General features: G+C 34.7%; 1 protein-coding gene across 1 annotated transcript; it reads left to right on the top strand.

Annotated features, from left to right (window-relative positions):
- The first annotated feature begins 39,462 nt into the window (after positions 1-39,462).
- LOC110577348 (non-histone chromosomal protein HMG-14-like) lies at positions 39,463-43,094 on the top strand. The gene is made up of 2 exons (XM_044916038.1): positions 39,463-39,624; positions 42,702-43,094. The coding sequence occupies exons 1-2, from the start codon at positions 39,463-39,465 to the stop codon at positions 43,092-43,094; spliced, it is 555 nt and encodes a 184-aa protein (XP_044771973.1).
- Positions 43,095-72,089: the final 28,995 nt, after the last annotated feature.

Here is a 72,089-nt window from a genome sequence, read left to right as displayed (position 1 = left end):
AAAAATAAGCAAAACTAAAATTATGATTTCTAGGAAAATTGTATATAAAATATATTAATGTATAATATATAACTAATATATTTATGTGTCTACATATCTCACAATGGGAAAGAAGAGTGGAATAATAAAGCCATAATCCAAAACTGATGGTAGTTATATCTTAGGAAAAGAGAGGGAAACGATAAAGGAGGCACATATCAGTGACTTTGAATGTATTAATGTATTTATATTATGTATGTGATTGTGTTTATTATTTTTGAACTGTAATTGTCTTCCATATATTATTTTATATGAGTATATTTATGATAATATAAATGAATAAGGATGATAAAAATGGGAAATTAAAGAAATGAACCAATGGATTTTTTTTTAAGATTTTATTTATTTATTTGACAGAGAGAGACACGAGAGAGGGAACACAAGCAGGGGGAGTGGGAGAGGGAGAAGCAGGCTTCCCATGGAGCAGGGAGCCGGATGCGGGGCTCCAGTTGATTTAATTTTGACAGTAATAAATCTAAAATACCCTGGGGTATACAAAACCACTTAACTATTTCACTCTTAGAAATCCTGGCTACTGTTTTTTTTCTTTTCCAGCATTTAGCATCTCTCACCTCCCAGACAAGATCTGGCTCTAATTCTACATTTCGGCTGGCACTATAACTGCTTTGACCACATTTTGGGGTTACCTCTATGTTTGGTACTCTTTACCACAGTCACTAGCAAAGTCTCTCACCTTGGATAACTCTGTACACCTTGATTCCTTGCTTATTTCTGAGTCCTCTATATTGCTCTTTTCCTATGGTTAGATTCCTCACCTTCTGGAAACTTTCATTGCCAAGTGCTACATAATTTCATGAGATGCTGTATATTGTGACAAGGGAACACCTTGACTTCCCATGATGCCTCTTGGGACTGTGGAAAGTGGTGCCTTGCCTGGCACTAGAGACTTACAATTCTTTATCTTCTTATGCTTTTTTTTCATTAGTGCTTTATTTATTTTCCTCCCAGTCTCACAAGCCATTATTGGACGTCACCTATTGTCCCTGCCAATTTCATCCTTACTTAATTGCTTCTCTCTTGTTGCTCATTTGCTGTGGTAGGGACAAATCATTGGTGTGTTTTAATTGTTAAGATAATTTCCAAGGAAATTATCTCTAAATAAACCACTTCATAGAGACTGGCTTAACATACTTTTGAATTCTTAACTATATAATCAGTGCTTTGTATTGCCCCAGCAATTTCTTTAAAAAGCAGAATGTGCACTGTATCCTTTTCTAACTCCTACAGTTTAAATGCAGTTCTGCATTTAATTTATGTTGAATCAAACTATTTTCGTTGTTTGAAATATTTTAGTTTTGTTTTCCAAAATGGGCCATAAGTCCCTTGAGAACAGAGACAACATCTCATCCATTTTTTGTAACAATTTCTAACAACCACCGACCACTTCACATTGAACTAGATCGTCTTGCTCTGTTTAAAAAAAAAAAAAAAAAGTTAATTATGTTTTTGGTGAATTCCTATAGCAAGAATAGATTGATACTTAATAAATTCCTCATATTTGTCAAATTGCAATTTCATGGGCTTTTATTCTCTTTCCCTCAATAAAAACTTTGAACTTTGGAACCAGTCTGATGACTTTCAGAGACCAACATTTGTGGTTTCCAAACATCTATTCTCTTTTTCAGAGTGATTGGGCTACACTAACTTTATATCAAGGAAACGTTATCAATTAACTAGAACTTTCTAAGAGGCCAAGAATCTTAGTAAATTGTAGCTTCTTTGAAGCCTGAAACCTATAAATATCTACCCACCACTGCCCTCTAGGACCATTATCCCTGCTTATTCCTCACCAAAGAAAGATCCTGTTTTTCAAGATCCTCTCAGATAAATAGCATTTAGATAGCGCTGCTTTACTGCTGCTGCTCACCTCTGGGTTGTCTCTACCTGCAGAATGTGAAAGGAAGTACAAACTAAGGTTACACTCCTTAATTATAATTAGACACAAACAGAACAGCAATAATCATTTTGCTTCCAATTCCTCATAGCCTCTAAAATAAAGGTCATCCAAATTTTAGTAATCAATCTCTAACAAATTTACATAGTATAGCTTCCAGTGTATTTAGACAGATAATATGCCTTGTTAAGCCCACTTATTAAGGAAAGATGCTTACCTGTATTAGCCATCCCTGAAAAATTATCTATATATAATCAACCATCTATATTTCACAGTACTTTTGAGTTCTCAGAACCCAAAACCCAGAATTTGGAACTATGTAAAGAAAACAATAGAATTTACTGAAAATTATAAACTCTACAACATGAAAAAATACTTTTTTTTTCATTTTTATTGTCAACAATCGAATTCAGCATAACACAGAATACTATGACTATGAGCTACATAAATAGCTCTAAACTGTTGGCAACAGACATTGTTCGCACTCTACCCAGACCCTCAACAATCCCCTTTACATTTGGGGGCACCTCTTCTTCTGCTTTTGTGTGCTTTTTCTTCCAATGGCCAATAACTGCACATTTTCAGAGCCCTGTGCTTGGGTTCCAAAGTACCTAGGAATTTTAGTTACCCTGAGGCAGTCTTTAATAAATGACTCCCTTACAGTTTAGAATTCCTCTGCAGGGTAAGGAGGCTTGGCTGGAAATCAAACACTTGTGTGGCTTCTTTTTTGTCCAGCTTTCCCTACATCTTTACTGGTTTTTCCTGGGAGCACCCCTCTGTAAATCACATGCACAGTCATCTGCTCCTCTGGTTTGTTTTTTGATAAACTTAGAGAAGCAGACAGACATTGATAAATAACCATATATAATTTATTTGCACTGGATCTTGCATAAACTTCAATTCAGCCTCATCCAGAGTCTGTGGATCACCCAAAACCAGGGACTTCCAAGAACATTGTGTAGAGTTTTTAACTAAATTTCACCTTTTCCTGTCAGCCTGACTTTGCCTGTGTTCACATGCTGGGTGTCTGCTTCTTCCTTCAGGAACCTTTCTTACTTAATCATGGAGAGTCTTGGATCTCTGCTTATCTACTTGTTCCAAGTATTGTCGTTGAGTACAGTCTTTGTTTTATGCAAGTCTTTGTTTTGTCCACTGTATTATGCCAAGTGTTTTCTGCCTGCTTACTGGTTGCAAGATGACTGCCCCATTCTGTTTCTTTAACTCTCTAACTAGAACATTCCATGTCTCTCTGCTTCCCCCCCACCAACTGCTTTTTTTCAGACACCTCTTTACTACTATCCATTTGCCTTCTGCTTATCAGTGTAAGGCAGTTGTAAATCTCTTTTTGAATAAAATTATTTTCTGTATTTGGTCAGGGTTTCCTTTACTGACTAGACCATATCACTTCTCCTTAAACATCTTCCTGACACTCTCCTCTCATGAAGATTTATTGATGAAGCCCATCATTGTCAATATTTGAGGTGCAATGATTTTATGTTCTCAGACTCCCATAGCATTCTTGAAAAACTCTTTTCTCATATAATAATGATCTTTGTAAAAAGAAGATCACCAAAATTAATTTTTATTCATGTGCAACATTAAATCCTTTTTGGAACAAAATCTGTATAGTCTGTATAAGAAAGTGATTATAGTCATGCCTTTGCCTTGCAAATTTGAATGCAGCTTGACTCATTTCTATCTCATAGCCTTAAGATCACTGCATGAAATTCTACTTCCTCAAATTAGGTTATTGACTCTGTGATGTGGTTGTTGAAGTTTTGAATTAACTAGTGTTTCCACAAGACCTTTTTAATCTGGATGCACATTTAACTCTCTTTTCTGTCTTCTCATTCTGTCACTCAGCATTTCATTACTATGATCTTCTCCTCAGTTAAACCCATAGAACATGGCAAAGATTATAAACAAGTATTAAGGAAATAAAGATTATTTTGGTATACATTACCAAGTCTAAGATGATCATAAATCAAAATATGTCTTCATTTTTACTATGTGTAGTCTAGTCAGGAACACACCAAAATTGAGGTGTTTGAGGCTTTACCACAGGTGTGTAGAATTGCCTCAAGTATGTAATTTAAGAGAAGAGGGGCTCTGCAGATAAGATGCTGAAAGAAAAAAAAGTCCACGATAAAAAGTTTATAAAACAAATTCAAAAATTAGACATATATATTTAAAGATTTCTTGGGGCGCCTGGGTGGCTCAGTCGGTTAAGCGTCTGCCTTCGGCTCAGGTCGTGATCCCAGGGTCCTGGGATCGAGCCCCGCATCGAGCTCCCTGTTCAGCAGAGAGCCTGCTTCTCCCTTTCCCTCTGCCTGTTGCTCTGCCTACTTGTGCTATCTCTCTGTCAAATAAATAAATTAAAAAAAAATTAAAGATTTCTTTAGTTCTTTCTGCTAGAAGAGAAATATAAAATAAGATAACTAATATTTCCAATACTACAGTGATATTATTTTTTTTACTTAAAAATCTATTTGGATTTCATGTATCTTTAATTAAAACATTTTAGAAACATTAAGATAATTTTTTTTTTCCTCATGGTCAAGATAGATCACATCTGAAGATTGCTTTTATATAACACATAATGGGATTTTTACATAAATGTCAACAAAGTTCTCCAAAGAAAGTTAAATATTAGACTATGGGAAAAAAATAATAGGCCAGATTTCAAAATTCTCCAGCATCCCTTTCTTCTATCCACCACACACACATTTACATCCACATGCCCACACCCAGATCCCCCCCCACACATCAAAGTTGAAATATATTACCTAATTTCCATGTCTAATTATTAACTTCAAAAATAGATTACATTTTAGAAAATCATTTAATTATAGTCTGTACAACTTCTGAAAAGTAAATAAAAGAGAAAAATCTGGCTCTCATCTTTAGGAAAGTTGTCAAACAGACAAGAAGACATAAATTGATTTGAAACAATTCTTGAACTAAACAGACTATGAAATACTGACATTAACGGGGGTGGAAATTCTATTTTTAGCCTTTATTTCCTATTTATTTCATTTCTTGTAAATATATAATGTATTTTTCAATGAATGTCTCTAATTGAAAATGAAAGTTACCTATTCTAGAGACTCTTACACTATTATAGCAAAGTTATTTAAATACCATAAATGAGGGTGCCTGGGTGGCTCAGTCATTAAGCATCTGCCTTCGGCTCAGGTCATGATCTTGGGGTCCTGCGATCGAGTCCCACATCGGGCTCCCTGCTTGGCGGGAAGTCTGCTTCTCCCTCTCCCTCCCCGCCCCGCTTGTGTTCTTGTTCTCGCTGTCTCTCTCTCTGTCAAATAAAAAAAATAATAATAAAAAAATAAAATCTTTAAAAAAATAAATAAAAAATAAATAAATAATACCATAAATGGGATTAAAATTGAAGCCCATGAAACAGGTTTCAGTCCCAAAGAACAGAAGGTAATAGGTTTGATATTTATAGAGCTCCTGCAATGGCTTAGGTGTGGAAATACCATTAATACAGTGTGGAGAGATTTTTCTTATTTTTGTTTTTCGCACTCATTTATTAGAGACCTTTATTTGTCATATATACATATAAATATATAATGAGTAATTCCAGAAACTAACATAAAAACAACACTTTGCCAATTATTTTTTGATTACTCCCTCAAAGATACCAAGATAGAAAACAGTATAAGTAAAACCCCTATTCTGAAAGAGGTAAGAAACAAGTAGGCAGATTCATATATGAGATTTATGAAAAAGACTTAATTTCTAATCTTGCAAAAATGTTAATGTCTTCCTTTAAGAAAGAAATTGAAAAATGTCCATGACATTTTTCATGGAAGAAACTGAAAAAAACATTTTGTCAGGTGAAGGAAGCAGCTGGGGGTAATGGAATTGCAGGCAGAACGATAGGGTGAGCAATGGTCAAGTGGACGGAAATGTCTAGTAAACAAATACCAAGAGTCCAATTCAACTAGGAATTTAGGATAGAGAGATGTAGGATGAAATGTATATACAATACAGAAAGAAATTCAAAGTTCCTTAGAAGAACAATGACACCACTAGTACAATACTTCAATATTTTGGTATCTTTGTCTCCTTTCATCTACACTGTTTACACAATGGACAGTTACAGTGGTAGGAAGCAAGGAGTGGATAGAGCAAAAAAAAAAAAAAAATATATATATATATATATAGTCATTCTAGTGCATGTCTGAAATAAAGTGAAGATTCAAGCAAATTGACTAGAGAAAGTATAATAATGATAACACCTGATTTATCACAATAGATGTACTATATACAGGATATATAGAATAAAAGAGTGAAATTGTGTTAAAATCGCTGAGGAAATTCATATAAAGTCCCAGAACTCAGTTGATATAAACATCACATACAGAAGAGCTTGAGGGTTAAAAAAATCCTTCACAGAAGTACATTGTAGAAATCTAATTTTAAAATATATTTAATATTTTAAAATAAATAGACCATGAATAGTATAAATTCTGTGTTCATCTCCATTGTTATGCTGTCACATTTGAAGCAATATTATTAGGAAATTATTATAGTAAAGACAGTTTGGGGAACAATTACCAGAAGTAGTGATAAACTGGTAACTTAAAATTCTAGATAATATCTACCTATTGTTTTTCTTTGAAACACTAAGATGATTAGGCATTTTAATATATACTTATTAAATCAGTAATATCCTAACTTTCAAACTGAACACAAATCTTTCACTGAAATTTCTCCAATGTCTGGAAGTAAATTTAATTTTTACTGTTAATGTAATCATCTGTAGTCATTCTTCAGGTGGTTATAACATTATTTTAGATTGATAACTCATAACATTTTTAAGCTTACTGTAAAAGGAATGTGAAGATATTCTATATAGGTCACTTTCTTCAAATAAGACTATGTCTGAATTACTTTCATGTATGAAGTCAATATAAAAACAACAAACTAAAAAATGTTAAGAATAAAAGTTAACATTATTCATTGAAAAAATAAACAAAAAATCAAAGGTAAATAATCCAAAAGCTGATTCTTTTTGAAAAGAACCACAAAATAGACAAAACTTTTATAATATTAAAAGCAGAGTATTCAAAAGGCAAAGGAATGGAAAAAGAAATAAGATATAAACATAAATAAAGAAAAGACAAATGAGTCTAAGAATACACCACTTACCAACTGATGTTAAAGTGCTGAGGAAATGAATGGTTTCTTAATAAAAATGTGTATTGACAAGAAGGGATACAAAACTTTGTGACCAATGCAGGGAGAAGCACTTAAGATGGAAACCAAACATCTATTTTAAAAGATTCTGAATAGCATAACATATAGAGAAGTTGAATCACTATGTTGTACACCCGAAACTAATGTAACGTTGTACGTCAACTATACTAAAATTAATTTTAAAAAAAAGACGGAATATAGCTGGTTTTCTCACTGTGTTCTAGCTACACTTAAAAGAATAAAATTTATCACTTGGGGTGGGAGGATCAGGTTCTCCTCCTTTACCACCAGTTCATAGCTGGGCCAGTCAGTTGTATGACAGGCGTTTGTGGCTCTTCTCCACTGAAGACTTGGAGGAAGCACCACACTGCAGGACATGAGAGTGTATGATCCCAAATGCCCACTGTAGTGACTAGATAAGACAACCAGAGAAGACAGTGGAATTAATCACTTGTGGAGTAAACCTTATTCCCCTCTCTTTTGTGTTGCACCAAGAAAAAGTTTCTCTAGGAAGCTCTTAGGGAGAAGTCCTTAAGTGTCCAGTAAAATCTTCTAAAATAGTCCAGTTTTTCTTAGGCTTGTTTTAAGTCAGTAGCTAATATGGCAATGCTTCGTTTCCCATTGCATCTCACTTTTCTTTACTCCTGTTCTCTTCTTCCCACTGTTATTCCCTTCTATTTGCACCTTCTAAATAAAATATCTAATCTTTGATTTTTTTTTTTCAGGCTCTGTTACACAGAGGACTCAGGGTAAGTTATCAGGGATTTAAAAAATTAAAAAAAAAAGGAAAGAAAATGATAAAGATAATATAATGCATTTAAACTCATAATCCCAAACTTTTTTTTTTTCATTTAATAGTATGGATAATTCAATACCCAAGAATGGCCAACAAATGAATGAAAAGAGACTTGCACCATCTGTATAAACCACTGTAATCAAATCATTATTATATTGTTTTAGTACAGATATAAAAATATTATTAATAATCTACAAATATATATATGCATTGTATATATATATATATATACTGATATATATATATATATATATCAGTACATGTAAATGTGTGACAAAGGTGGAATTTTATGTAAGTGAAATATAAAGATGTTTTGGTTGAGAAATGCAATGGTATTGTTGAGTGCCGGTAAAGAATAAAATTAAGGCAAACTTATGTCACAGTACAATTTTAAATAAATACCAAAATGACTTAAGGTATTAATTTTAACAGCTTACTAGATAGGAAATCACACATACTCTGTGAGGGTAAAGAAGACTTTCCTATGTTATAAACAACAACAAGCAAAAAAATAAGTGTATTTGCCATATTAAAAATCAAAAGTTTTTGAGACAAAAAACAAGAAAAAATCCAACTCAGACAAAGAATTAATATCTCCAAAATGGAAATGTTAAAACTAAAATGAAAACATTTTGAAAATTTGACAAAGGATGTAAAAAAGTTACAGATACAATACTTACTGGCAATAGATGTATGAAAATAGTCTCCAATTTCCTGGTAGCCAATAAAATGTAAAGTTTCCCCCAAAATCTACACTCATTAATTGGTTGCTATTAGGAGAATTATGATTAAAGATAATAAGCAAATCAACAAATATTATCTTTCAATTTTTGATAAGTGCTAAGATGAAGATTAAATCACAGTAAGGGTACAAGTGATGGAGGAGAGAAGAGAGATTTGTTTTGTCTTTATTTTTAGACAAAGTAGTCCAAAAAGAGCCTCTCCAAGCAGTAAGGAATGAGGTTGGGACGCTAAGATCTGGCCACTCATGACAACCCAATGAGAAGAGAAGAAATTAACCTTAAGGAGTCCACCAAACTTGTCAGTTACGAGGTTAGCTAATGAAACATTTCTTCACTCATTCCATGCACATTTACTGTGCTTAAACAGCACTCCTTTAGTAAAAGGTCAAATTACTCTTGCTTTTGCCAAGAAAGAAATATGGTTCTTTGTTTTTCTGTAGGTCAAATGCATCACCATTATAATTTAGGTTGCTTATAAAAAAATAAAAGTCAGATACATACCTGAGAGTGAATCCTTCATACTGAGAGCCATAAATATAAAAATTGAAGGTCCTGAAGTGTCAGTAAGCTTCATGATTTCCAAGGAGACCAGTGTAATGGGAGCAGATCATGTACCTGAGAAAGATGTGAGAACTGAGATGAGAGAAGACAGAGGCAGGCCCATGTGGAAATGTGGGATATGGAGGGACTTTCGATGTAAGCCCTTGGAGGATTTTGAGCAAAGGAATAGCAAGATGTGGCTTGCATTTATTAAGTGAAAAAAGCAAGTGACATAATTGGAATCCTTCCAAATATGTATGTTTGTATGAGCAAGGAGAAAGGAGTGGAAGGACACATACCAACCAGGCTACCAATATTGCTGCCTCGGGTCTACGGGGATGATGAGTTTGGGATAGAAAAAAACTTCATTGCCAGTTTTCATAATGCCATTTATTACAGTGAGATTATATTATTTTTGTAACTTTAGAATAATCAAAAACAGATGAGTTTGAAGAGAGTTTAAATACTCTCATCCACAATTATAGTTGAACAAGATATATAGTAAAGCACAAAATATTAAAAAAAGATAATTAATTCAAAATCTTGGCTATAATTTGAAAAAATAACAGTGAAATGACTTTTACCACTAAAAGATAAACAATTAGATTTGTACTTCAAGTATTTATGTAATGCTAAGTACAATGTACCACCTTGTAGGAATCATATACTTAATCTCGAAAAATCAACTTCATCATGTTTAGAAATTCACATTTGCAAAAGTGTCTAAGAGATGATACTAACAATTTGTGCTCTGTGACTTGGCATTTGCACATAGTATTCTTTGTTCTACCATCAGTAAAATGATAACGATATTCATCTGTCTCCTGGGATTGATGTAAGGATTAATTAGATAATGTTTATAAAATGTTTTGAAGATTAAAAGTGCTAAGTATTATTATGCTTATTGCTGCACTACTGACTCATCTGTGTTCCTAAAGGACTTAATCTATTAGTTGGCTAGCAATCAACATTTCAAATCATCAAGCCACCGAAAATAGCTTCACATCTTTAGCAGACTGAGCCTAAAATAGTTTCCTTTGAAATTGTCTCACTAAATAACAAGAAGGCCTTCTAGTATATTTCACCCAATTTAATACCATCTCCCTAGAATATTATTCAATCAGATCTCAAGCACCCTAAATTGTTTCTCCAGTGATTAATTCATTTTATCTAACAAATACTGCGTTAGCATAATGCCTATAGAGCATGATCAGAACATTTCAAAGGATTTACAAGGAAATCTATGAATCATAAAGCTATTATTTAATAAAACAATATGTTTATTTATATTTACTATTGAGATATTTTAGGTAAGATCTTCCAACTGTAATTTAGACAGAAACCCTGTCTCCTTAACCAATGATTACCCTGTGCCCTCAGATACCTCTCTCATTCATTCCAATATTCATTGATATATATATTATCTTCATTCTATTCCAGTCATTCTTTCTTAAGCTGTTGGCTTTAGGCAATATTTTAGAGCCTACATTAGTGACAAGAGACTGCAAAAATTTTGGAAAAAATAGTACACAAGCTGTAAAAAAAATGACATAGACAATATTCAGTAGTCTCTCTTCTTATACAAGCACATAGGCTCAAACTTATAGTACAGTTATATCAGCTGAAAGTAAATTGTATGTCAAAAATAAATCCAGATTGAAGATACTTTAAAATTTTTTCCTAAAATAACAAAGATTTAATATAATTTCATGTTAGTTAAAACTCCACCACATTTCTGCTATTCTTCTTAATATAGCATCTATTTTCTGAGCATCCATATTAATTACAAATGAATATATAATTTATATTCTATTTTATTATTTCTATTTGAGTTTTCAAGTTTTACAATTAAAAATATTGTTGAAGGAAAGACAAAATAAATCAGAGATCAACAAATACCATACGATTTCACTCATGTGGAATTTAAGAAACAAAACAAATAAGCAGAGGGAAAAAAGACAGAGAGAAATCAAGAAATAGACTCTTAATTATAAAGAACAAACAGATGGTTACCAGAGGGGAGGTGGTTGGGAGGTTGGGCTACATAGGTGATAAATTATAAGGAGTGCACTTGTCCTGAAGAGCTCCGGGTGTTGTGTGGAAGTGTTGAAAGCTTATATTGTACATCTGAAACTAATATTACACTGTATGTTAACTAATTGGAGTTTAAATAAAAATTGTTTAAAATGATAGAGATACTGATGCTCTCTTCAATAGTACCATCTTTCTATCAACTCATAACTTTTTCATATATTTAATTTAAAGTTATACTAAAGTTGTGAGTACATAGGTAACATGTATATTTGTTAAAGGAATATTTTCTCATCAGCAAATATCATTTCTTTTCTCATGTGCTGTTGCCCTATCAGATTTGTTTAGTAAAGTTTATAAAAATACTATTAATACACTTGAACTATATATTTCGACAGTACATAGTAAATAAATATACAGCCTATTATTTACAAAGACAGTATCTGTTAATAGACTCTAGGTCTATAATGGCATATAAAGTAGGATGCAAGAATTCACGTCTATTTTTATGTTAATTGGAAGTTTTATGGATATTGATCGTTAAATTTCTATAATGGAAAGCGAAAGTGACTAGCATGTAACATTATAAAATATTTGGATATCACTATTAGGATGTACATTACAAAAACTTATAAACAAAATAGGACATGTAATTTAGGGGATTGTTGTAATAAGCTCTTATAGATTTTAATAAGCTCTACAGTTATATTTTATTATTTTCTCTAAATGAGGCTACAGCATTAGAAAACCTTGGGAAGATTGTATTTAAAGCCGAGTGTTAAGGGAGTGGTATTAGGCTATAAAAGAAATCTATTAGATTCACTTAGAATATGCTCAGGATAAAGGACAGAGTTTGGAAAACAACATTTAAGGAAAAAGAATAGTGGGAAAAAAACGATAAAGGAGAATGAGAAATAAGGGCCACTAAAATGTTGTAAAATTAGGTGCCGCAAAGATGCAAGAAAGGAAAGCAATTTGAGGAAATGTGTAGTGGTTAACAGTGCCTAATGGTCTAGAAAAGGACAGTCACATAATCTACAAACAGATTTTTAAACAAAACATAATTGGCAATTTTGGCAGTGAACATTCAGTTTTGAAGTGAGGAAGGAAAAAGAAAATAAGCTGCTAATGGCAAAGGAAAGGGAAAAAGAAGGGAATAGACTAAAGAATGAATTATAGGTGGGGAAGTAGACACAGTAAGTACCAACCACTTCTCAAAAGGATGTCCATGAAGAGGAGAGTTGAGATAGTGTGGTCATGTATGTAAATGACTGAATATGATGGTTTATTTTATGTGTCAACTTGACTAGGCCAAGGGATGTCCAGATACCTGGTTAAACATTATTTTGGGAGTGTGTATATGAGGGTATTTCTGAAAGAGATTAACAATTGGATTAGTAAACTGAGTAAAGCAGATGGCTTTCCCAGTGGGCATGGACATTGCCTAATTCATTGAGGACCTGAATAGAACAAAAATAAAAGGGAAGATTGAATTCTCTCTGCCTATTACATGAGCTGGAAAATTGGTCTCCTGACAAAAGCACTCCTGGTCCTTGAGCCTTCAAACTCTGACTGGAATCTACATCATCTTCTCTTTGGCTCTCAGGACTTTACACCACTGATATTCCTGGGTCTCTGGCTTGCAGATGGCAGACCATGGGGCTTAGCCTTCATAACTGCTTGAGTCAACACCTTATAATAAATCATATGTACATATTATTGGTTGTGTTCCCTAATATAGATTTTGATATTAAGAGTAGGTCTAGAGAACAAGAATTTTAAAGATGAGTTTTCCAAATTAGTTCTGGGGTTTCTGGAATTAGCTCTCCAATTTGATTAGATTTAAAGACACAAATGACTTTATTTATAGTAGCAAAGAGTACTGTAGTGTCTATGATGTGGCCCAGCAATAGAGATATGCAAATATCTGTATTATTACTCCTAAACAACCATTTATAAGAAGAAAGGAGCTCAGTGACAAAGTATATGATACTTTGGAACATTTTTGGAAAACTAACAAATATAATAAACTTGGCTGCTTGCACCCAATGTCATTGGACAAAGTGATGAATAAAAAGAATGAACTCAGGAATTTAAATTCCCAGCTCAAGCACGGTGTAAATTGCCTGTGTTCTTGAGGTAGACCCTTATCTCTTGCAGATGCAAAGATGAGATGGCTGAAAATCAACACAGAATTTCATCCTATAACTGGCTGAACTACAAAGCAGGTTGAACTCCCAGCCTCACAAGATGTCTACTGTTAAAATGAGGGCATTGGTCAGGGAAGAATGGGATCCTACAATTTGAAGTGGAGAGACTGATGAATCTAAGGACATGGAGCTCCCAAATTCTGATACGTTCTTTTCTTTTCTTTTTTTCTTTTATTTCCTTTCTTTTTTCTTTTCTTTCTTTTTAAATTTTATTTATTTATTTGACAGAGAGAGAGACAGCGAGAGAGGGAACACAAGCAGGGGGAGAGGGAGAGGGAGAAGCAGGCTTCCCTCTGAGCAGGAAGCCTGATGCGGGGCTCGATCCCAGGACCCTGGGATCAAGGACCCAAGCCGAAGGCAGACGCTTAACTGACTGAGCCACCCAGGTGCCTCTTTTCTTTTCTCTCTCTCTTTCTCTCTTTCTCTCTTTCTTTCCTTCTTTCTTTCTTTCTTTCTTTCTTTCTTTCTTTCTTTCTTTCTTGGATTAGAAGACTTTAATATGTTAATTTCCTCATGTTGATTTATAAAAAAAAAAAAATTTTTTAAATAGGTTCCTCACTGGATGAACACAGAACACTTGAACACAGAACCCTGAGATCAAGAGTCACATGCTCTATCAACTAAGCCAGCCATGCCCTCCAGTTTGTTTTTTGTTTTGTTTTGTTTTGTTTTTCTTTTTGCCATTAGGAGAGGTCTTCCACCTGCCAATGGAAGTAGCTTGCATACCCCCAGTGGTATCAGGTGTTTCTGTCCACTGTAGTGCAAGCCTTTTCATCTCTGTATAGTAAGATTACCCATATATTGTGCATTTTTTGAGAGAACGGTAAGGGCTTCCACTGAGGTGGTTGCCTTGTGACATAATGTTGACTCCCCTTAGCACCACCCACACATGTACTCTTTGCTTCTGACCTACAGCTAGACTGTAGTCCCAGCAGCCCCCTAAAAATGAGATACAGCAGATGACCCATAGGAGATGTGTTACACTCCAAAAGAACTACTTGAGTATTCTAATTTACACCAACATAAATCTGGGGAACATATGTGGAAATGGATACTAAGGAGGTGGGATAATTGTGGAACAAACATAATACAGTTGACCCTTGAACAATGCAAGGGTTAGGGGTGCTGACCTCCCCCACAGTCAAAAACTGGCATATAATTTTGACTTCCCCAAAACTTAACATAAACAGTTGATTAACACATATTTTGTATGTTACATATATATATATTATATATTGTATTTTCACAATAAAGTAAGCTGGAAAAAAAGAAAATGTTATTAAGAAAATCATAATGGAGGGAAAATACATTTATAGTGCTCTGCCTATTTTATCAAAAAATCCATGTATAAGTGGACAGTTCAAGCCTGTATTGTTCAAGGGTCAACTGTAGATAGATAGATGATAGGTGATAGATAGATAAATAGATAGATGATAGATAGATAGATAGATAGATAGATAGATAGATAGATAGATAATAGATAGATGATAGATAGATGTTTGTGTGTGCAAATGTCTTTGTTTTCTTTTATCTCTTATTCCTTTAATGTAGCAAAGAATATGTTGACTTTATATCATAGTGTTTACATATTGTTAATTTTACATAACAGTATTTAACTTACAGTCTATCAAGGAGAAAACACTCGAGCCAGACAGGGAAACTGAAGAAACCCCATTTAAGAAGCTTTTTTTTTTTTTCCTTTGCTCCTTTTCAGGCTTCTATTCTTGCTAGGACCTACACCGCATCCCACTCTACACGTGGGTCTATCTATGAAGGTATTTCCTGAAGAGATTAACATTTGAATTGGTGAACCAAATAAAGTAGTTGGCCCTTTCTAAGGTGGGTGGACATAATCCAATCCATTCATGGCCTGAATAAAACAGATAGGTAAAGAAACGACAATTCCCTCTCTTTCTGCTTAACTGAGTAAGTTTGAGCATTGATCTTCTGTGGTAAGAACTCCTGGCTCTCAGGTCATCAAAACACACCACTGGCTTTCTTGGGTCTCCAGTTTGCAGATGACATATCATGGGACTTCTCAGCCTCATAATCACAAGATTATAAGGTATTGGCTTTGTTTTTCTGGAGAATCCTGACTAATCTTAGGTATTGGTTTTAGAAGATGAGAATTTTTTTTTTAAAAGATTTTATTTATTTATTTGAGACAGAGAGAATGAGATACAGAGAGCATGAGAGGGAGGAGGGTCAGAGGGAGAAGCAGACTCCCTGCCGAGCAGGGAGCCCGATGCGGGACTTGATCCAGGGACTCCAGGATCATGACCTGAGCCGAAGGCAGTCACTTAACCAACTGAGCCACCCAGGCGCCCTAGAAGATGAGAATTTTAAGAATAAGTTTTCCAGATTAGTTCTGAGGCTTCTAGAATTGGCTCTCTAAAACATCCCCTATTATCTTTGTTTCTCTAGAGAACCCTATTCCACTGAGGAAAGTGGGAGATAAGTCACTGAATCTGGGGAGAGCTGGAAACTGAGTCCAGGGTTTAAGGGGACATTCCTGTGATTATGAAGCCACACTACAGGACTGATAGCTGGTCTTGTATTAAAGTGAAAGATAGAGTCAATATCAATGTCTTTAAAGGATTATCAAAGGGAGCAATCACTTCAATGCCAAAGAAAGGTAGACAAGTTTCTGTTCTGGTTGTATGAGCCTCAAAATGTATGTTTACTCCTAAAGGAGGGCTTTGGGCTACAAGAATATGTACCATATCTCTTAACCCTAGAGCTTATAAAGTTTTTTGGAGAAAAAAAAATCAGTTAATATTTAAAAAGACCAGAAAAGCAGTGTCCTCAAAAGACTGCCATACTTAGTTAGAACAAGGAAGATTAAGGAAATATTTTATAGGTAAGTTGAAAAAGCCAGAGATTTTTTTTGGTTAGTTGGTTACTTGACCTCCAGTCTTACTTCGTATGGAATAAGGATTCAGTGTGTACAACAGAAAGGCTGATAAGCATGTAATTATCATAAGAAAGTATGGTTGATATAAAATAATGTTAGCCAATTATTTTGTGTGTGCTGTACAAGTATGAGAAAATCAAGGGAAGTTAAGTTACCTTTGTCCATAATAAGTTTAAAGGTGAGGCTAAAGAAGGTTCTTAACTCAGAATAACAGCTGAGGGGGGATTTTTCAAATAAACTATGCCAAGAAAAATGGGGGGCGGGGCAGAAAAGAAGGCAAAGAGCCAATAATAATAAAAACTTTCTTTTATTAAGTATGTTGTTAATAAGTTCCAGTTTAACAAATTATGAATCAAGGCAATTGGTTCTGTTTCTAGCTGATTAGCCTTCTAGGCTAACTAGTTCTCTATTGTCAGTGTTGGCAATGAAGTTGTAATTCCTAAGGGTCAAATGAAACTGATTACATCTCAAATGTTATTAATGTAACATCAAGAAAAACCAATAGTCTTCTATATTCTCTTCCCCACAAATGTGGCTGATATCTCCATAAGCCACTAGATGCTTAGCATGAAATTCAGAAGGGCTGAGAGTATAAAATGAAAATAATACTGAATATAATTGGAGTTATAATTTGATATGACTGAGAAATAACAAAATTATACAACTTAACTAGAAATGATCAAGTTCTTGTGTCATTGTGTATCAGACAGACAGAATCAGATTTACGAGGTATAAAGTGAATTCAATTATGAAAAAATAAAGTTTGATTTTTTTCTAAGAACATTTTATATACTAAAGAAGTTCTACTAGCAGTTAAATAGGTTTATTTAATTCACTTTTTAAAGATATATAAGTAAAGTATGTTAGGCCAAATAAAAGATTTTTTTAAGGCATCTGAGTTTCTAATTGCAAAACGTTTAGTTTACAGTTCCACCAAAATCTTATAGAAAAGAAACGATTACAAAATTTTTAAGAAATTTGGGGGAAGGGTCAATTAGAACTAGCTATGGCAAAGGAGCCCTATTTAAAAAAATTAAAAAAGAGAGAGAAAGAAGAGCACCTGGGAGGGTAGGCTTCATGTTTTACTGCAGCCAATCATTTTAGAAGTGTTTAGCACATTTCCCTAGGTTCCTCACTTTTGTGTATTTTCTTCTGCTTTATGTTATATAGTTCACAGCCGTCATCATTTCCCATCTCTCTGTTGTATAAAATATAATCTGATGGTTATATTTTACTCAATAAAGACCTACTTATATTAATCTACACTCACTTGTACTGCAAATTTCCTATGATCTCTCTAGTTGTGTGCTATTATCAAATATGTATTACTGTAAAACTTAAGCCCCCACCAGGCACAGAAGTATTGCTATGACATTTGCAATAATCCATTTATTTATTCTCCAATTTCTTAAGTATCAAAATAACCCTAAGATTTATGAGTAAAGGAAATAAAATTGGGTTATTTTCCCTTATTTTTCCCAGGGGAATAAAAAACTAACCACTTAGAAACAGCATGTGAGCTAGCTTATTATATAGCTCACAATTTGTGCTATTTTTTTTTTAAACACTGCTTCAAACCCTCATTATTTCTGAAGATTTCATACTATGAGTGACCAAAATTGCTAGGTCAGTGTTTTGAATGATCCTTAGCTGGGCAATCATGCAGATTATCAAAGAAGAATGGAAAACGGAAAAGCCACTAAATTTAGACAGACCAGTCCACAATTTTAGAATTCATGTTTGAACCTGTAATCTGAGTCAAGTCTCTGTACTTGTTCATCTTGTTCCAACATTCACCATATTTCAGAGAGCAGAGGAAACAGAGGTTGTTTTTGTATTTTGTGTTTCTTTCTTTCATTTTTTTTTTGGTCTTGTTTTGTTTTTTGGTAAACAAGTATTCTTACAGTTCTGTATTTCAATGACTTGGAGAAAGTGCTGAAGAAACAATGAGGTTTTCTTGTTTGGGAGAGGTAAATCTCCAGAAACCCTCATCAGCTAACACATTCACATACTCTCATCACATTCAGCATCCTAGGGGGTATTTGTTCCTCTAAATAGTGGCAGGAATCTGTTATACCTAGAAGCACAGATGCCAAAGTCTATAAGGCAATAACCCTGTGCTCTGAAAGTACAAACAAAGTCAAAAGGGGTGGGTGGGCTAGAATCCGTGAATTTTAACAATCCTCCCCGTCTGTCACATGTCAAAAATCGAGCATGAAAACAATCAAGTTGTGTTTTCACAACCAGCCCAGTTATTTCTGCTGCAACGGGGCTGATCATAGTGATTACAGTTCAATTTTAATGGCCATTAATGACATGATAGTTATATTGTGACCTGAAAAATGTCACTTAGCATATACTTGTTGAAATTGAGCTACAAATACTGTATTTTATATCAAAATGTGTGCATGTGTTTTATTTATAAATATGTTTAGATGTTATTAGACCTTGAATTTGTTTTTCCTTTCCTTTCCTTTTCTGTTTTTGGTGGCAGGGGTAGTTGGGGTCCATTTGGGTTCCAAACACCAATGTAAGAACTTTAATCTATTCCTCTAGTGACAGGGAGCTGTCCCTTTTTAAAATATAATATAAAGTAAAGTTTATGTCTTATCACAGCAATACAAGGGAGCCGTCCCTGAAAATCAGATGGGAAAAAAAAGAAACAAAGATTTAGAAACCCACAAACTCTATAATCACTTCTGTTCAAAAATATGTACTTTGTAATTGAGAATACTTTGAATTTAGACTTGTAATTTGAAAACTTGGAATGGGTAGCAATTATGAAGTTCACATCTCAACGATCTGTAACCTGTGGAGAATTCCCTAAGCCCTCAAAGACCAACATTTTCTTTGAGACTTTCCCTCTTTCAGTCTTCTGACCTCTCAAACCAAGTGGTTACATGATGCATCCTCTTGGCGGCCCACCATTCATACAATGGTTTATGCATCCCTGATTCACCTGCCACCTGTTGAGCTTCTCTCAACACATGCCTTACCTCCTTTCAATCCCCACCAGCCCTGTTTCTGTTGGTTCTCTGTCCTGCTGTAGAATTAAATTAGAAACAACCAAACTCTTCTATACTACTATATTTTCTCAAAGTGTTCCATGTATCCATTCTTGTAGGAAATATATCTTATATTAGGGAAAGTAACATTTAATATTAAAAAAATTCTAGTTACTTCTATGTACCATTGAAAACTGCATAAAAATGCTAAGGTCCACATATTTTGTAAAATTTTCAAGGCCTCACATCTCACCCAATACAGGGAAGGATGCTATGAGCGATTACTGCAGTATCACATGAGTGATATATATAAAACATATTAGACATAATGTATAGACATGTACACAGACATAAAACACAGAGAATGCAAACAAAATCAGTATTGGGACTGACTGGATGTAAGGTAGGATGCTGTGAAGGGAAATGTAGATCAAAAATGTCACTGTAAGCGTGTTCAAGGACTTTATATAAAACTCTATTGGTAAAGTGGATGATTAAAAAGAGTCAAGCAGAGAGATGTCATGATTGTGTTGTTACTAAAGTGGCTCAAAAAAAAAAACCCACAAAAAACAAAACCCAAGTGTTTTTCTGAATCTGGTTTAGAAATGTGCAGGAAAACAGAGAATCAGGAGCCAGAATAATAATCAAAAGTATGTCACAATATAAGTAGGCCTGGAAATCAGCACTTGGCAGAAATAATTTTAATTTGTTCTGAGCTTTGTTAAAGATGGCACATATTCTCTATCACACACATTTACATTTATATACATATATTTTAATATAACAAATTACCTGATTATCTCACAAGTATACAATATGGACGCATATCATTATGATCTCACAGTATCTTTTTAAAAAACTATTTTATTGATTTGAGATCAATGCTTAACCGACTGAGCCACCCAGGTGCTCCTCATACTATCCGTTTAAAGGAATGAATAGTGCTGCTTCTCAGCAATTATCCAAAATATGTATAACTAATTGAATTAGATTATCCATATACCTGTATTATTCTACTTGTATCAGATTATTTCTACTGTCAATTTAAAAGCAATGAAATGCCATATTTTCTCTACACTAATGCCATACTTCCAGTCATAATATTATGCTAGATGCTATGTTTGAGCTCAAGAAAGTATTATAGTAAACATGAAAAGCATCCAGCTGCTTATAAAGGGATTTTCAATTTTGGCCTATGCTTATTAAGTAGGTTAAAATTTCTAGTCTTCACCAACAATAATATGACTTTTCAAGTAGAGACATAATATGATTCCAACTAAATTTATAAATAGATTTTACATAAATGATCTCAATAACTATCTTAATCACCCTGTTCAATTGCCAAAGTAAACTCCAGATACCACAGTAGAAGTAAACTTTATGCTACTTGAGGTCAACCTTTCCACGTGTAATTTGAAATCCAGTATCTGCTATGGTAGGGAACTATCCTTTGTGGCTTCATGGTCTTGTTACACATTGGGTTCTTCTCATCACTGTATGAAGATGTTTACTTCACCAACTACAATGGTTGATCTCACTGGTTGTAGAATTGGACTGCTTCTATTTGAACCAGTTTTCCAACTATCACCTGAGTCACTTTGGCTAGGCTAATTAGAAGTCTCTATGCCTTCGTTTCCTCCTCTGTAAATCGAGGAGAACAATCTACCATCACAGGACTTTGCATGGATTAAATGAATGAAGAAAACATAAAATGCATTTTGGAAATGCATGACAGATAGTATATATTCAAAAACAACTGAATGTTACTATTTTTAAATTGTTTTTTCCATTTTTATTTAATTACCGTTTAACTTCTTTATTCTTTTTTTCAAAAATAAGTTTTTTAAATTATTAGTTTATACTTACCATTTCTACTTATTAATCTGGTATTTGGTCTTTCTTAATGCTAATTTTGTAATAATTCCAAACTTTGAGAAGAGTGTCAAGTGAATTACTAAGAACATTTATGCATCCATTACTCAGATTTACCAGGTGTTAATATTTTGCTACATTTACTTTAACATGTGTTCTCACTCTTTTATCACACACACACACACACACACACACACACACCCCTGAACAATTTTACCAACTTTTGCATGATCACACACTCTATTTATAATTGGCATGAATGAGATAAAATTGACATTTTTATTGTTGCCTTTGCCCACTGAAAGAGACCTGGAACAATTATTCTTCAGTAGCAATGAGCATATCCAGTCCTTTACAAAATCATCAAGTCAGGAATCTCCCATGCTTTACCCCATTCCATAGATACATATTTTTAGATTTTATTTATTTATTTATTTATTTATTTGAGAGAGAGTATGCACAGGCATAAGTGATAGGAAGGAACAGAGGGGGAGGGGGAGGGAGAGAGAATCTCAAGCAGACTCCAAGCTGAGCATGGAGCCCCATACAGGGCTCGACCTCAACACCCTGAGATCATGACCTGAACGGAAACAAACCAAGAGTCGGTCGCTTAATAGACGGAGTCACCCCCATATGCCACCTCCACCCCCCATTCCATATTTTTATCTTCCTTCTTCCATATAATATATACATATATTAACTGTATAAGTAAGCTACACATTGAACTATGTATAAGTAAATATTATTATAGTATGTTAATATATATTGAAATCATGAATTTATACTGATATTTCTTTTTTTTATTTTATTTTTTTATTTTTTTAAAGATTTTATTTATTTATTTATTTGAGAGAGAGAGAGAGAGAAACAGCATGAGCGGGGATAGGGTCAGAGGGAGAAGCAGGCTCCCCGCTGAGCCGGGAGCCGGATGTGGGACTCGATCCCAGGACTCCGGGATCATGACCTGAGCCGAAGGCAGTCGCTTAACCAACTGAGCCACCCAGGCGCCCTATACTGATATTTCTAATTGTTATCTAACACCACCCATTCTTGCCTTTTTTTCACTCGACATTTCTTATTTTCTTCTTGTATAGTGAGGATTCAGGTTCCCACTAACATTAATATATTTACTCCTTAACTCAGTCTTACACTACTGCCTGGATGATTACAGAATTTCTACAATCAAGATACTATGAACATTGAATCAAAGTGGTGAGTTCAAATTTACTTGAATTGGACATTCCTTTTTTTTTTTACACTTTTTATTTTGAAATAATTATAGACTCACAGGAAGTTGCAAAAATAGTACACAGATTCCTATAAGGTCTTCACACAGCTTCTCTCAAAAGCATTATCTTACATAACCAGGAAATTCTCATTGGTGCAATACTATTAACTAGACAACAGGCTTTATTCAGATTTCATCAGTTTTTACATGCATTCATTTTACACATTCACTTATAATGCAATAGCAATCTGACATCTATCCTCACCTGCAATTAATTCCTCTAGAGAAGGTCATCCCTACCTTCCCTGGATAGGGACAGACACAATGGACAGAAACTTTTCAGTCCATATTTAACTGATGGTTATGTGATATTCAATAATCTTGACAACTTCCTCCTTGTGGTACTGGTTTTCTTTAGTTTCTGAGACACTGCTTGTCTTTTTCAGTATCTCCTCCTCAGTCCTTTTCTAAGATTCTCTTCTTTATCTATCTCAGAATGTCAGGATTTCTGCAGTTTACATCTGTATTTTTTTTTGTTCTTTCCTTACTCTTCTGCCACAAAATAAAAACTGAGTACATGAAGACTGAATAAATGGATTGAAAAATTTGCTTTTGTGGAACACACTTTTGTCATATTTACAATTGCAGTTTAAGTTTTCTAATAGATGTTTCAAACACCAGCAATTAGCCATCCTAATATTAAATTCAATCGTCAAAATCAGAGATGAAGAGACTAATGTAGGTTGAAAGAGATTTTTCCCTACAATTCTTCCTTTAATTCTGAGCTTTGTTCATAGAAACTTGATTATAGAGCAGTCTAAAATGGTTTGAATTCTCTCAACATCACTGTATTATTAAGGTTCCTGTTATTCTGATTAAATAAAACCATTGGTTTCCAAGCATCATCCATCTGAATTCTGTCTTATTTCATTTATTGTATAACAGAAAGGAAGCTGGACAATAGAAAAAAAAAAAAAAGCAAAATGAAGAGCTAGGAATTAATAAAAGAGAGAGACCAGAAGGCGTCTTTGTGATTTAGCTCAGAGTTGGAATCATTTTGTAATCCACAAACTAACATTCTGCTCTTGCAATATGTGCTAAACTACGTGATTATGTAAGAATTTAGAGCAGGTACTAGGTATCTATTACTTCTTCTAACAATATTATTGCGTCTTAAATATTAGAATGTTATTTATAGAATTGAATAATACAAGTGATTTATTACTGATGTGAAATAAACTATGCATGCTGATTTACTAAGATATTGGAATTAGGTGCTTACTGAATGTTATATTTTTAATAAAATAGTTTGTTTAATAAAGTGTATTGTTTGCTTCACAAATATGGAAGGAAACCATTTTATATAGCCATTCAAGGGCAAATCAAATCTACATGTCAAAATTGATTATTCATTCCACATCATGGAAAACAATGGAATATGAGTTGGAAGACTTTGCAGCTATACGCATGCACAGTGAAGGTATTAAATATAAGGCCCTTATTAATTATAAGGTTTAAAAAGTGAACAATAAAATACATGATATAATATAAGCAAACATTAATTTTGATAAATATGAAAACATATTAGAGGTTTATTTTTTATTTTTATTTTTTTTAAAGATTTTATTTATTCATTTGAGACACAGAGATACAGAGCGAGTGAGAGCTTGAGCAGGTGGGGGAGGCAGAGGGAGAGGGAGAAACAGACTCTTCGCTGAGCCAGGAGCCCGACATGGGGCTCCATCCCAGGACCCTGGGACCATGACCTGAGCCGAAGGCAGACGCTTAACCATCTGAGCTACCCAGGCGCCCCAATGTTAGAGGTTTAAATGACTAAAAATAAAGAGGGTTTATTGGCCCCAAATTTCCAAATAAAAGGGACTTTGAAAAGTATACAATAGAAAACAATTTTGATAAAACTCCCCTGTAGAAAAAGAATGGTTGTATGCATTCTTTTTTGTAACATACTTGTGTTTTTTTTTTTTTTTAAAGATTTTATTTATTTATTTGACAGAGAGACACAGCAAGAGAGGGAACATAAGCAGGGGGAGTGGGAGAGGGAGAAGCAGGCCTCCCGCTGAACAGGGAGCCTGATGTGGGGCTTGATCCCAGGACCCCGGCACCATGACCTGAGCCAAAGGCAGACGCTTAACGACTGAGCCACCCAGGCGCCCCTGTAACATACTTGTTTTTTAATATGAGTTAGCTTATATATGTTGGGTAAATATGAGAATGATATTAATAAGCTCATGATCGTTTTTACGCAATTTTCCCCAGCAGATTAATGTGTTGCAGCAATTCTTAAAAATACTGAAAATCCCACAGGAGCACCTTTCTTTGGTGAAGAAGTGGATAGTTGCTATTGTTTTTATTAAGGCTCTAATCATAAGATACTGGGTTTTAAGTGATTCACAACTCTATTATTCTCATAGCCCTATTATTTTTAAGGTATGATTTTTGCACAAGAGGGTTTTCAGGAACCCATATATAGCAGAAACTCCTATAACATCTTATGATTGTCATATGTCTTAAATTACTAATAGATGCAGGTAAGATGAAGAATTAAAAAACATCCACAATATCAAAACATAAATATTCCAAATTAAAAGTTTACTACTAATTTAGTAGGAAGTAGATAATATCAGAAATTGTCATGGACTTCTAGCACTTAGGCAAAACAGAAAAGTTGTTCTTTCTTTGAACTGTAACATTCTAGCCTGCTAAACAAATTATAAATTCTTTAAGTGCAGTAACTGTATGTTTTCTTTCTTTCTTATCCCAGGATATTTCTTTTCATTCTATACATTAAATACTCAATAGAGGCTTGTTGTTGTTAAATCAAATATCAGCTCACTTATTATGAAAAAACATATTATTACCCTTTATGGAAAGTTATACAATAATAACAATCATATTTATATTTAGTCTATAACCCAATAATCCTATGCCTATGGATTTTCCTTAGGAAAAAAAGTCACCAGAATTAAAAAGTACATATAAAATATGTTAATTTATAAATTGCTTATGAATATATTCAAATATGCAATAATACTGGAGATGTTTAATAAGTCACTATATATAAAATGAACAAAATATTTGTTAAAATAATAATTATTAATAATACACTGAAACACTAACAATTTTATAAAATATCAAGGGGGAAATGCAATATATCAAATGGTATCGTGATGATAAATGATGGTTTTTGGTGTTTGATGCCAAGGTAATATGCAAAAATGAACATATGTATTATATGGTAGAATTATTTCAATTTATTCCACATTTTTATCTTTTTTATTTCATATTTTGAATAATTTTAGAATAAAATGCTAAAATGATTTTAAGTTACAAAGTTGACATTTTGTGGGGCGCCTGGGTGGCTCAGTTGGTTAAGCGACTGCCTTCGGCTCAGGTCATGATCCCAGGGTCCTGGGATCGAGTCCCACATCCGGCTCCCGGCTCAGCGGGGAGCCCGCTTCTCCCTCTGACCCTCTCCTCTCTCATGCTGTTCTCTCTCGCTCGCTCTCCAATAAATAAATAAATAAAATCTTAAAAAAAAAAAGTTGACATTTTGTTATCTTTGACAAGAGTTAGTTTGTTCTTTAAAAGATTTTTTAAATCTAAAATAAAAAATGTAATAAACTGTATTTGACATTATGCTTGCTAAGTGAGAAGTAACCAAATAGAGATAGACCTAGAAAAATGAGAGATATTTCTGTATAGATACCATGTTTTTAATTCTCTGCAGTTAATGTACTCTATAGATATTGTTAACCTATACCTATTACGTATAATGATAATTATCAATATGCATATGTTCTTGTGAGGTTTTTTCTGTATTTTCATGAATAATTTGTAAGGCAGCATATGACTAAAGGCTTATTTTAATTACTGTAACAATATACTATGTAAATCAGTGTCTTAAATGAGGACTTTTAATTTATAAGCAAGCACTATAATTATTTCCTTATATTTGATATTTTGGAAATGTATTTTTAAACATGTACTTATCTATTACCTTATCTTGCTGATATAATTTTAATAATTCCTCTTCATTCACTGTGTAAAGCATACAAATACACAATTTCTATATACTACTGTTGAATTAAATTATATCTCTATAAATTGTCCTTTTATTCTTTCTTTTTAAGATTTTATTTCTTTACTTGACAGAATGAGAGAGAGCACAAGCAGGGGGAGAGGCAGAGGGAGAGGGAGAAGCAGACTCCCCACTGAGCAAGGAGCCCAATGTGGGACTCGATCCCAGGACTCTGAGATCATGACCTGAGCTGAAGGCAGAGCTTAACCAACTGAGCCACCTTTTATTCTTTAGCAAGATTTTATTTTTTATATTAATTTAGGTTCCATTCTCCTTGATATTTACATAGCTATACTAGCTTTCCCTTGGTTCATATATTGTACAGTATATCTTTTTTCATTATTTTATTTTCCACCTTTTTGAAGATGTATATTTCAGCTATGTTTCTTGTAAGTAGCTTATATTTGAGGTAGCCTTCTCTTGACTATTTATGCATTTCTTACTTTTTAGAGTAATTTATGATGGCTATTACTCTTTTACTCTTTCCTTAGTGGTTATCCTGGAAATTACAACATACATACTTTTTTTATCAAAAATTGACATTTTATTTCTCCCTGGCCAATGTAAAGACCTTAGAATGTGTTAACTCTTCATTCCCCTCACAGTTTATGCATTCTTGTTTTATTATACATATACACACGTATTCAGAATAAGGTATCATATTTTTTTTAACCTACCCATATATTTAGGTTCGTCTACATATTTATATTTTCCATTCTTTTTCCTATCTGTGTTTTCAAACTTGAATCTGTTGTCATTTCCTTTCTGCCTGTAAGAGACACTTCAGAGTATCTGCTGGTCAAACATTAATTTAATTTATGTTTGAAGCATATCTTCAAGTAGGTGTATATTTCTTTTTTTTTTTTTTTTAGATTTTATTTATTTATTTGACAGGGAGAGACACAGCGAGAGAGGGAACACAAGCAGGGGGAGTAGGAGAGGGAGAAGCAGGCTTCCCGCTGAGCAGGGAGCCCCAGGCGAGGCTCGATCCCAGGACTCTGGGATCATGACCTGAGCCGAAGGCAGACGCTTAACGATTGAGCCACCCAGGCGCCCCAAGTAGGTGTATATTTCTAAGTTGACATATATTCATATGTTGTGAGTGACCTTGTGTTTCTGTTTAGGAGTTTAATCAGATTCTCTGTATGTCTCTCTGTGTCTCTCTGTGTCTGTTTCTCTCTCTCTCCCTAACTTAATCTCTTTCTCCCCAAAGTCTTACATAATTTGAATTTGTCCTAGAAGCAGAGGGGAATCACAGCTAGATTCTGAAAAGTAGCACTTTCTCATTAGCAAGTGTGAATATCACTAAATGAAGAGATTGGAAGCTCTTCCAATCTCTAGTTTACTGGCTTTCAAACTTAACTTGTACCTGACTCACCTGGGGGTGCTTCTTAACACAAATTGCTGAGCAGCATCCCCAGCATTTTTGATTCATCAGGTCTGGAGTGAGGCCCAAGAATGTGCATTTCTAGTAAGTTGATTTTGTTATTGTCTCTCAGCTCTAAACCCACCCTCGATGCCCCTCCTCCTGATGCTGGAGCTGGGACCCCTCTAACCGATTTCTTTTTTTTTAATTATGTTATGTTAATCACCATACATTACATCATTAGTTTTTGATGTAGTAGGATGGTCCTTAGAGACTTCTATTACCTATATTATGACCTGAAAATTATGTCCCAATTCAGCTATGGTTGTTGTGGAGTAGAGTAATTACTTAGACTTCTCGTTCTATCATAAAACTCCAAAGAACTTTCACAATTAAGTACACATAATCCTTACAAAGATCCATTATATACATAAATTATTTTATGCTCATCTCTCAATTCTGGAGCACATCAAGTGTTTAGGACTAGGTCACACAGCTGGTAAATGGAAGAACTGTTTTTTGAACCTGATTCTTCTGATGCCTATAACTCTGTTCCTTCCACTTCATACATGCTGTGGTTCCAAAATAATTCTCACCTATTAAGTTCTTCAAATATAATTTTTAAAAATGAGCTGTACTGGAGAGGTCAATAAACTCAATAACTTGTGATAGCTGATTGAATTGATAGGGAAAGTTAGGAAACAGAAAGAGGAAATTTCAATATCACCCTATTTCATTCTTTATTGACTTTGCAACCCTGATAAATCCAAATATCTCAAGGCCTTTAATTATTTAATTGATAAGTTTAAAATTTATATCTATTATAACATTCGAGTCACTTCATAGATATAAATTATCTAGGCAAACCCCAAGAAACTGGATGAATAAACTGAGCTACTGATTTTGGCTCACATAGTATATTTTAGTTGAAAGGCCATCTTGCAAATAGAACAGTGCATTTATATATACGTCATAGTTTATTAAAAAACGAAAAAAACAACATCTTACAACTGAGTTTTGTTCTGGTCAAGCATGTTTTGAATTTCTCTGCAGATACTTTTTTTACACCCATTCTAAGTGTACAATAATGCATTGCCATGTCATATAGAAGATCAATGTACTAATTACATTAAATTTGTTAATATCTGACATGTATTTGCTCTAAAAGCTTTGTCAATTGAAGGAAAGTCTAGTCTTTCCTTTTAAAAAGAAAGATACGAAGTTTTTATCTATGACAGAAACTACTGTCTGCTTCAGCAACAGAAATTCAGAATTCTGAACATGGAATATTTATGAAGAAACACATTATGATTAAATAACACATTCTTTCTCTATATAATGCTCCCTGTGCTTTTATTACTATTAAAGCCCTGTATAGACTGAGTTCAGGACACACAGCAGAGAGTGAGGAGCCCCCCATGGTGCTTCAACCAACTCTCATCATTAATTATATACTCTAAGTGGCATATTAGGAATCTTAGGAAGTGTCTTTGCTACACAGGCAAAAACGATGATTGGAAAGATAAGATGCAAGATGAGAAATCACTGCTACCCCATGAAGTCAAATGGTAAGAACATTGTGATCGACTGTGTGCAAGGCCATTGTTAAATTGAGCAAAATCAAGACTGACAGAAAACTCTGGGGTTGGCAATCAGTAAGTCACATTTTGTTACATGCACAAGCATCAGAATCTATTTTATGAAACATATAGCAAAAAAACAAAAAAAAAGGGAAAAAAGAAAAAAAAACAGGAGGCACTGCAAGGAGGAAAAATATTTTAAATGTGTTTTGGAGTTAATCTTCCCATAGTTTTAAGAAGATAAATGGCAAATATATTAAAGTCAATAACAGAAAAAAATTTATGATTGTAATAAAAAATACCAAGGTCAATAACCTCAGATAACATTACATGAGGCATAGAAATAAATCTGAAACTTCAACTCAGTTGTGAATCATGAAATTACCACCAGATTTTAAACATAGAATTACTAATTAAGATTTTAAAAGATAAAAGTAGAGTAAAAGCAATGATAAATCACAAGGATATCTTTAAAAACATTGTGACTCTAAATAGCCTTCTAGAAAAATTTTCAGATGTAGAACCCTATAATTTGTAATAACAGAAAATTATTTTAGACTCTGAAATCTCTATAGAAACCTTTTTGTTTCAAAAAGAAGCATTTTGCTGATGTATGGATCAAATAAATTTCAAGTGTCATTTCACATTTATATGAAATACAGAAATAACTTATATTACAATCATTTAACATCCTGAAGTCATATTAATGGATAGTCCATATTTGTCTGCCAAACAAATTTTGGTATTTCTTGTAATTGCAAATGTTCTTTTTTTTTTTTTTTTTTAAGTACACTCCACACCCAGCATGGAGACTAGTGTGGGACTCCAACTCACGACCTTGAGATCAAGACCTGATCCAAGATCAAGAGTCAGCCGCTCAACAGACTGAGCCACCCAGTGCCCCAAATTGCAATTGTTCTTAATAACTTTTAGATTTACATGAATTGTAAGTCCCTTTCCACTTCCCAAAGAATAACATCTCTAAGTCATTCATTCATTCATTTATTCATAACTGATACCATCTTCTTGCTCTGCTGCTTATACAGTTGTGAGTACGGTCTGTTCCGTGCTCTCAAAGATCTCAGATTCTAGTGAATGAGAGGACATCAAAAGTAAGATAGACACCTTTAAAGACAAAAATTAAAGGTAAAAACAATACATGTCATTGGGTGACCTAGTTTGAGGAAAATTTATAAAAGTCTTAATGTATGTAGAAGTGATCCATTTAAAGTGGCATCAAGATCATGAAATATTTAGGCATAAGTTTAACAAGTTAATATTAAACTAAAGAAATCAAGACAGTTTTGTATTGGTTTAAGGGCAGATATAGAGGAAGGCAACGGAATAAAGTCCAGAAATAGAGCTACACATACATGGCCAATTGATTTTCAATACCTGTAGCACAACACTCAATCAGCAAAGTGCAATCCTTTGGAAATCATGGAATGCATGAATTATGAAAGAAAAAATGATAAATTGGACTTTATCAAAATTAAATTTTCCTCTTTGAAAAATAATATGTATGTGTGTGCATGTATGTGCATGTGTGTTGCTATTGACATATAATTTGGCCAAAGAATTTGTGTTGACAGTTCTGAAAGAAACTTTTACAATTTAATAATAAAAACAACAAAGATTAAGGAGGGCACGTACTGCATGGAGCACTGGGTGTTACACGAAAACAATGAATCGTGGAACACTACATCAAAAACGAATGATGTATTGTATGGTGACTAATATAACATAATAAAATTAAAATAAATCAAAAAACAAACAAACAAACAAAGCGACCCATGTAACTAGGACCAAGGTCAAGAAATAGACCATTGCCAGCGTTCCAGAATACAGACTCTCTATTCCTCCCAATAACAACCCACAAAACAACAATAACAACAACAAAGATGACAAAGAAAGGATTTTTTTTTTTCAAGATTTTATTTATTTATTTTACAGAGAGAGAGCACAAGCAGGGGAGCAGCAGAGGGACAGGAAGAAGCAGGCTCTCCGCTGAGCAGGGTGCCCGACATGGGACTCAATCCCAGGATTCTGGGATCATGACCTGAGCTGAAGGCAGACACTTAACCAACTGAGCCACCCAGGTGTCCCTGAACGGGCAAATTATTTGAAAATATAGTGCAGAAAACAAGATAGAAAAATGACCAATTCACACTTAATAAAGTGTTTGTGATTACTCATCTAGGAATAGAAAACTAAATCCACAATGAAAAACCCATTAAGAGCTAAAATTAAAAAGACTAACAATACCATGTGTCGGTAAGGGTGTCAATCAACTTAGATATTCATTTATGCTGGCGGGAATATTAAAATGGTAAAACCTCTTTGGAAAACAATTTGACAGATTATAAAGTTAAACCTCTATCTATCCTATGATCTTGTAATATAACTTCCAGAAATTTTCAAAAGAGAAATGAAAACATTTGCTTATCCTAAGACAGGTACGTGATTGTTCATAGCACTATAACTGTAAGAGCAGAAAACTGGAAACAATTCAAGTGCATATCAACAAATGAGTAAACAAACATATTGCGGTATATTCATGAAATGTAATATTATTCAAATATAAGAAGTAGTGAACTACTGATATCCGTAACACTACACATAAATTTCAGAAACATTATGCTGAACAAAAGATATCAGACTGTACATGATCCCAGGGTCCTGGGATCGAGCCCCTTATCTGGCTCCCTGTTCGGAGGAGAGCCTCTTTCTCCCTTTTCCTCTGCCGCTTCCACTGCTTGTGCTCTCCTGCTCTCTCGTTCTGTCAAATAAATAAATAAAATCTTAAAAAAAAAAAAAAGATGTCAGACTGTAGAATTCCATTTTTATGGAAATTTAAAAAACTTAGAAAAAATAGGTTTAATCTATAATCAACAGTTTCCTAGGGCCAGGGGAAGGTGGAAAAGTAGGAGTGTTTGTATGGGAAATTTGGGGGTGAGAGAAGTGTTCTATAATTTGATTGTGATAGAGGTTACACAGGTGTATAAATTTGTTAAAACTTTTGAAATACATCCTTCAGTGGATGCTTTTAAATATATGCAAGTGGTACTTAAATAAAGTTGATTAAAACAATCCAAAGAAATGTTATGCTGCCATAAGAAATTAATTATTACAAAGAATATTTAAAAACATGAGAACCCATCCTTCATATAGTATTACATAAAATAAGCAGGATAAAATATTAGGTTAAATATTCTTAAATCCATGGAGTATGAGAAAGAGGGAGAAATAAACCAAATGTAAAGAGTCAAATGCATTAATTCAATAAGTAAAATGCATTAACTCAGCAAGTTAATTCTGGGCTGTGTCATCTACAAGGTACTATTGTACGTTTTAGGTACACAGAATAAAAACATTTCCTGTTACTCTAAATTGACTAAATTCACATTTAATTAATTTTCAGAAAACTAAATCTTAAGTCTCCATTTTTATTCTGTATTTGTGTATTATATTTGTAAGATCAATATTCCATAATTGTAGGGTTACCAAAAGAGGTGGCTGTTCAGTGTGTCAAATCATAATTAAAAATAAAATCTTAATTTGGTTAGCAAACAACACTAAAAGAAGAGCTCAGAACAGAATAGCCAGATCAGGAAGTTTGGTAACAAGATTCTCTGCAAATATACATATTAAGCTACACAAAAAATGTGAATTTACAAAATGGATAAAAATTAGGAAGAATTTCTAATGGTGGTGAAGAAATTCACCTTGCAATGCTCCATCCTGGACTCAGGGCCTTAAAACAGTTGATATTAAAAATTCAAGATAATTGACTCATCATAGAGAAGCCAAGGAGGAAATGGGATAGAAGCTAAATTTCACCAGAATTCTTCTTACCCCTCACATCACTTTGTCTCCTCCCTCTGTCCCACCGTACACACCTTAAAAAAAAAAAATTATTTTAAAAATAATTTTATTGAACTTATTTAATTCAAATACCATACAATTAATTCTTTAAAAGTGTACAATTCAGTGTTTTATGTACACCTACAGAGCTGTACAAACGTCACTAATTTTAAAAAATTTTCGTCGCTTTAAAAAGAAAACTTAATGCTCATTAGTAGTTACACTCACTCCCCTCCCCTTCAAACACCTGGTAACACCAATCTACTTTGTATCTCTATGAATTTGCCAATTCTAGATATTTCATATAAATGAAATCATATAGTATGCATCTTTTGTGATGGGCTTCATTTTATATGCAGTATTATGTTTTCAAGGTTCTTCCATTCATTTTTATTGCCAAATAATATCCTATTTTTGGAAGGAGAGAGGATCAGATGTGCAATTATATGCCAATTCATGGGGTTTAGCCAATAGTTTGGCTGGATGGTCAGTGAGATGGAAGAACATAATTTGAAAATCAGTGACAAGGAAACTTGAAGAGTTTCATGTATTGATCCTCTGAATGGACAAAAAACATGAAGTTATTTGTGTCCCATGTGAATGCCCCTCAAAAGGTGACCTCAACAAGGGGGAATTTCAATAATCAAAGTAACAGAACAATGACCTGTTTTGTGGTTATCAGTCAGACTCTTTCCCCAGCTGCCCCCTGTAATGCCCGGTGGCCATGTTGGCACGGATGAAGCGTATGCCTAGGCTCAGCAATGTGACTTCCACTCACCAAAGCCAATCTGACAATGGCTACCCCTGAATGTTCAGTACACAAGCACCAGATACCAGCACTGAGTTTCACATATGGCACCATTCCCCAGGTTAATCAGCCAGCTACCTGGTAGCATGTTGATTGAATTGGACTCCTTCCATATTAGAAGGGGAATCCGTATTTTGATCTTATTCAAGTAGACAGTCTGAATATAGATTTGCCTTCCCTGCACCGAATGTTTCTGCCTAAAATATCATCCAAGGACTTACAGAATTCCTCATCCACCATCATGGTATTCCACACAGCATTTCTTCTCATCATTATTTCACAGCAAATAAAGTGAGTCTCATGGAATTCAATGGTCTTACCATGTTCTCCAGCATTCTTAAGCAGATGGTTTGCTAGAATGCTAGAATAGCCTTTTGAAGACTCAATTATAGCACCAGTTGGGTGACAGTGACTTGCAGATTTGAAGCCAAGTTCTCCAGAAGGCTTCATATGCTCTGAATCAGTTTCCAATATTTCGTACTGTTTCTTCCATAGTCAGGATTCATGAGTAAGGAATCACAGGTTATTTCCCCCTGAGGAATCCCTGTGACTCTTACTCAGTTCTTGCCGTGGTCATTCAGCCCTTCAGTAGTTTTCTATGAGTGTGTTTTTCCTCATCACACTGAACCATCTGATGTGTCCACTAATTGGCTTTAATAGCTATACAACCTGTCACTTCAAATGGCATGCTGGAACCTTGGGGGGACCTTTTATCTTGGGAACCATACGTAATCATCAATTTTGTTCTGTACTACAATGTTAGTGACAATTGCATCTTTTGAAAGCCAGCTCTCTTTCTGAATCTAAATGTGAAAAAAAAGTAAAAAAGAAAAAAAAAAAAGGAAGGAAGGAAAGAAAAATTAAAAAAGAGGAAGGGAGGAAGAAAGAGAGAAGGAGGGAATAAAGGAAGGAAGGAAGATGTGAAGGAAGGAAGGGAGGAAAAACAGCCTCTGTTTTCAGCTTTCTCATAGTACAGAGCGGGTTTTCCTACTTGAGCAGGAGTTAGTCCCAGAGTTAGGTGGTTTTGAATAACCATATCTCTCATTGCCTGTTTTGTTTACTTTAATAATTTTCTTATTCTAGGGATGCTTGGATGGCTTAGTCAGTTAAGCGGCTGCTTTCAGCTCAGGTCACGATCCCAGGGTCCTGGGATTGAGTCCTGCATCAGGTTTCTTGCTCAGCGGGGAGCCTGCTTCTCCCTCTCCCTCTACCGCTCCCCCTGCTTGTGCTCTCTCTCTGTCTCTCTCTCTCTGACAAATAAATAACAAAATCTTTAAAAAATAATAATAATTTTCTTATTCTAATGTTTGGGCTTTTTCCTCCTTCTTCTGTGTTCAAGAGTTTCCACATATCATATTTCCCTCCAACTCAAAGTAGTATTCACCACTCCTTCCTTTGGACTATACAGGAATAGTTTTTGGAGCTCATGATTTATCAAGGTTAATGATGAAATACACAAAGTTCCAGGCATTTTTATCACTCTTCTATAAATTGTATCACAAATTATCTCTGCAGATTTTGACTATATGCCTTACAAGTGTACTTCTGAAATTCTATTTTTTTTCATTAAAACTTGTCCAAAATGTCAGCATCACACGAAGATATTTGAAAAGATAAAGCAATATAAATTTTACATGCAGAAATCCTGATATCCATAAAAATTAATAAATGGATATTTTTACTTGAAAATTTTCTGTATTCATTTTTAATATTTAATCAAAAATTATCAAGACAATGTTTATTCAGATTTTAATCATCACACATATGGTCTCTAACTTTTTTGTTTTTATATATTGGCATATTGCTCAACCTATCATGAAGCATGTTTTTAATTTTGCATAGTTCTAAAAGGTAATTTTTAATTTGATATAAACATTATGTATAATATAGTGTTTTATATAGTTATGTATGATCATATACAAATGTTATCTATAAATATACATATATTTATAAATATATGTAAAAAGAATTTTCGGTTTATATAACATTTTCAGCTTTCCATTTTCTATTATGAATTATATTATTCTTGATCATTAAATGATTTTGATAAATATCAGAAGGATTTGACATTTTCATATTTTCTCACTTAAAATCTTTTTAAAAGATAATTCACTCAGAATCTGTATGAAAAATGATTTTAATTTTGCTTCCTTCTCAGTTTAAAATGACAGCTAGCTTCCAAGAAAAATTTGAATAGTAATAATAGTAATTGAAAATTTGAAGTCAAAATTCAAAACCATGACAGAAATCTTTAATTAAGATTATTTCCAAATTTGATCATGTACAATTGAGAAATTTACATTTTTATGGTATTTTCCACTTGCAATTTAATGGGAATGTAGTGTTATGCACCAAAAAGTTGAGATTTATGCCTTTAAGTATTTCATAATACTTGGGAGAAAAATGTAAATAATACATTATGGAAAAAAATATATGATATGTAAATATCTATAGCTAGGGTATGAATTTGCTTTTAAAAGTTTACAGCATTATATATTTTCAAAAACCTGTAGTCCAAAACAAACAAACAAACAAACAAACAAACAAAAAACCTGTAGTCCAGAGGGGAATATGCATATTTCTTTAGACAAATGGTAACACAATCTTCATGTCCCCAGGGCAGATGTGAAGACACATAATTTATATATTCAAAATGCCTGATTCTAAAGAAAACAAATAAGGGAAAAATCCCTTTGAAAAACAGATTGGTGAGGAATTTCAACAGTATTCTACCCCAGGTCTTTTACACAAGGATATATATTAACAGGAAAGGAAATACAGGAAACTATGAGGATGATGGGGGGAAATATAAGGAGCCTGAGTGAAAATATTGCTACATCAGACCCATGAACATTACAAAAAATATTGAAAATACTTAAGGATTACTACAGTAATTAGAATTACTTCAAACCTCCTCATTTTAATTAGTTCGGTGAAACGTTAATGTTTACTTGACCAAATCTGATCTCCTAGAAGCTGACCTACCAGAAAAGAAGCTGGCTCAGGCAGAACACCATAGAAAGCTGTCAAAGGCTAGTGGTTAGGCAATCACTTCTGGTCTAGAACGAGACTTGGGCCTGGACCTCTGATCCTGCCAATGAAAGGCTTGTGCTTTTGCATCCACAAATACTGGACTGGCAGGATAGGACTGGAGCTAAAATTCTGCCCTGTTGCATTGTTATTTAATCTTGACCCTGATCCCACTATGAGGGTGCTACTTTATCATTCATGCAGCTCGAGAGCATGTGGCCTAAGGATCAGCATCCCTTTCCTGGAGTGTGACATCGTGCCCTGCTAGACTTCTGGGTATGTACCAGGACACCGGGGACCCACATCCCTGCTATCACTCCTACCTCTGTGAGTTTCCCAATGATCACACTTCCAACACTCCTGGCATTTGTGCACTTGACAATTTGCTCTTGTTTGTGGTACAATTGATTCCACAGTCAAGTTTAAGAATAAGCTGTGTTGGGCGCCTGGGTGGCTCAGTCGTTAAGCGTCTGCCTTTGGCTCAGGTCATGATCCCAGGGTTCTGGGATAGAGTCCCACATTGGGCTCCCTGCTCGGTGGGAAGCCTGCTTCTCCCTCTCCCACTCCCCCTGCTTGTGTTCCTGCTCTCGCTATCTCTCTCTCTGTCAAATAAATAAATAAAATCTTTAAAAAAAAAAAAAAGAGAATTAGCTGTGTTATGTTCTTTGAGAAAAACAGGAGTTTTTTTGTTGTCGTTGTTGTCGTTGTTTTGTTTTAGGTTACTTTGGTCACTTAGAATTACCAAAACAGCCATATTATATTGCATCTTACTATTCCTTTTCTTCTCAATATTTAAAGATATTTGCAAGGCATTTAATTCTTATTTCATACCAAACTATTTTCATAAAAGAATAAGGAAAGAAGCTGACAAGATTATTTGGTGATATGCTTTACCATGGGTACACTGGTCTACTGTTAGAATATCATCATCTAAGGGAAGCTAACTCAGTTACAGGTTTACACGGAGTTGAAAACCTAACTTATTTTCTTACACAATAATTAGTGATTGCTATCTGCAACATGACTACGTAGCTACCAAAGTTAGGCCTATAGTAGGGATTTTGCTTAGTCAAAGTTGTCAAAGGCCCACCAGAGAATAGCACCTAATTTGTGATATGACAGTTGAGTAGAAAACGAGCAAGAATAGATGAAAAGGAATCTTATCGCAGGTAGGCAAACAGCAAGTGTAAAGGACATAAGCAAGAGGGAGCATGACAGATAGAAGAGAATGAAATAAAGTAGTGTTTTGATCAAAGAGGGTAAAAAAGTTTCGTACAACCTGCAGTTGGAGAATTTGGTTGGGGCCAGGTCATGTGGCTTATAAACCAAACTGGGGAATTGTTAATTGATCCAAGACCATTTTTAAGGGCAAAGAATCATAACTAGGGGAATGATACAATTATATGAGCTTTGAAAAAATATCTTTATGTTGTAGAGAATTCAGAGTAGATCCAGTTAAGAGATGCTTTCAGTAGTCCAAATGAGAAATAATGAATTCTTGGGCAAAGGTTATGGTGGTATAGTCAAAGAAAATTGATGAGAATAAAGTTATTTACTGTGTTGCATGTACTTGCTGATGATTGATAATGGAGGAAATGTAAGAAAGCAATTCAAGAATGACTTACACGGGGCACCTGGGTGGCTCTGTTGGTTAAGTGGCTGCCTTTGGCTCAGGTCATGATCCCAGGGTCCTGGGATCGAGTCCCACATCGGGCTCCCTATTCAGCAGGGAGGCTGCTTCTCCCTCTCCCTCTGCCTGCCTCTCTGCCTCCTTGTGCTCTCTATCTCTCTGTCAAATAAATAAATAAAATCTTTAAAAAAAAAAAAAAAAGAATGACTTACACAGTTGATTGGATGGCGGTACCATTCCCTGAGATTGGGACAAGTGGAGAAAGAGTAGGGTTTGAGGAAAAAGATGGTGAGTTCAGTTTTGAGTTTATTGATCTGGAATGCTTTGTGACATTCTTCTAATAGGAGATATTTTATGATCAGTTGTACACATCAATCAGAAGCCCTGCAGAGAAGTCTGGAATGGTAGCATACATGCTCTATTTATTTGCAAATAGGTTTCCTATAAAATAGAAACAACAGTGGATCATTTAAGCAGAAGTGTGTGTTTATTGGAAGGATTTTTATTAGCTCAAGGGTTTTCTAATATGATCACAAAGTCTGGACTCAGAAAGCAATCAAGAGCAAAGAATGCAAGGTAGCCAGATCCAAGCAAAAATCGTACCACCAAGTCCATCTGGTGCCAACATTGATACCCCCTCATCTCCTACACCTCCTACCCCTTTATGCCACAGGGTATTGGATCTTGCTGCTGTTATGCCTACTGCTAACATGAAAATCACCCTTTTACTGGTGTGATGATTTGTCCTCCTAGTAGGAGATTTAAATTGCTAGGCATGTGCCCCTGATTATCTAACCCAGAACATAAGCTTGTGATGGAAAAGTGCATCTTTGTAAGCTTCTCTGTGTCCCAACTGGTCTCATTCAGTGGAGAATTCTTCACTCATAGGAATGGCTTTCAGACAATGAGCAAGCAATATTATGACAAATGTCCAATCCAGTCCATGCATTATACTATGTAATAGATTTTAAGAAATCTCTTAAGGAGACAATATAGTTGAGAAAATGAAAATACTTCCATTTAGAAGTTCAGCTATGTATTTATTCCTCTATGGCCGAAAATGTCTCAGAAAGGTTTCATTGTGACTTTCCTTAATTTTTATACCGATACATCCTTGTGTGTTTGTTCCATTGACTTCATATCCCGAGTTTACCCTTTTGTGATTGCTTTCATGCTGGAGTATAGCAAAGAATTATACATAACAAGAGGTTAATCTCACAAGTCCTCTCTTTTAAATGATACTCTGCATCTGAGCATTATCACTTCTAATAAGGCAGGGAGAAAGGGGTGAATTATTGATGGTTTAGACTGATGGTTAAAAATAATGACTCTGATTTTATTTTTTTTATTATTTATTTATTTATTTTTAAAGATTTTATTTATTTTTTTGACAGAGAGAGACATAGTGAGAGCAGGAACACAAGCAGGGGGAGTGGGAGAGGGAGAAGCAGGCTTCCTGCAGAGCAGGGAGCCCAATGTGGGACTCGATCCCAGGACCCTGGGATCATGACCTGAGCCGAAGGCAGACACTTAACGACTGAGCCACCCAGGCGCCCAACTCTCTCTGATTTTAAAGGTGAATTAGTGTTGAGGTAAATTATCATTTTTTTGGCACAGTCTATCTGCTATAATCCGAATTGGGTCCCCCCAAATTCAGATATTGGAGCCCTAACAACCCCTCACCTCCAAGTAACTGCACTGGACATAGGGCCTTTAAGGAAGTAGTTTAGGTTAATGAGGACATAGGGGTGGTGCCTTGGGTGCCCTTATCAAAAGAGGAAGAAACCAAAGTTTTCTCTTCACAATGTGAGAACACAGTCAGAAGGCAGGAAGAGAGCTCTCTGGAGAAATTAAACATGGTGATACTTTGATCTTGGACTTCTCAGCTTCCAGAACTGTGAAAAACAAATTTCCGTTGTTTAAGCATCCCAGTTTATGGTATTTTTTTTATGGAGCCTAAGAAGACTAAAATGCTATTGGCCTTTTACTGATTTAGTACTCCCTGTAGTTTTGGGAAAAGATGATAAGACGGGCATATTCCAACTCTGAATGATGGAGAGCTACCAAGATCACTAGTTATACTGCAATATCGTGATAATATTTGAAGAATTTTGTGTGAATGCATAGAATAAAAATGATTGTATTAAACAAGTCATTTTACTTATATATAAATACAGTTTTCTGAATTCTAATGCAACAATAAATTATACACATTATTATAAATAAATCAGCTATTTATATATTAGACAGAATTTATTAATGAGAATATTTACTAAGAACTAGTTTATATAAACATATGTTGGGACACTTGGGTGGCTCAGTCGGTTAAGTGTCCGGCTCTTGATTTTGCCTCAGGGTTGTGAGATCAAGCCCTGCGTTGGGCTCAGTGCTGGAACTTAAGATTCTCCCTCTCCCTCTGCCCCTCCCTGCCCTCTTCTCTCCCCCTCTCTCTTAAAAAACTAAATAAATTGGGGCGCCTGGGAGGCTCAGTCGTTAAGCGTCTGCCTTCGGCTCAGGTCATGATCCCAGCGTCCTGGGATGGAGCCCCGCATCAGGCTCCCTGATCAGCAGGAAGCCTGCTTCTTCCTCTCCCACTCCCCCTGCTTGTGTTCCCTCTCTCGCTGTGTCTCTCTCTGTCAAATAAATAAATAATATCTTTAAAAAAAAAACTAACTAAATTAATTAATAAATAAGTAAATATATGTTAATAATGAAATCATCAAAATGTATTAAAACCTGCTAGTATCCATGTGTGGGATATGCAGCAATATGAATATATTAAGAGTTTACATTTTATTTATTTATTTATTTGAGAGAGAGTACAAGGGAGTGGAGGGAGGGGCAGAAGGCGAGGGAGAGATACAAGCTGACTCCATGCTGAGCACAGAGCCTGACGTGGGGTTTGATATCAGGACCCTGAGATCACGACCTGAACCAAAACCAAGAGTCTCCTGCTTAACCAACTGAGCCACCCAGGTGCCCCAAGAGTTTACATTCTTTCATGTTACATGTATATTTATTTGCAAATATAATAGCCCTTTGAAAAGTTGTACATTTTTCTTACTTGTTAGGAAAATGTTGACTTTAAAATGTCTACTATTAATTACTCAGGCTTAATAACAAATAGTGCATTATTTTCTAGTAGTGAATAAGGATTTTTACAGATTTTCAAAGCCAATTAAGACCTTATCAAAGGAATTTAGCAGTAAGTGTTAAAATTTTTTTTACCAGAAATATAAAGTTATTTTATATTATCTGTGGCCAAAACTTGTACCTTTCATTCCTAATCATTCCTCTCAGTTTTTAATTGATTATATTGTTTTTCCTTCCATGTCATATAATTAAAATATAATTAAATCTATAAGAAATTGAATGTATATATTATTTTATTTAACTAAGAAAACTTTAGGGCCTTTAGTGTTGTCTTATAAACAATATTTATTTTAAAATATGTTTGCCTTGTCCCTGAGGAATATCATTAATTGATGCAGGAGAGGACAGAAAATTAACTTAGGAGTCTCTAGCACATATGTGCAAATTGATTTTAAACATAGTTCTTTCAATATTATTAATGTACATTCATATTTATAATATTTAGGGAAATTAATTCTCTTACCTTGTAATTTTCAATAATTAATTCCTTTTACAATCCTGATTAAAAGTATTTTTTCTTATAATTAATAATCTCAATTGTTTAATTATATGTATTAACGTGTTAGTCAATAGTATACGTAAAAGCACAAACTGCTACATTAGTTCGATTACAGTTCTTCCTAGACCTCGATTAAAATTCATCAAAAAGAAATAGGGGGTCGCAGCAGCTCGGGAGGCCGGAGGATCTGCAGAGGCCAGGCAGCCCAGCTTCGCGAAGGCTCTCGGCGTGCCAGGGCCGCCACCCCGATGCCCGAGGAAGGTCAGCTCCGCCGAGGGGGCTGCGAAGGGAGCCCAAGAGGAGGTCACGAGGTTGTCAGCTAAACCTGCTCCTGCAAAAGTGGAAACGAAGCCAAAAAAGGCGGCAGGAAAGGGTAAGTCTTCAGACAAAAAAAGTGCAAACAAAGGGGAAAAGGGAGCAAAGGGTAAACAGACTGAAGTGGCTAACCAAGAAACGAAAGAAGACTTACCTGCAGAAAACAGAGAGACTAAAAATAAGGAGAGTCCAGCCTCCGATGAAGCAGGAGAGAAAGAAGCCAAGTCTAATTAATACCATAAACCATATCTTATCAGTGGTCCCTGTCGCCCTTCTTGTGCAATCCAGAGGAATATTTTTATCAACTATTTTGTAAATGCAAGTTTTTTAGTAGCTCTAGAAACATTTTTAAGAGGAGGGAATCCCACCTCATCCCATTTTTTAGGTGTAAATGCTTTTTTTTAAGAGGTGAAATCATTTCCTGGTTGTTTATTTTTTTTGGTACAACCAGGAAATAGTGGGATATTGAATGTGGGAGGCTTTGATTGTCTTGGATGTCAGCTCAGTATTCCATAGATGGGGTAGTTTTTATATCCTATAATACCAAGCATACTAAATGGCAATTTGGAGTCAGTCGTGCATTTACTATGTCTTGAATATTTTAAATTACTTCTATTCCCATGTTGTTTTTGGTAGAATTGTTTCTTAAAGAAAACCATTCCTAGATCTTGGCTCTCCCAGTCAGAATTCTTGTGCACTCTGTAACATCTTGCTGGTGGTAGTCCAGTTTTCCTAGTAACTCTGTTAATGTGCTATGCAAGATTGAGAATTTGAGTATGTAGTGTATATGATATTAAATTGTGAATTAATGGGACTTAACAATGTAACAGTGTATCAGCATTTGAAAATCTTGGTGCTTGATATACTGTTAAGGAAAATTTGCCTCCAAATTTTAAGCCGGAAGGTCACTGGAATAACTTAAAAAAAAAAAAAAATCACAACTACATAGTTTTTTAGATTTTTGGTACATACGTTAAGAATTGTGTACAAATTGAAATGTCTGTACTGATCCTCAAAACAACCAATAAAAACTCAATTAAGAAAGAAAAAAAGAAATAGTTAGATTGGACAATGTGGATTTTTCTGAACTGAATATTTGGTTTGAGCGTTAAAGGAAAGCTGCTGAAAAGATAAAATTTTCATGAGAAAGAGAACATGATTACATTTCAAACCTCTTTTAAATATATTTGCATGATGATTTTAATCAATCAATAACATCCTATGATGCTATATGAAATTTACAATTTCTCAATTAAATTTTAATTTCAATAGTCATTATTTTGCCTTGTTCTCCCCTTACTAGATTATGAAAATCATCACCTTTTAACTATAGCGAATTTCAGCTTCAAACTTCCCTTCCTCTTTGTAGTGCAGTGCAGGCAGGTGACCTAGGTCCCACAATTCAGACCCAATTTGAGATTCAATTTTTATTTTTATTTAATTTATTTATTTATTTGAGAGAGTGAGAGAGAGACAGAGAGAGAAGGATCAGGGGGAGGGATAGAGGGCAAAGGATAAGCAGACACCCCACTGAGCAGGGAACCAGACATACATGGGGCTTGATCCTGGGACTCCAGGATCATGACCTGAGCCACCCAGGCATCCCAAGATTCAATTTTTCAAGTTGCAAATTAAAGAAACAGATATTTGGTTGAATCAATATTCTGAAAGGAATGGAATGGAGGCATCTCGCTTTTGGGGGCGGAAGTTGTCCTGAGTCAAATAGTTAGCCCTGCTCTGACACATTAGACAGCATACTGGAAAGTATCATAGGAAAGACCAAGAATAAATATTACACTAAAAGAAAAGCATACTTTTACATGTAGATGTATTCAAATTCATCACTCCATGTTTCTCTTTCTTATAAAAGTTTTCCAAGTGTCCATTTTTGGTCTAATGCAATGGGGTAGTTTCTGGATATTTTAATTTAGGAGTTGTTTGCTATTTCCTCCCCTAAGGAGAAGCCAGTGTCAATTACAGTGCTGAGTGTTTTGTTTTTTATTGTTTTCAGTCTCAACTGGCTATATGGTATAAAACCAAGGTGCTTTCTGTTTGTAAAAGTTAACCATTAAATAAAATGACTTTTATAAACTTCCCTTTGAGAACCAGAACTCAGAGGACTCATCACAGAATTTTTTTACTCTAGTAGGAAATTTTTAATCCAGAGAATTTTTACGCTAATCTTTAGAGCACTAGATACAAGGGCAGTTCTCTTACTTACAGAAAGTTTAAAAAAGTCCTCTTGGCCATGGCAGAGAAGTAGAGGAAAGGGAGAGCGAGATAGAGGATGGGTATGAATAGAGATAATTAGAAATCTCAGAGAGATTTCTGCTCCACTTTTCTCCTAAAATTTTGGAAAACAACAACTTTCAACAGTTGTACAGTAGATTACATTGTGGCATTTTAGAGAGAAAAGGAACCTGAAATAGTACCACCTTGTTTCTCCTGGACTATGTATGTGATGGAGACTATCCAAGTTTTCAAGAGGGAGATTGTTCTGAACAGCTGCTTTGGACCCAGTGAGGTCTGGGATTAGGATCAGATAAGTATAAAATGGGAATTCCTCTTAATATGATGGCCTAAGAAGGAACATGACTGGAAATTTCTGCAAAGAAGCCAGTTTGACTGGAGGAGAGTGATTACAGTTATAGTAGTAACAGACTAGGGGATAAAAGGAGGATTAAAGTTTCAGGATCTTGGGAGCCATGGTAACGATTTTGGTATTTGTTCTAGATAAATAGGAATCTATTGACCATTTTTAGCAGAGGACTTATAGGAGATATTTTTTTAAAAGATTTTATTTATTTATTTTAGAGAGAGAGAGCTCGAGCAGGAGGGGTGTTCAGAGAGAGAATTTCAAGCAGACTCTTCCCTGAGCACAGGGTCTGACACTGGACCTAAACTGAAACCAAGAGTCAGATGCCCCAACTGACTGAGCCTCCCAGGCACACCGAGAAATTTTTATTTTAACAGGATTATAATATTTGCTGTGTTAAAGACAGGAAAAAAAGGTAATGGGGAAGTCTGAGCAGAATAAAGAAGATATTGTTACAGTTAATCTGGTTAGAGATTATGGTGGTTTAGCTTGGAATGTTAGCATAAAAGCCATGCATAGTCAGATGCTGGTTGTATTTTGAAGGTAGGGTCAAGATGATTTATTGATTATGTATATATGACCTCTGAGAAAAAGAGAAAAGTTGAAGATTCTTTTAGTTTTGGGGCGCCTGGGTGGCTCAGTCAGCTAAGCGGCTGCCTTCGGCTCAGGTCATGATCCCAGGATCCTGGGATCGAGCCCCACATCGGGCTCCCCGCTCAGCGGGAAGCCTGCTTCTCCCTCTCCCTCTGCCTGCCACTCTGCCTACTTGTGCTGTCTCTCTATCTCTCTGTCAAATAAATAAATCTTTAAAAAAGAAAAAAAAAAAAAAGAAACACTTAAAAAAAAAAAAAGATTCTTTTAGTTTTTTTCCTGACTATATTCAAGGATGGAGTGTTGTTAATTGAGTTGGGGAAGAATGTAGGTAGAACAGGTTTGAGAAACATTGGGGAACAGCAGATGAATTCTGAACATGTTAAAATTAGAATGGTTATTACACTTCCAAGTGAAATTGCTAAATAGTGATTTCTATAGACTGGAAAGTGTACAAGGAATTACCACCCTGAAAATATGAATTTGGGAGTAAGCAGTAGACTGATGATATTGGATACCATAGAAATGAATGAGTTCTCCAAGAGATTGAGTATAGATATAAAGGAGTTCAAAGACAGTACCTTAGTGAATATCAGCTTCAAAAGTTCATGATGAGGGGAATAAACTAGAAAAAGTAACTAAGAGTCAGCACCCAGAGTTGTAGAAAGAAGATCAATTACTCTTTTGTGCTGGAAGCAAATATAGAAACTATTTCAAGGAGGAGTATTTTGAAAAATGCTGTTGATTAGTCAAAAATGAAGACCAAGAATTGACCATTGACTTAGGTTAAACATCCCCTGTATTCCACCTATGCACCCTATTTTTTCCTTCCCACCCCCACCAACAAAACACAACCACTGATCAATCACTCATCTTTTTATTCTCTCTATAGATTTAGGTTTTCCAGAAAGTCATATATTTCAAATTCTACAGTGCATAGACTTTTCAGATTGGCTTCTTTCCCTAAATAATATGCATTTCAGGTTCATTCATGTCTTTTTTGTGGCTTAGATAGTACACCTTTTAAATCAATGAATAATATTGTATCGCATGGATGCACAACACTTTGTTTATCCATTTACCTTTTGAAGGATAATTCGGTTGCTTCCAGTTGAAACAATTAAGAATAAAACTGAAGGTCTTTCTGTGGACATAATTTTTAACTCATTTTGGTAAATAAGAAGTGCGGTTGATGAATCATATGATAAGACTACGTTTACCTTTGTCAGTAACTGCCAAACTTTCTTCCAAAATGGCTGTGCCATTTTGCATTCCCACCAGCAATGAATGAGAGCTCCTATTGCTCCACATCCTCTGACAATTTGCTATTGTCTGTTTTGTTTTGTTTTGTTTGGATCTTAACTGTTTCTAGTAGGTATTTGTTGTAATTTGCATTTCCTTAATAACACATGATGTCAAGCATCTTTTTGTATGCTTATTTGCCATCTGTATATCTTCTTTGGTGAGGTCTCTATTCAGACCTTATGCCCATTTTTAATTTTTTTTTCTTATTGTTAAGTTTTAAGAGTTCTTTGTATATTTTGCATACCAATCCTTTATCAGATACGTGTTTTGCAAGTATTTTCTCCAAGTCTGTGGCTTATTTTTTCACTCTCTTAACAATGTTTTTTCTAGAGCAAAAGTTTTTAATTATAGCGAAGTCACTTAATTTTTTTAATTTCATGAATTGTGCTTTTGATGTTACAACTAAAAAGTCATTTCCAAACTCAAGGTCACCCGGATTTCCACTTGTTATCTTCTAGGAGCTTTATGTTTTGCATTTCACACTTAGGTCTGAGATCTATTTCAAGTTTATTCTGTACAAAGTGTAAGGTCTGTGGATATACATTTGAGTGCCAAGTTTAGGCACAAGGATATTGTATGGGAACATGCAAGGCCATAGGTATTCATTCATTAACAAAAATTTAATAAGTATCAACCTTTGCAGAGCCTATTCTAGATGCTGGCAAGGACTGGAATTTCTTCTATTACCTAGCAACACACCGCGCATCAAATTCTTTGTTCCAATTCCTTCCCATAAGCAAAGTTAAAGTCTCTGTCCTGGACTAAATGCACAACCAAAGAATGCTTTGGTTTGAGAATATCAGTGCAGCAGATTGTTATCTATGTTCTTTTCTTTCTAGACACAAAACTTGATTACATTTTACAGCTTCCTTTGCAGTTAGATGTGGTCATAAGAATGTGTTTGGGTCAATGGAACGTGAATGGAAATTATGTGGGCCACTTGTAAATCTGGCCCATAAAATCTCCTAAGTAACCCTCCCTCCACATTTTGTCTTTCCCACACTTCCCAAATGAATAGACAACATCTAAGGACCTAGTGGAACAACAGATCATGAGATGGAAGGTGCCTGGGTCCTTGAATTGCTGTGTATCAGATCACAACACCATCCTGCTGACTAAACTGAACTGTGCGTTAGCACAAAATTAAAATTGTGGTTGAACTAAAGACATTGGAGTTGTTAACTTAAAACTTATACTGAAAAAAAAATTCACCCTGCTGAAACTTTTGCCTCTTAAACTCCAAGCAAACTCCTCTTGCCAACAAGTGCAGGGAATAGGTAAAAACACATGCTTTCAGAAGCTAGTATGCAATGTCAATAAATGAAGCGTGATATACATATTGCTGAAGAGATCTTATGCCTAAGTTACAGATACCAGCAATTATTCAAATCTAGGTTTATTATTTCCTTTTGTGTTGTTGTTAGGATTGTGTCAATATTTGTAAGATACTTGATGTCCATGACTTTGGTTATCTTATTCAAATAGCATATTATCCTAAGAAGTGCTTGGCCCACAGATGACAATAAATTTATTTTTCTTTCTAATAAAAGGATGATTGATTATGTAAATAGAATGTGGGATAGAGTCAAAAGTACCTTTATATTTATCATATACTCCCCTTATCCTCTTACCAGGACAGACAGACTGTAACTTATTTATTTTTATGTCCTTATAACATTTAGAACCTTGCTTCTTATACATAATACTATCAATAAATGATTGTTGAATAAATGCTCAATAAATATTTGTTGAATTGACTTGTAGGCTTGGGCTTCTTCCATAAATATGAAATGAATTCATTTTATATAGTCTTTTAAAATTGCTTTTGTCTGTAAATTCATATTTTCTCCTCAGAGGCAAAACTCCATGATCAATGTGAAGGATTGTTTTTCTTCCTCCTACAAGGTATGTATTTCTTCAGAATAGGAAGCATGCACATTACAGAGATTTAGAGACATCAAGAGAATTGGCACTCAAGTAGCTTAGTTTCTTTTATTTCTACAAGGGGTGAAAGGCCTTAGGAGTTCACGAGACACTAAAATTAATGATGCATCCTAATTAAGTAAACGTTTGGGTTCTTTTCCTGATTGCAGGACTGTACAAAACACAAGGAGAAAATGATCACATTGCTTCATATCCATCTTTCCATGAAAATAAAAATCCTCCCACTCCCTGTCAGTCAGTCCCTTGTGGTCTCATTTTGATCTCATATTTCGTTTAATATTTTGCTAATTTTCACCGGCTTCTGCACTTACTGTTATTGTGCTTAGTATCTTTTCTTCATACCATCTCATTTTCATACAGTCTTCAAATGTAATGATCATTATTTACTTTCTTACACCTATATCAATATTTGTTATAACCAAATCAGCATGAATTGGATGCTAACATGTGTAAGACTCTATGTTAAGTAGTATATACCAAATGAATAAAGTCATGCTATATTATATATTCTTAAATTGTTAGTTTATTTCTGGAGACTAGTACTATTGTCTGGTTGTCCCCACCCTGGTTCCTATTCACCAAGTTGGTGATGTAACCAAGTTGGATGAATCAGCCTGGTTCTTGAGGAAATCAAGTTTCTGCCTGATGAAAGACAATGGTTTGTTCAATATCTGGAGGAATGGAATGGCCATGAAGCAGGAATTTGCTGTTAAATCTTAAAGTTCCTAGAGAGGAAAGAACATACTACTTATTTTTGAACTCTTTGCATGACTGGCTCTATTAATTTCCTATCTCTGCTTTTATAAGTTATCACAAATATATAGTGTCTTAAGAAAACACAAATTATTAAGTCAACAATTCTGTAGGTCAGAGGTCTAAAATTGATCAGCAGGGCTTAATTTCTTCTGAAAGCACTAGGGAATCATCTGTTTCCTTCCCTTTTCCAGCTTCTAGAGGGTGTCCTGCCTGCATTCCTTGGCTAAAGGTCCCTCATCACTCCATCTGCTTCTGTCATCACATCTCTTTTTCTGACTCCATCCTTTTGCCTTTCTCTTGTAAGGATGCTTGTGATTGTATTAGGGAGACACAGCTAATCTAGGCTGCTCTCAGTGTCTCAAGGTCCTCAACTTTATGAAATTTATAAAACCCCTTATGCTATACACGGTAACCTAGCCACACACCCTGGGGATTAGAAAGTGGATATTTTGGGAAATTTTATTCTTTCTACCACACTGAATAATCATTGAAATCCAGATACAAGGGAGGATTGTAAGGAAGTTGTATCTGATCATTTCCTTGAATGTTTTCAAAATTGTTATTTTTAGGTTACTTCAAAAATTGTGCAAGTTTATTCATGTCAGTTGATAATGCAATAATCCATATAATCACTATGCCATTGAACATATTTTGGTCACTGCACTCATGAATAGATTTTGACAGTACAAATAATTTAGAAAATAATCATTTTTGTTAATGTCAAAAAAAAATCTTAATTCTGAGAGGTCTGATTAACAAAATGTTATATAAACTGATAGTTTTATAATTTAGCTCATAAAATTAGAAACATTTCTCTCTTCTATGAATATATTTTACATGCAAAATTTGACAGATGAAGAATTTACATCCACATAGTTTGTTAATAAAATTAACAAATAATTTGATATTTCCACCATACTTCTTCCTGCCAACAAGTTAGGAACTACAATATAATGAGTAAAAACAGCTTAATTATTTCTTTTAGTAATCAATAACAGTGCTTTAATTTCTTCATACTTTATTTCCCTTATATTCAAATAAACAAAATGCTTTAACTTACAACATAGTGAGAGGATTAAATTAGTGTGGTGGATACTAAGGTATTATAAAAAATATAAAGTCCTGTGCAATAGCCAAGGGTTGTTATTTTAAACATTGTTTACTAAGGCCAAATATATGCAAAATATTCTGAAAATGTTTTGAAAAATGCTGTCACTTAGCAATAATATTTCTAAATGTTGGGTAAAAATGAAATACAATAAGCCCTTATAGGAATATTAAAGATGGAAGGTTTGGTTAAGTGCTTAATTTCATCCATTAAATAAATACTTATTGAGCTCCTTCTCTATGTAAGGTCTTGTACTAAGTAGTGCAAATACAAAGCAAAGGAGTTGAGAATAAATGTGAAAAGACACAATCATGTTTTCCCTTTCATGACGCTGATAGTAGGGCAGCATGTTCTTTGAAATAGATTAGGCTCTGAATTCTATTACACACCTGTGAAGACATTATTAATCACACAAAAACACCTACAGCAATACAAATGCTACTTAATAAATGCTTCCAGAACACTTCTATTATCCCAGTATTTCATATGCGATAGAAAAGTACAGTAGGAATCCACCCAGACTTTGAAGTCATAAAAACTGATTTCTAATTCTGAGTCTTCTACTTGGTTTGTGACTTTGGGCAAATTAATGCCCTTTGAGACTGTTGCTTCATATATGAAATGTTTATAACCAAATTGCACGGTTGATATGGAGGTAATCTATTTAAAATGACAGGCCTATAGTAGGTTCTTCAAAAAATTCTATGAATGGGGGCACCTGGGGGTTCAGTTGGTTAAGTGATGGACTCTTGATTTGAGGCCCATGTCATGATCTCAGGGTTGTGAGATAATCGGAGCTCAGTGTCAAACTCTGTGTCCAGGGAGGAGTCTGCTTGGGATTCTTTTCCTCTGCCCCACCCCCCATTCATGCTCTCTCCCTCCCTCTCAAATAAATAAATAAATCTTTAAAAAAAAATTCTATGAATCTACTTATCTTTCCCTTTAACAATTAGAAAGTTTTATTCAAGCATAAGTAGGTTTTAAGTAAGTGTGGATTTTGTTTTCAATCCTTAAAACACAAAATAATATAAATTCTTTCTCATTTCCATCTTTTGCAATATTTCAGATTACTGTAAAATTTAATTTTATAACAGCATATTATACAGACTTAAAAATATGTTCAGATTTGCTTCTACTCTTGTTTAATCCAAGAATAATAACCCTTTTGAAGTAATAACTGCCAATGGATTTTAATGTTGTATTTGTCCTTTAGGTTTGTCATTTCCAAGAAAAGTAACTTGCATGTAATACTCAAATTTTGATGTCTATGAAAGAATGAAAAATGGCTTCAATCACTCCAGAAAAGTGAACATTCCTAAAGACTGAAGTTTTATAGCTTTTCTCCTATTAAGAAAGCCCTTTGTTAATGGAACATGGATTTTTTTTTTTTTTGCATAATAATGTCTTCATCACAATGTATTGTCTTAGTCTCTGCATTTATTTCATATCCTGTGTGTGGTTTCAGATGTAAGTCTAATTAACCATCTTATTTTGAGATGGCTTTCCTCTTGATACAGTTTTGTTTTTTATATTGCTAGGGAATTTAAAAAGTAGAGCTGCTGGGCACCTGGGTAGATCAGTCCCTTACGCATCTGCCTTCGGCTCAGGTCATGATCCCAGAGTTCCAGGATAGAGCCCCACACTGGGCTCCCTGCTCAGCTGGGAGTCTGCTTCTCCCTCTGACCCTCCCCTGTCTTGTGTTCTCTCACTCTCTCTCTCTCTCTTTCAAATAAATAAATAAAATCTTTAAAAAAAGAAGTAGAACTGCAGGTGACATGATGGAGAGTGATACTGCAGGTGTTGGAACCTACACTGGAAGGTTGTATGGGTGGGGAAGGGGGGGAGGCGTGTAATAGTTTCGGGAACAACCCAGTGAAGTACAAAAACACTGAGAATCTTTCCTGAGAAAGTAAAATTACACTAAGAAATGTTCCCTAATCATTGAGGGCAGGGACAGCGGGGAGCTGGGGAGGATAAAACATGATGGGGAAATAAAAACTTTCTACAATGGAGAGTATTAGTTGTCAACAAAATCAACTCCAAGAAGGATGCAATTTATTCATCTTTGTACTACTTTCTCTTTCATCTATTCCTTATCCCATTTCAAACAATACCTGCTTTAGCAGCTATTGATAGAATTTAATGGATTTACAATGAATACTGGCTAAGAAGTTAGGAAGACTAAATTTAAAGTTCCTTGGATTACCAGTTAGTACATGATTACACTAATCACTTAACCTCTCCGGTTCTCAATTTCTTCATCATAATCAAGGAGTTAGACTCAATGGCATTAAAGTCCCTTCAAGTTCCAACATACAGTAGTGCCCTCTATCTCTGGTTTCACTTTCCCAGGTTTCAGTTACCCTACCCACAGCTTCAATTTCTGGAAACTGATGATCCCCTTCTGACAAGGAGTCTGAAGGTCAGTAGTAGCCTAACGCTATGTCACAATGTCTATGTCATTCCCTCATCACATAGGCATTTCATTATCTCACATTACCACAAGAAGAAAAAAGGTGAGTATGGTACAATAAGTATTTTGAGAAAGACATGTTCACATAACTTTTATTACAGCATATTTTTATAATTGTTCTATTTTATTAATAGAACTCTTACTGTACCTAATATATAAATTAAACTTTATCATAGATATGTATGTGTAGGAAAAAACATGGTATATTTAAGGTTCTGTACTATTCATGGTTTCAGATGTCTACTGGAGGTCTTGGAACGTATCCTCTGTGGATAAGGCAGGGGACTATTGTAATTATTTTGAGATTCAAATATATTGGCTCAGTTTATTTAGCATCATATTCATCTTATGGAGTAAGACATGAAAATGCTTTCACATTAAGGTATTTAAGAAACTTTAGACACTTTCAAAGAGAAAGATCTAAAACCAAAATAAACATATAGCAGAGAATATAATGAATGAATTTAAATATTCTAATGAGGAAAATTATATATGTATGTGTGTGTATGACTGGCTCTCTTTTGTATGCAAGAAACAGTTTGAGTTTACTTATATTACATTTTTGTTATAAATTTGATTTAAGGTTAAAATGACCTAAAGCATATTGACATTTTTATTCACAAGCAAATTGGTTCACAATTTCTCTAATACAGTATACCTTGAACATTGCTTTTAGATTAGACATTTTAGTGGATTAATAGGTAAGAAATATATTAGGTGGTACCTCTACACTTAAAAGAAGCCAGGAGAGCAAACAAAAACAATACCAGTAATATAAAATGTGTTAAGATACCAACTGTAGATATGTCTTGAGATTATCCAAGAAAGGACATTTTCAGTATAAAATTAAAATGTATAACTTTTGAGAGAGGTCTAAGTACAAACCAGGTCAGAGCTAGCTAAGAGATGTAAAACCCTATGACTCTATTTTGAGGTTCATCAAACTATGTCATATGATTTAATATAATGCTCAAATACTTAGTTTAATAAACTTTAAGTGCTATAAAATGTTACAGTTAAGGAACCATGGGTCACAAAATTAATGTTTTTATCCTGTACTTTTTATTCTCCAAATATTTAAAAGAACAGCAACCTACATTTATTTCACATATAAAATAAAAATTTTAATGTTACATTTTCTAACTTAAGTCAGGTTGGGTCCCCAACAAATAACTGGATTTCTTTGAATAGCAATTAAGTAAGTAGGTTTAGGCAGCATATGAAGATCATATATGAAAAGTATGCTCTCTATATACCACCATTGTTAAGGTTGAATTTGTAACAAATGGAATTCACGACATTCATCCTCCTTGTGTGGACCTCAGATACCCCTACCAACATTTGTCAGCCTGTGTAAAACATAGACATATCATAGAAGTAATCTTTTGGCTAAAATTAGATGACTGAAGAAAAACTTCTGCTCTAGGTCCTTATTAGGGCTGGAACACAACCTAAGGAGAGAAAGAAAAAAACATTATGCACACATGAATTTTTTTTTCCCTGGACAATTTTGATAGTAATAAAGACTATAGACACTTGATTGAGCACATGCACAGTTTGCTTTGCTGTTGAAATATGACACTTGACTATCTCTCTTCTGGGATTTCCTAGTAGATTTCTAGAAAATTGATGATCTGAAATGAAGTCTATTCTTATCAATGGAATTTTAAATCAGATATTTTGGATGAAGTTAAGGCCATCCTATTTATATCAGGAATAAATTTTGTGCAAGTTAGCTTATTTTTTATCATTAAAATTTGGGAATAAGAGGTGTATAATATAAGGTATACCAACAATGGAGGAAAAAAAATAATACAGATATTACACCAGTAAAATATATTCTGTAACTCAAAATTGCAACAATTTCTCTTAGAGCAAGTCTCCTTTAGTTTTTCACATCCAAAATGGTTAGCTGACACTTGATGAACCAAGTTCACACAATTTGCAAGATGTATTATTCTGCATACTTAGTGACATATGATGTAAGCACAATTCAGAGTTGTATGGCTTCCTCCCATTTTTATGCTCTTCACATAATAAGCAAATGCAGGCTGGGGGTGCTATAGACTCATGAAAACCAGAGGACTTTCTGAATTTATAGGTATCATCACTGCATGCAAATAGCTATCTTTGATGCTAATAATTTGTATCTGGTACAAGAACTGGAACAAAGATGTACACATTAGTAAGGGGTACTATAGCTTTAACTAACTTGCCTTTAGATTAAAGCTTACTTATTAAGCTTTAGCTTAATACACATTCTTATTTGTGGAATGGAATTTTAGAACATAGCCAAGGAATATGAAAACCTTGGGCATGGGGTTACTACCTGAAACTATTTTATTTTCAGAAAGAAAAAACAGTAAGAAATAAAGGAGGTATTTAAATACTCTTCTAGCAAGCAAGCAAGCAGGAATCAGCTTTACCTGTGTGTAGGTTTGAATGTAAGAAATGAAGAGCCTTAAAGCCTTCATATTGCCTTCTTAAAAGCCCCCTAGTTCAAATTCACCCTTACATGCTGCTATTCTCCTAGGAAGGAGGAAAAGAAAATTTCTACTGACCCAGCTCGTGATTTACATACAGAGAGCAAATAAATGAATGGAGTGGGGGATGGGGCAGTGAGAAACAATGTGTTTCCTTTTCTACCGCAGAAAATAAGATTACTTACCAAGAACATTTTTATCCAGGGCAAATGTTTATTCCTTCTATCATTCGGCGCCTCAGTCTCTGCAAGAAATCAATTTCCACTCTACCTTTCCCTCCTATTTCTAAAAAAGAGAGAGAGAGAGAGGCGGATAATGCTTAAGCTTCAGGGTCCAGAGGAAGATAGAGCAGAGGGCAAAAGACTCCCACAGCGCTCTTCATCCAGATCCAAGCTCAGAGAGTGAGCCCATGGGGAGAGAGGGATCTTCTCTAAGGAGGGTACCGAGAGCGGCGAGGGGGGAATCATTTCACAGCCAAAATATAAATCATCTACAAAGAGAATTACCAGCCCCTCAGTCACACAAGCAATTCCCTGGGGGAAGTAGGTCTCAAAGAGGAAAGGGAACTTCTTCAGTTGAATGCGAGAGAGAGAGAGAGAGAGAGAGAGAGAGAGAGAGAGAGAGAGAGAGAACCTAGGATTTGGTTTTCGGGTTTGGGCTCGGAGAAGGGATGGGACCCTGGAGAGGAAAAGAGAGAAGGAGTAAAGCTAATCTTACCCGATCGATCAGGCGATCGTGTGTGCCGTATCGGGATACGAAAATGGCAAGAGCATGCATTCGGCAGCAAAGCCATTTCTAGCATACCTCCCTCGGTAACTGTGCAGGAATCAGAGGGGACGCGAGAGCCTCACAGCCTGTCACCCGCTCCCCCAGGAACGGTCCTCAGAACCTCCAAAGCTCTAGCTTCTAAAACAAGGCATTCGGAGCTGAGGTTGCGGATGGAAGTGAATTGCCTTGAGTCGCGGGCTGCAGAATTCTCCGAGAAAACAGGATCTGGGAGGGCTCCTCCTGCCACCGCTGCAGCTTGTAACCACGGTTCCGGGCCCCCTTGCCTAAGCACAGAGCCCCCGAAAGCGCCCGGCGACTCGGCCTCATCCGCATCTTCAGCCCTTAGAATCCCCCCCAATGCAAATCGCTGATGATTTGGTCATCATCCTAAAGTGACCACAGTGGTTTATTTGGGAGGGTTGGTTGTGTTGGGCTTCCTTATTACGCCTCCCTCAGTTGCTGCGAGTGAGAGAGTTCAAGGGAAATCCTAGTGAAATACACTGATGGAATACTATTAATCCTAATAATAATGTTCCCAACGCAGGTAACTCTTAAAGAACTGAGAGTGGGAAGATCAGATCAGGATTTCCGAAGCAGTGCCCTCTTGAATTCTCATTGGATCCTTCCCAGCAGCCTAAATCATTCTTGCTGCTGTATCTATCAGGATGACTACAGCCTTGCTCACTAGTACTCTCTTTATCTCTTGTCTTCAACACATCCTTTTACTTCTGCAGTAAATCTGCAGATTTATCTGTATTTCACCTCCTGTTCTCTGGGGTTCCACAGCTTCTATTTTCCCCCACTGTATGGGCATGTACAGTCAGTAAATTTTCACTTTGTCTGACTAAGGATCGTTACAAATAAGTACCCCCACCCCCCAAAATAAAAGGCACCTCTTTCACATTTTCTTTCTTTTCCTTGTGGGTTCATGGCTTTCTGTGTAACTGGTTTTTAGTTGGTTTCATGCCATCAGGAACTGCTGATTTTTTCAAAGTTCCACCACCCTGCAGCTCATCAGTACCTTGATTTGGAAGATCATGGAATATCTGTTTGAATCCTGGATATATTTTTCTCATAGTCATCTTGCTTCCTGAAATGTCCTCTGGTAAGTTATTCTCCTTATATTTTATTAGAAACTTATTGCTACTGTTATTTTTAATAAGCTTTGTTTATTTCAGCAGTATCTCATTTTTAAGGATATTTTTACTTTCAGAACTCAAAGACCTATGTGACTGTTCATTAATTAGCATATTAGTTGCAATTGTGCTACTAAGATATAGCCCACGTAATGAATTATCCCATCACCTTTTACATTATTTATTTCTGTCCTCATTTATATTACAGGTTATAGGAAACATTAACCATCCCTCCCCCCTCACATTAATGCTTCTTGGCACACAGTCTTGTGCCATTTGAAAGGTCAGATTTTATATGTTTATCTAAGATAAGCTTAAAAGAAATCTGATAATTTCAGGGTCTGAGAAAGTTCACTAGTCTCTGATCTTCAGAAGGTTGTTCAGGTCACCATTTGTTCATTGCAAGCAATTACATGACTGAAGGAGGACTTTTGTAAAGTGTATTTTTATGGGTTTAGCAGGACACTAAGCACTAAAAGCCACTCTATGGTAAGACGAAGAGTGGGAGTTTTAAGTGCACCATTTTTTTCTTACAATATCCCAAATCACACAAGAACACGTTATTTTGGGCATTGTATTTCAATATTTAGTACATTCCTGATTTTGTGAATTTAGCTGGTGAACAGCTAATTGGACACAGAGTGCTCATTTCAGAGGAAGAGAGCTATCGGAAGAAAGCACTAATTATCTTGGTTCTAATAAATTGAGAATCAGGGACAGACTTTATATAAAAAATTCAGTTGCCTCACTCTTCACACTTGTTCAACCCCCAGACTCAATAAGTATGTTAAAATATCAGTGTTTTTTGCTTTTATGAATATTTTTTATGGGCTTACCTGACAGTTATGATGATCACTCCCCCTTTAAGTATAGGTATGTTGAGTAACATTTAAATCTTAGCTTTTACTTCACAAATTGACAAGGACATGGTATTAATTAAATGTCAAGCCTGCATGTATTGCAATCTCTAACGCATACTAAGGTTTTAGGGTTTTCTCTGTGACACCCCCCACCCTGCCCAGCCCCCATCAGAACAAGTTCCTGGTTTCTACATTTCTCTTTATTGGGATGGATGGATGTGAGAACCTATTGTTTAAGCTTTTCTTTCTTTCTTTCTTTCTTTCTTTCTTTCTTTCTTTCCTTTTGTCTTTTCTTCCTTCATTTTCCTTTCTTTTTTCTTTTCTCTCTCTCTCAATTTCTCAGAAAGAACTATCTCTGTCGTCATTGATGGCTGACGCGACGACCTAAGTAGTGCTTTTTTAAATTCAAAAGCCCTTTTAGCTTCCAGACATAAAAGTACTCCAGCTGCAGCGTCACCCCATCCCCCAGTCTCAGGATTCAAGGGCTTTCCCCCCTTGGCTCTCACCACCAGCCCCTCAGAACAGGGCTGAGACTGTGGTCCGCACCACCTGGCGCCCCTCACCCGTCACTAGCTTCTACCTGGGCTCCTTCCTAGTCTGGTCGTCCTGCCTGACAAGTGCCATCAGCCGCCGCCACTCTAGTTGAAGAAACGAGGGCTTAGCGTAATTCACCAATTCAAATATCCTCTTTGGAGGACGGCTGCTATTGCGCAAGGGTGGAAGGAGGGGGGTAAAAAAAAAAAAAAAAGACCCAAAACCCAAAAACAAAACCAAAAAACGCAACTTTCAATGCAGTCAGATCTTTTCTTCTTGACCTCGTCTACTCCAGTAAAGCCCAGACGTACGGGGTTTAGGTAAGTGCGCTTTGCTGTATTATAGCCTGAAACTCAGCTTGTGAGGGGGACATTGACGTCTGAGAGGCTCTGCCGCCAAGGATGCTGTAACCAGAGGGCGATCAACAGGCGACCGTGCCTGGAGATTTCTCCGCAGCTCCCGGCAACGCCTAAGCCACCTGGGCGCGGGGGAGCGCGGACCACGAGGTGCCCGGTTGCCCGGCTGGCCGCAGGCTCGGGGCTGGGTGTGGGGAGGGCGGCGCGGGCAGGGACTGTGTCCCGCACTCTGCGGGGCTAGCGCAGGCTCCGCACTCAGCCCTTGCGGCGCACTATGCTCGGGGTGGGCATTTGCAGCCCGGGAGCCGGGGGCGCGCCGGGGGGTTGCCTCCGTGCCTCACGCTCCATTTCCAGCCTGCCTCAGGCCAAACTTGAGCAAAACCTCTTTTCTGTCTGCGAGGACAGACTTGGGGGCTCTAGACTCCTATCAACGCCCTTTTGCATTTATTTATTTATTTATTTATTAATATTTTTAATGAGCTATACCTAAGACTAATAAATGACCGCTTTTCAGCATGCCTACTATTTTATAAACCATAATCGCCGTCTTCATCCCCTTGCTTAGTTGAGCTTACACTTGCTAAGTGACTTCTCAGGCTCCGTGTTAAAGTATTACTGACCGTCATTCCCTCTCTGCCTTCACCAACTCGTAAGAATCTGGGGGGAGGTGGGGGAAAGAGAGTTGGATTTCACATTGGAGCTGGAGCTTGGAATATAAGGTTGAAGTTAAAGCAAAGAGTGAGGTTGGGAACCGTTTGGCTTGTATCAGAAGCACTTTCAAGTTGGGCTTTTATTTTCCTGTTTCCCTTTTTCTGGAGGTGGGGTGGGAAGTAGGAGGATCTGGGACCGGGAGCGCTCCCCTCGGTGTCCACCCGAGAGGGGGTGGTGCTTCTTGGCCGCCGGTTCCTGCTGGTTCTGCAGCCAAGCAGTGGCAGAGACTTTAAGTCTCTGATGGCTGTTCTCCTAGTCCCCAAGAGTTGAACCACAGAGTGTTTTACTCTGCACCAGGTCGAGAACGTGATCAGCCGGTCAGAGCAGGGACTCCTTCTAATGGGAATCCGTTTGGGAAACGCTGGGGAGGCTCTACCTCCGAAGATAAGATGCCTGTTTCGAGCTGTGTGAGATGCCAACCAGAGGCTTGAGAAGAGGAAGAGGTGACAGGGGGTTGCAAAATAACCCTAGTATTGCTTACAAATATTCTAGCCAGTCAAATGTATGTAAGCAAAGAAGAAAGCAGCAGGGTATAAAACTGTCACAGCAGCTTCGAAGACAGATGATTCAGAATTTTGAAATTTTTTGCATGCTGTTTAGATTTGTTTGTCATCATGCAGTTAAGCAGGTAAGGACTGAATGTCTATATTTTATTGACAATCATATAACCTGTATTTGACCCATCCTGTGATAATTTTTCCCTGTTTCAAGCGATGGGATACATGTATTTTCAGATGGTTCTGCTATGATTCATAACTTCTTAGTATTCACGTTGGTGAACCCTTTAAATTCATTTAAATGTTTAACAATGTTACAAAAATCATAAACTGGATAGAGGTGAGAGGAAGAAATGGGGAGGGTACAGAGTTGGAGGAAGGGATGCATAGCCCTAATGAAGTATGTAAAATAGTAGTTGCAGAAATGCCTTGAAATAGTGTTTCTTGTTAAGGTCACAGACCTTAATATAAAGACAATTGGAGAATTGTAAAGGGCATCTTGAACTAGCAATTTAATTCTGACTACTTGAGAGAAACATTTAGTGGGTTATAGCCCTATTATTTTCTCAATTTCAAAAAAAAAAAATCTTGGGGTGGGGGTTGGTTGGGTTTTCAAACAAGATAAGAAAAGAGCTTGCCCTAAGGCTATGTTACATGTGACCCCAGTATAGAAATCTTTGGGCTTGGAAAGCCAGTTGGAAACAGAAAAAATAAATTTAGAAAATTATAGTAAATCTCCCACAAATAAAGCTTTTTTAAATTCCAAATTTTATAGATGTATAATATTAACAGTCAATAGATTTCTTCTATTTAGATTTAACAAAAAAACTTAATTAAAATGACAACACATATTTTCAATGTGTGAAGCTTGTTATTATTATTGATAATGTTTTGCTATGTTTTGCTTACATGTTGAAGGAGTCTGGAGTCCCCACATAATGAGGCAAAAAATTAATAAAACACAATCTTAAAGCTATTCCATTTATTTCTAACACTTTCTCTTCTCTAAGAAATTGTATTCTTTAAGATTTTCTCTGGAAATATTTTTAGTACTTACATTTATTGACGTGGATCCCTGATCAATAATTTTTCTGCTTATAAGGCTCACTGATAACATCTTGAAAATATAAGAAAGATAATTGAAACTTTGGGTCATAAAATTGTGAAGTTATAGTGCTTTTCTTAAAAGGGAGTTTGAGGCAAGAGGTAGCTTTTACTTCAGTAGAGAAAGTAATTTGTCAATGAGTTTCAATTCCTCAATTCTTTTGCATTTTTCCTTCTAGAGTTTTATTGTAGTAAACATGCTCAGTGTCTGTGTGGGTGTGTGTGTGTGTGAACACCCACTTTTGGGTGGGTGGAGAAGATATTTATTTTAATATCTACATTGCTTTAATAATGTTTTCCAAGTGAAATAGAAACGATACATATATGATTGATTTCATTTATCATTTAATCAGATAATTCTAGCCTCTCACAAAATATTTTCCTAAACTCAACATTATAATGGATATGTAGATTTTTTTATAAAATACAGTACATCTTGATTTTCTTCGTGCAAAATGATTGATATATTACAGTTAAGTAAATCAAACCTAAGTAAGAAGAAACCTTGGGATCCTATAAGAATGTGTGTGTTTTTGAGAGTGTGTATGTATGTGTGTGTGTATGTACTATATATATACATGCATATATAAAATTAATCTTACTACGAAATTTGTGTGTTCTTTAATTAAAAATGGAATTTCTTTTCAGAATAGTGCCTTTGTGTGTTTCTCTCTACAAGTGCAAAGAACTTAACTGGTAGGACTTCAAAACTTTGATACTTTGTTATCAACCTATGCTTCAGTTTCCTGTATTCCCTGTTATTTTGTATTTTTTTCATATTATCTCTAAAATGAGCAGTTACTGACTAGAACAAGTACCTACAATTTTAATAATATAGAAAATTCGGTATTAGTTTGAAGTTCAGATACAAACAGGAATGTAACATCAATCTGTGGCATGTAGAATACAAATTTATCTTTCATGAAAAAATATCACAAAGGTATTTGGATATTAGGATTATGACTTATGATTAATGAGGTAGGCTTCTAAGATTCTTAACATTTTTCTCTTTATCCCTAGTTGTGGGTTATCATGAAATGTAGAGTGAGATGGGTTTAGGATTCTTTCCTCAATATCAGTTCTAGTTCTACCTCCTAAATATGATCCTAGTGAAATTTCTTGACCACTCTTCATTTATTTTGCTCAACTCTCACATGGGGAAAATCATATCTACTTTATAGCATTGTTATAAATAAATGACATAAGAAAGGAGGATGCTTTAAATAGACAAACATGCAATGAAACAAAATGTATTTTGAAAAAGATACCATTTACGTTTAATTTTTTTTTGTCTTTTTGGATAAAGTTCTCTTTCCATGAAAAAGTAATGGTGTTGACAACTTTTTTTTTAAATATTAGTATCAAATATTCTTGGACTATGGTGTCATGATGTCTAATGAGTTTAAATAATATTTTCTGTTTGTTTTGATATTGTGTAGCTAAAAAACAAAATAAAAGTTCAAGAATACATTCCTTGAGGCACATTAGTTCTTAATTACATTATACTTACCTTGCCTTTAATGCATTTCTGGGACAACAGTCACATTTACAAAAATAATTACTCTTGATTAACTTTTCAGTATTATTTAGTGAAAGGAAAGTTTGATTTCTTAGCAAATTTATATTATTAACTTGATGATTCTTGTCAGTTTAATTGAAACAAGATAAAAATATTCACATGTGGCAACTTTAAAAAAGGAAAAACTCAAAAAATATCAGACTTCTCAAACATCATATATAAACTAATATTCAGTTTACCAGAATAAATTAGGAGACATCTGGCATTGTTGGTGTTTTAATTTAGCAACTACTTGGATATTTTCATTTAGACATTTAGGAATGTAATTCTGAGCAGTTTTTCCATTCACTGCTATATGGTTTTATGATTTTAATATTTACAATTCATAAGTTCTAAAGGAAAACAAAAAAATTTGTGTTTGAATATTATTGATTGCTAATTGATTGTTAAAAGAAGGGGATAGTATAATAATGTTTATTCTAGTGTAGAAAAAAGGATTCTCTAAAGATGAAATTTTATAATGAACGCTAATGACCTTTCTACTGAAAATATATCTGAAAGTTCTTCATTCTTTCTTTTTTTTTTTTAAGTGATATCAAATAGCCACTCTAACCATTTTATACTGGTCATCAAATATCCTCATCAATAACATTTTAAAGCTTTCATTACTATCATTTCAGGACATATTTGATGAGTTATTAAGAATATTGGTATCCAATTACTCATATGTAAACCTATCCAGTTACAAAGTCTCTATAGATAATGATTTCATAAACTATGAATCCACTCTACTATACTTAATATATGAAATAAAGTATTCGTGCATACAGTTCTGGGATATTTCTCACTTTTGTATTCAAAGTTACAAATCATAAATAACTAGTTGATGTTCTATAATTGAAATAAACCCAGTTATGATTCTCTAACCAGTTTCTTTTCCCATAAGATTGAAAGATAAAAGTAATATATTTTAATGAGTTGACTGGATTCCTAGGTATTTTTCATGAAACAAATAGTTGTGTTGATTTTTAAAACATTTATTTTTAACCAAGAAAGTATAAATTCAGATGTGGAAAAATGACATGCATCATAAATTCTTACTCCTCCATATTCATTGTTATTTCTTAAACACCATGTATAATTTCTCACAATTTTTATTTTTTATTAAATTTACAGTTAAAAATGGTGTTTGTCCTCAGTTTGACTTATTTTTATTTGTAATTAATATTTTAGGAGTGTTTGTTTTAATGCCTAAACCCTAATTTATTCAGATGTAGATGCCTTTGAAAGCACCCAAAGCATAACAAATTCCCTTTGATAGCTAATAAAGAAGCTACCACATTATAGTTCCAGCAAATTAAATCTATAAAATACCCATTTATTGATTAAATTAATAAATATGTTAACATTACATTCAAATGTATTGTAGCTCTCTGCTATATAAGAATTATTGTCTCATAATGGTGTGTTTCATTTAAATTCCATTATAGAGTTATTGGGAAAGAATACTTGTAGATAGACTTATTCTTCCTGATTTCTGCGAATATCAGCCAACCTCATCAGGATTGAGCTGTTTTTTATTAAGTTTTCTGGAGTCTTGCATTTTGTTAATTTTAAAAGCTGTATCTAGAATATTGCACTATTAAAAAACAATCTTGCCTTGGGAAGAGCAGAACTGGGTAGGCATGCTTTTTAGAATTTTGGTGTCAAATAGTGGCCAGAATATAAGCACACTGCTACTTTATAGATTCATTAAACACTCATTCTCACAACTAGAAAACATTTTCTTTAAAACATGCCAGATGATGTCCACAAATGCAAGGTAGTTTGGGGAAAAAGTGATTAAATCTAACTAAAAAATAAATTTAAAAATTGAAGTATGGGTTCAATCAAGTATCATATTACAGAATCACATATGTTGTGTATAATGTGTTCTTTGTAATTTGTGATATCTTTGATAGGCATATCCTTTTAAGATACAAGTTTTTCTTAACTGCTTTCAGATATGCAACTTAATACTGTGTGCAGAAGCTTTTTCTGTTGTAGCTAAAGTAAATATAGAACAAAATTGATTCAATCAGAAGTCCTGGTGTAGACAATATATTTAAGTGTCTTTCATGTCTTTAGTGTGATAACATTTCTGACGGTTTGAAAAATCAGCCCTCTAAATTACATAGAAAGATGATAGAAGAGTATTTTTCAGAAGTAAACGCCTGTTAAATAATAAACACAGTTTAAATTTTTAGAAGAAAATCATTAAAGGTTACATAAATATTGCAGCAAAGTTGTAAAAAGTGATCCCTTTAGATAATGAAGTCATGCTTTTCTCAACTTTTTCTTATATAATACCAAAGATTAACATATAGACTAAGCATAGCTTACACAAAACATTTAAATTGAATGACTCAAGTTTACAGTAATCGCATTTTTTATTATTCATTCAGACCTGTCACTAATATACAAAGACAAAGTTAAGTACATTTTATAAATATGGTAAGTAGTGTTTTGGAGATTATACTGTGGAATAATGTGGCAGACCAGAAGTTTCCAAAATAGAATAAAAAGGATCTGTCTATTACCAATCAACAACAGTAACAACTAGAAAGTATTTTTTTGTTTCTTTTTACTAATTTCACTCCAAATGGAGTTTTTAAACAACTTATTAATTTTAATTCAAAAAAATTTCTTGAAAAAGCATATATTATGGGATGTGTGTTTTCTGATTTGTAAGGTGTACTCTTTTGTACTTATGAAAAGTTTAAACAATTACCCAAAAACAACATTTTCGTTTTTACATTGTGAATTAAGAGAAGTGAATCCAGTCTTCTCTGTGAATTGAAACTTAAAATTTATAGCTGAGGAAAAGTTACTCCTGAGCAATTTCTTAAGGGGCACTCCACATATCTTTTAAAATTAAATTTAAAACTTCTTTTTTGATAAAGTGCTTATTTTAAGCATCTTTCTCCCTTTTGAGTGGAGACATAGCTTATGGATTTATAAGCCTCTTTTCCCAGAACACACAGATTTTCCTAATATATCACTCCTTATTTGAGAACTTCTAGATCAAGGACAAATTACTGACGTTTTATTTTTTATTTTTTTAATTATTTTTTTTAGAGAGGGAGAGGGAGAGAGAGAGAGAGAGAATGCGAAGTAGACTCCCTGCTGAATGCGGAGCCTGTCACAGGGCTTGATCCCATGACCCTGAGATCATGACCTGAGCTGAAATCAAGAGTTGGGCGCTCAACAGACTGAGCCACCTAGGTGCCCCTTGATGTTTTAAATGTATAGTTTTCTTTATATTTTGGCTAATTATGTTTGAATGGTGACAAAACCATGGGGAAAAGTAATTTCGAGCGTCCATGTTTCCTCTCAGAACTCTAGCAGGTTTTCATTTGTATCTGTCATCCAACCACGAAAAGCAGATATTTTACAATCATACAAAGATAGGCCAGAATGAATGTGAAAGATTACTCATGTCATTATTACCTTTTAAACCTATCCTTGACAGCTGCAATTTAAGAAAATCAATTATGTTTCAAAGAATCAGCACCTTCATATAAATGGCTGTGATTAACTGTTAAAAATATTTATTTCTCATTAATAATATTGAGTTAGTAAGATAAACAAGAGTTTTATCTAGCTCCCCACATGATTCTTTCATCACAAAAGTGACAAAAACTTATTACCAAATTTCAGTTTCAGATAATTCCCATAACATTGATTCCTATGATTAGTATTTAGAAGGTAATTTCTGACAAGTTCAGACAACATGATTTAAAAAATTACCACTAGTGTGTACACGATATGCTGGGTATAGCTAATACTCAGTAGTGTCCATATGTTAGGCATAGTGATGTCCCATTTATGCTTTCTTATAATATCCTTCAAAAATCTGGCTATTTATATAAAAATTCTTTTCAAAAATATAAATTAACTTTTCATATAGATTTATTTTTCTTTTCTTTTTTTAAAGATTTATTTATTTATTTGAGAGAGACAGAGACACAGAGAGCGAGAGCATGAGTGGGCTGAAGGGTGGAGGGAGAGGGAGAGAGAGAATCTTAAGCAGGCTCCGCACTCAGCACAGAGCCCAATGTGGGGCTCCATCCCAAGACTCCCAGATCATGACCTGAGCCAAAGTCAAGAGTCAGACTCCCAACTGACTGAGCCATCCAGGCACCCCTTACTTTGCTTTTCTTTTGAAATTTAGTATCTTAAGTTCTTTATAACTTTCTAAGTTTGAAGAAAATTTGAGCTGTTTTAGAAGTTAAAGTAATATAGTGACAAGAATGGTTCTTGAGAATATCAGATGTTTTCAAAATTGCATGTTGGGGAAAAATAAAGCATATCGTTAGAAAAGAGTTTAGACAAGCTAGATTATATGACCAATATCAGGCAATACAGGGCTGGCTACCACGTGAAAATATTGGCCATCCCAGCATCTTTGGCAAATGGTTAAGATATGCATTCTTCAGTTAAAAACACGGAGAGTTCTGACATGTTTTCTTAGATGGTGGTTTAGAGGGCACTGGAGAACAGTAGATAAAAATTTAACTACTTGTTGCTGGATTGGTTTGCTTATTGTAGATCGCCTCTTTTTCTTAGTTTTGGTTCTTTTTAAAAAGTTTTTATTGAATGTATGATCAATGGTGTGCACTGGGGTAAACCTTGGGAATATAACAATGACAAGATATAACAATTGTGCGTAAGAGGTTTACAGTTTTTTCGCTATTTGTAGTACATTTTGTTTTAATTAATCCACCAAGGCAAATTTAATGCTTGGCCACTCATTTTATTTTCACACATGTCCAATTTTGATATTACAAATATAATTCTCTTTGAGAGAAGAAGAAGGTTGTCATATTCCTCAGTGTAGAGATAGGTCAATAAAGAATGCATCTTCTACCCAGATTTTTAGAGGATTATTATTAAAAAGAAATGTAGGAACAAGGACAGTTGTGCAAATAAAACCATAACAGTTCTCAAGAGTAATGACTTACTTGACATTTTATCATGATTTGTTTTTTTTTTTGTTTGTTTTGTTTTTAAATGTTAGTTTATTTTTAATGGAAACATTTCCAATGGGTTATACCTTTTGTTTTTTAGTAACTAAAATTAACATCAACAACAAAAAAAAGATTAACATTATAAGAATTTACTTTACAAATTTAATTTTCTTATTATTAGGGCCTTCTCTGTGCCAGATTATTTTGTTAGTGCTGTAGATGCATTAGTGAATAAAACAGAAATCCCTGCTTCATGTTGTACTGGAATTGCAGTGATTATTACATTATTATAGGAATTACTGAATAATTACAAGAATTATCCTCTGAATTTAATGATATCTGTAACCAAGACTAGAAGACAAGTTTAAGAGTCCACTGACAATATTTATAACTATACACTCCTAGGTTAAAAACACTTGAACATTTTCATTTCCTTACAAAATGGATAGAAAGAACCTGAAGATTATTATTCTGAAATTTAAAAAAAAAATTTCCTGTGGCCTAATAATCAGTACCTTTCAAAAAAAACTTTAGTAATTTTACTGGACTTCCTTAAAAGTTCCTTAAAGGCAATATTTCCTTTGTGTGTGACTTCAGAAGGTATACTCCTATTTATATTTCTCCATATAATAACTTCTAATTAAATAACCCATTTCACCTTGTAGCCCTGGTTAACTCCAAGGTAAGTTTTGGTCCTATTTTAGAACAAGAGACTTACTGTCCATTTGGTTCCAAACACCAACATTTCTGCACTTCAGCCCAGCACTATGTCTTATTCTTAAAATATATTAGTCTTTATTTACAGCAGTATAAATGCCTTTACTAAGCAACAAGTTAGTACTATACTAACTTTATCTACTATATTTTATTATCAGACTATACAAGAAAAAGCAGGATCTTATTACTACTTATAGTAACCGTATCAAATACAGATGTCTGTAACCATTATTTCTATTCCATTTCTACATGTAGTGAAGATTATTTTAATCTTTATTTTTAGATTATTTATTTATTTACTTTACCATTTACTATATCCCCTATGCTGTACTTTTCATCCCTGTGACTTATTCATTCCGTAGTTGGAAGCCTGTTTCTCCCACTCTGTTTCACCCATCTCCCCTCCCCCAACCTCACCCATCAATTTGTAATCTGTATTTGTGGATGTTTCTGCTTTTTTGTTTGAAATTTTTTAAGGTTCCGCATGTAAGTGAAATAATATGATGTTTGTCTTTCTCAGTCTGACTTACTTCACTTAGCTTCATATCCTCTGGGTCCATTTATGTTGTTACAAATGGGAAGATCTCATTCTTTTTTATGACACTGTAATATTCCATTGTTGTCTTCTTAACCATTCATCTATTGATGGACACCTGAGTTGCTTGCATATCTTGGCTATTGTAAATAATGCTGCAATAAACATAGGGGCATATATCTTTTCAAATTAGTACTCTGGTTTTCTTTGGTAAATACTTTGTGTGGAATTACTGGATCATACATTATTTCTATTTTTAATCTTTTGAGGAACTTCCATACTATTTTCCACAATGGCTGCATCAATTTGCATTCTCATCAACAGTGCAGGAGGGTTCTTTTTTTTTCTATTTTCTGGCCATCACTTGTTATTTCTTGTCTGCTTGATTCTAGCTATTTTGATAAGTATAAGGTATTATCTCATTGTGGGTTTGATTTTCATTTCCCCCATGATGAGTGATGTTGAGTATCTTTTCATGTGTATGTTAGCCATCTGTATGTCTTCTTCGGGAAAAAAAAAAATATTGTTTTAAGTTTTATTTATTTATTTGACAGAGAGAGCACAAGTAGGCAGAGCAGCAGGTAGAGGGAAAGGGAGAAGCAGTCTCCCCACTGAGCAGAGAGCCCGATCTGGGGCTCGATCCCAGAACCCTGGGATCATGACCTAAGCCAAAGGCAGAGGCTTAACCGACTGAGACATCCAGGTGCCCCCAAAATATCTTTATTTTAAACTATTTTCTGTTTTACTGTTTTGGTAATCAAAGATATTGATTATAATAAATTTTCAGAAGTATCTATCATACTTTACTTTAAAATTAGATTTTGCAATCTAAATATACTAAACATCTTGCATCTGAACTTTATTCTCTGCTTTCTGACCACTTTCCTTATGAATTAAAATTAAGTACAATCTGAATCTTACCAAAATATTTTGTTATAGAATCACTTAGTTTGAAAAACCAAGATATTTTACATGTAAAATATAAAGATAACCCAAGTGACTCTTGAACTTTGGACTTTTAAGAATTATATCCCCTATATGCTGGACAGAATTAAGGAATGGAACTCACCTTCTGTTCATTTTTTCTAATCAGCTCTACCATTAGGTAGCAGCATTTAACTTCTTTATTGGTAGGACAAGATTGTATTGACAAGATCAAGCAGGAGATTAGTTTCCTCTGCAGTATATACTCCTCAGAGGAATACTAACCCTCATTAAGATGGAAAACACTTAAAGTTGTAATTCAGAGGCACTGTATTGCCTCACCAGCTAAAATAAATAATGAGAAGGACCCTCGAGAATATAGGTTGAGCAGAGTTAAATCACTGGAAAAATTCACTTCTCAGGCTAATCTTAACCTATACAACATGATTTAAAACAAGTAAGCTCAGTTATTAAAAAAAAACAAAAAACAGAAAAGTGAAAAAGTATAATAATAAAGTATTCCTAACAGATTAATATAATGGCAATCTCTTGCTGGTTTAGGCAGACGGACATAATGAAATAGCCCATGAATAAAAGAAAAAAATAAAGGAATTCAATTCAGTGCATGTTCCAAAAATTTACCATCTATGTGACAGTTTGTTAAACATTAGGGGCCACAGGAATTACTAAAACATAATCCCTGCCAGCAAGTCCTTCATAAACTGGTCATATGAACAAAGGGGTTAAAAAGGATAATAGTAGCATATTGTGGAAATCCATCTAGTCAGCAGTTATTTTAATAATTTTCAAACTAACATATTGGAAAGGATTTAAGGTAGTTATTAACCCACCAGGACATTTGTTTTTAAAATGCAAGAGGAATTGCTATTTCAAATAGGAATGCATTCCATTCTCTTTTTTAGTTCCTGATTAAATAACCTTAGTTTTCTGTGATCCCTGGGGTTATATGATATTTTTTTGCTTTAGGGATTATCACACCTTTCTGATTTTTTATAAATTTGTTTCACCTTTTTTTAGGGAATTTGAAAGAATTATCAATGCTTAAGGAAAAGGAAACAAAGAAACTTTTGGTATAATTTCCAGGTATGCCAGTAACAAATTGCATAGCTAAAAGTCAGAATGACTTTTTTCCCCATTCCTACACATGACTGTTTATTTCAACAGGTGAAAAAAAGTAAAGCAATCATTTCTTTATATTCCCGGTGGAGTACAGAAAAGAGAGTAGCAAAATTCTGCCTACTTATATAGAAAACGTAGCATATGCAAGATTTTATATCTTGAT

This window comes from Neomonachus schauinslandi, chromosome 6 (genome assembly GCF_002201575.2).
Source record: "Neomonachus schauinslandi chromosome 6, ASM220157v2, whole genome shotgun sequence".
NCBI classification, from domain to species: Eukaryota; Metazoa; Chordata; class Mammalia; order Carnivora; family Phocidae; genus Neomonachus; species Neomonachus schauinslandi.
The sequence above is the reverse complement of the archived record's forward strand: the minus strand, read 5'-3'. Positions and strand labels throughout refer to the sequence as shown.

Bases quoted from the DNA above. Each gene is read 5' to 3' on its own strand.
- LOC110577348 (XM_044916038.1), top strand. From the start codon at position 39,463: ATGCAAGGTAGCCAGATCCAAGCAAAAATCGTACCACCAAGTCCATCT. The intron at 39,625-42,701 runs GTGTGATGATTT...AAAAAGAAATAG, and splicing joins TGAAAATCACCCTTTTACTG to GGGGTCGCAGCAGCTCGGGA.